The sequence below is a fragment of the Triticum dicoccoides genome, chromosome 4B (assembly GCF_002162155.2).
Source record: "Triticum dicoccoides isolate Atlit2015 ecotype Zavitan chromosome 4B, WEW_v2.0, whole genome shotgun sequence".
Taxonomy (NCBI): domain Eukaryota; kingdom Viridiplantae; phylum Streptophyta; class Magnoliopsida; order Poales; family Poaceae; genus Triticum; species Triticum dicoccoides.
This window is the reverse complement of record NC_041387.1, coordinates 477,498,669-477,570,757: the sequence shown is the minus strand read 5'-3', so window position 1 is coordinate 477,570,757 and position 72,089 is coordinate 477,498,669.

Genomic DNA, 72,089 nt, shown 5'->3' with positions numbered 1-72,089 from the left:
CACTAAACACGACACACCAAGGGTTCTGGAGGTCACACCCGCCTCCAGAGACGCTGATGGATAAGCTGGAGATTATTGTTGAGCCGCTAGCTCAGCCTCGCGCTGTGCTCTGCCTCGGTCCACCAAAGCCTGAGCATCATTACCAGCGCATGGCGAGTCAGCCTACGAGGCTGGTTGTGGTGCTGCTCACTGCTTGACACAGCCGGTGAATCAATGTGCCTGCTATAACTCCGGCTTGGACGCGGGGTTGAGTGAATACGCTCACGACTGTATGAATAAGCCGCCTGTTGAGCCACTGCCGTCTGAAGAAGCTCTCGGGCTCATCGTATTTCCATCGTCACTGGTGACTCATCTTGAACCGGGAGAGCCGCCAATCGGGTAGCCGCAGCTATCATATTGTCTAGAGGGTTATAATAATGACCCGGTGGCATCGGAATATGTTGAGGAGGAGTCAAGTTCAAACATGGGGGGTCCATAGCGCATGGCTGAACCGGCGCTCCAGCTACAGTTGCATCAACGTCCCAATCCACAACGGGCGGGTTACTGGTTCCCTCCCCAAGCGTATTGAAAAGGTTTGTCGCATCATACACCAGAGGCAAACCACTCATATGCCTTCTATTAAAGACATCGTTTGATGCATTCTAGTCTAAGTTTAGGCGAAATTTTTTTGCTTGAATCCACTCTGCTTCCCTTGATAAGGCGGCTCACTCCGTCACCATCCGGGTATTCTTAGCGTTAAGATCCTCCTTAGCCTGAGCTATCTCATCTCATAACTTTGCAACGTCCACATTATGTTGCGCTTAATTCACCAAGGTTACCTCAAGTGTCAACAACGTTGCTAGAGCCTCAAATAGTTTAGATAAAACTTGAGCCGGCGGGCACACCGGCCCCCTGCCCCGGCTGCCGTAGCAGTCGCTGAACCGGAGATCATTGTTGCCACAGTTGAAGAATTCTACACCGGCTGCGTACCGACCATGAAGACCGCGGCCCGGCTGGGTGGCTCATAGGGGTCCGGAATACTACCACCATCGAAATAGCCCCCAAGCCTATCATCTTGCACTTGGTACATGGAATTGTTGGTCTTGCCGGTTGAGGACTCATCGCCTGAGTAGACGGTCGTCTATCCACTGGCCACAGATCCTCCTTCGAGAACCACTCCTTGAATAAAGCCAACAAAGACACACTTTGGGGAGGCTTGAATCTTGGCGGGTCGCGCGCGCTGAGCCGTCTCAACGATGTTGGTGTAGGTGTCCGGCTCAGCTTCTGACTCGGTACCCGGTAACCGTACTCGATTGAGCCGGCCTCGGGGCCCCAGCCCGCGTCATCGATGTAGAGCTTGCCTCGACGACTCATAGTCATCCAGCCCACAATGTATCCCTTGATCCCTGCGAACTTGCCCTTCAAGAACTCGAAACCACCATGCGCTGGCCCGACGGTGGGCGCCAACTGTCGTGGACTTAACACGACAGATGCCCTAGTAAGAGGACTTAGGTGTGGAGCCATCACTGCTAGGTTAGCTTGAAGGGGTTAAACGGGACAAAGGACACAAAGATTTTTTACCCAGGTTCGGCCCCTCTCAACGAGGTAAAAGCCTACTCCTGATTTAGGTTGTATTGCTTGTGTTTTGATTGCCAGGGAGCGAATACGCTTGACCTAGTTCTCGATCTATTGTTTCTTGAGTTAACCCGCCGCCGGGTCACCCCTTTATATACACAGTTAGATGCCCAGCGGCTTACAGAGTCCCGGCCGGCTCATACATATCGTGTCCAGCTCGGAGACAAACTAAACTTTCCTTAACATACAAGTTAAACATATAGCGGTTCATTGATACTCCATTTCGCATCATGCTTTTATATCAATATTTATTGCATTATGGGCTGTTATTTCATGTTATGTCACAATACTTATGGCTATTCTCTCGTATTTTACAAGGTTTACATGAAGAGGGAGAATGCCGGCAGCTGGAATTCTAGGCTGGAAAAGGAGCAAATATTGGAGGCCTATTCTGCGTAACTCCAAAAGTCCTGAAACTCCACGGAATATCTTAAAATAAATATAGAAAAATTGTTGCCAAATATGAAGGCCAGGGGGCCCACACCCTGCTCACGAGGGTGGGGGGCGCGCCCCCTACCTCGTGCGCCCCCTGGTGGCTCTGCGACGCCCATCTTCTCCTATATAAAGTCTTTCGATGAGAAAAAAAAACAAGAAGCAACCTTTCGGGACGAGACTCCGCCGCCACGAGGCGGAACCTGGGCGGAACCAATCTAGGGCTCCTGCAGAGCTGTTCTGCCGGGGACACTTCCCTCTGGGAGGGGGAAATCATCACCATCATCATCACCAACGCTCCTCTCATCGGGAGAGGGCAATCTCCATCAACATCTTCACCAGCACCATCTCATCTCCAAACCCTAGTTCATCTCTTGTATCCAATTCTTGTCTCCAAGTCCAGGATTGGTGCTAGTAGGTTGTTAGTAGTGTTGATTACTCCTTGTAGTTGATGCTAGTTGGTTTATTTGGTGGAAGATCATATGTTTAGATCCTTTATGCATATTATTACCCCTCTGATTATGAACATGAATATGCTTTGTGAGTAGTTACGTTTGTTCCTGAGGACAAGGGAGAAGTCTTGCTATTACTAGTCATGTGAATTTGGTATTCGTTCGATATTTTGATAAGATGTATGTTGTCTAGCCTCTAGTGGTGTTATGTGAACGTCGAGTACATAACACTTCACCATTATTTGGGCCTAGAGGAAGGTATTGGGAAGTAATAAGTAGATGATGGGTTGCTAGAGTGACAGAAGCTTAAACCCTAGTTTATGCGCTGCTTCGTAAGGGGTTGATTTGGATCCATATGTTTCATGCTATGGTTAGGTTTACCTTAATACTTTTGTTGTAGTTACGAATGCATGCAATAGAGGTTAATCATAAGTGGGACGCTTGTTCAAGTAATAACAGCACCCAAGCACCGGTCCACCCACATATCAAATTATCAAAGTACCGAACACGAATCATATGAGCGTGATGAAAACTAGCTTCACGATATTCCCATGTGTCCTCGGGAGCGCTTTTCCTATTATAAGAGTTTGTCCAGGCTTGTCCTTTGCTACAAAAAGGATTGGGCCACCTTGCTGCACTTTATTTACTTTGTTACTTGTTGCTCGTTACAATTTATCTTATCACAAAACTATCTGTTACCACTTATTTCAGTACTTGCAGAGAATACCTTGCTGAAAACTGCTTATCATTTCCTTCTGCTCCTCATTGGGTTCGACACTCTTACTTATCGAAAGGACTACGATAGATCCCCTATACTTGTGGGTCATCAAGACTCTTTTCTGGCGCCGTTGCCGCGGAGTGAAGCGCCTTTGGTAGGTGGAATTTGGTAAGGAAAAATTTATTTAGTGTGCTGAAATTTTCTGTCACTTGTTACTATGGAAAGTAATTCTCTGAGGGGCTTGTTCGGGGTATCTTCACCCCGTCCAGTAGAGCAAAGAGTTGCTCCTCAACCTACTCAACCTACTGAACCTATTGAAAATGAAACTCCTTTTGAGATTCCTTCAGGTATGATGGAAAAACTGCTAGCTAACACTTTTACAGGAGATGGGACAAAGCATCCTGATGAACATCTACGCTATGTGGATGACGTTTGTGGACTATTTAAGCTTGCAGGTATACCCGATGATGTTGTTAAGAAGAAGTCCTTCCCTTTATCTTTGAAGGGAGACGCATTGACATGGTACAGGCTATGTGATGATATGAGATCATGGAACTATAAAAGACTGAAATTGAAATTTCATCAAAAGTATTACCCTATGCATCTTGTTCATCGTGATCGCAATTATATATATAATTTTTGGCCTCGCGAAGGAGAAAGCATTGCTCAAGCTTGGGGGAGGCTTAAATCAATGTTATATTCATGCCCCAATCATGAGCTCCCAAGAGAAGTAATTATTCAAAGTTTCTATGCTCAGCTTTCTGATAACAATCGCACCATGCTCGATACTTCTTGTCTGGCTCTTTTATGATGAAGACTATTGAATTTAAATGGAATTTATTGGATAGAATTAAACGCAACTCTGAAGATTGGGACCTCGATGAAGGTAAGGAGTCAAGTATGACACCTAAGTTTGATTGTGTTAAATCTTTTATGGATACCGATATTTTCCATAAGTTTAGCACTAAATATGGACTTGACTCTGAGATAGTAGCTTCTTTCTGTGAATGCTTTGCTACTTATGTTGATCTCCCCAAGGAGAAGTGGTTTAAAATATCATCCTACCATAAAAGTAAAAGTAGCTACACCTATTAAAATTGAAGAAAAGACTGTCACTTATAATGATCCTATTGTTCCCACTTCTTATGTTGAGAAACCGCCTTTCCCTGTTAGAATGAAGGATCATGTTAAAGCTTCAACTGTTGTTCGTAAAAGCAATATTAGAACTTATACACCTCCTGAGCAAGTCAAAGTAGAACCCAATATTGCTATTGTTAAATATCTCTTGTCTGATAATATCGATGGACATGTTATTCAACTTCAGGGTGAAACTGCTAGAATTGCTAAACCTTGTGCTAGAGATAAACATAGACCTATGGTAAAAGTGCCTGTTATTTCTGTTAAAATAGGAGATCATTGTTATCATGGCTTATGTGATATGGGTGCTAGTGCTAGTGTGATACCCATTGACTTATACAAAGAAATTATGCATGATATTGCACCTGCTGAGTTAGAAGATATTGATGTTACAATTAAACTTGCCAATAGAGATACTATATCTGCAATGGGAATTGTTAGAGATGTTGAAGTCTTGTGTGGAAAAACTAAATATCTCACTAATTTCCTTGTTCTTGGTTCTCCACAAGATAGCTTATGTCTCATTATATTTGGTAGACCCTTGTTGAATACTGTTAATGCTAAGATAGATTGCGAAAAGAATGTTGTTACTATTGGTTTGGATGATATGGTTCATGAGTTTAATTTCTCTAAATTTAGTAAACAACATCATGAGGAAGAATCACCTAGTAAGGATGAAATTATTGGTCTTGCTTCTATTGTTGTACCTCCTAGCGATCCTTTAGAACAATATTTGGTAGACCATGAAAATGATATGTTCATGAATGAAAGAAGGGAAATAGATGAAGTATTCTTTAAACATGAACCTATCCTGCAACATAATTTGCCTGTTGAAATCCTAGGGGATCCTCCTCCACCCAAGGATGATCCCGTGTTTGAGCTTAAACAGTTGCATGATAATCTTAAATATGCTTATCTTGATGAAAAGAAAATATATCATGTTATTATTAGTGCTAACCTTTCAGAGCATGAAGAAGAAAGGTTATTGAAAACTCTGAAGAAGCACCGCACCGCTATTGGATATACACTTGATGATCTTAAGGGCATTAGTCCCACTCTATGTCAACATAAAATAAATTTGGAAGCGGATGCCAAACCAGTTTGTGACCCTCAACGATGTTTGAATCCTAAAATGAAAGAAGTGGTAAGAAAAGAAATACTCAAGCTTCTGGAGGCAGGTATAATTTATCCCATTGCTGATAGTCAGTGGGTAAGTCCTGTCCATTGTGTCCCTAAGAAGGGAGGTATTACTGTTATCCCTAACGATAAAGATGAATTGATCCTGCAAAGAATTATCACAGGCTATAGGATGGTAATTGATTTCCGCAAATTAAATAAAGCTACTAAGAAAGATCATTACCCCTTACCTTTTATTGATCAAATGCTAGAAAGATTATGCAAACATACACATTATTGCTTTCTAGATGGTTATTCTGGTTTCTCTCAAATACCTGTGTCGGCTAAAGATCAATCAAAGACTACTTTTACATGCCCTTTGGTACTTTTGCTTATAGACGTATGCCTTTTGGTTTATGTAATGCACCTGCTACCTTTCAAAGATGCATGATGGCTATATTCTCTGACTTTTGTGAAAAAAATTGTGAGGTTTTCATGGACGATTTTTCCATCTATGGTTCCTCTTTTGATGATTGCTTGAGCAATCTTGATCGAGTTTTGCAGAGATGTGAAGAAACTAATCTTGTCTTGAACTGGGAAAAGTGCCACTTTATGGTTAATGAAGGTATTGTCTTGGGGCACAAAGTTTTTGAAAGAGGTATTGAAGTTGATAAAGCCAAAGTTGATGCTATTGAAAAGATGCCATGTCCCAAGGACATCAAAGGTATAAGACATTTCCTTGGTCATGCCGGATTTTATAGGAGGTTCATTAAGGACTTCTCAAAAATTTCTCGGCCTCTGACTAATTTATTACAAAAAGATGTACCATTTTTCTTTGATGATGATTGTGTAGAAGCATTTGAAATACTTAAGAAAGCATTAGTCTCCGCACCTGTTGTTCAGCCACCGGATTGGAATTTACCTTTTTAAATTATGTGTGATGCTAGTGATTGTGCTGTAGGTGCTGTTCTAGGGCAGAGAGTTGATAAGAAATTAAATGTTATTCATTATGCTAGTAAGACTCTAGACAAGGCTCAAAGAAATTATGCTACTACCGAAAAGGAACTTTTAGCAGTTGTATTTGCTTGTGATAAATTCAGACCCTATATTGTTGATTCTAAAGTAACTATTCACACTGATCATGCTACTATTAAATATCTTATGGAAAAGAAAGATGCAAAACCTAGACTTATTAGGTGGGTTCTCTTGCTGCAAGAATTTGATTTGCATATTGTTGATAGAAAAGGAGCTAAGAACCCCGTTGCAGACAACTTATCTAGGTTAGAGAATGTTCTTGATGACCCACTACCTATTGATGATAGCTTCCCTGATGAGCAATTTAATGTCATAAGCACTTCTCGTAGCACTCCATGGTATGCTGATTATGCTAATTATATTATCGCTAAATTTATACCACCTAGCTTCACATACCAACAAAAGAAAAAGTTTTTCTATGACTTGCGACATTACTTTTGGGATGACCCACATCTTTATAAAGAAGGAGTAGATGGTGTCATTAGACGTTGTGTACCTGAGCATGAACAGGAACATATCCTACGCAAGTGTCACTCCGAAGCTTATGGAGGACACCATGTTGGAGATAGAACTGCACATAAGGTATTGCAATCTGGTTTTTATTGGCCTACTCTCTTCAAGGATGCCCGTAAGTTTGTTTTGTCTTGCGATGAATGTCAAAGAATTGGTAATATTAGTAGACGTCAAGAAATGCCTATGAATTATTCACTTGTTATTGAACCATTTGATGTTTGGGCCTTTGATTATATGGGACCTTTTTCTGCCTCTAATGGTTACACACATATTTTAGTTGCCGTTGATTACGTTACTAAGTGGGTAGAAGCTATTCCAACTAGTAGTGCTGATCATAACACTTCTATTAAAATGCTTAAGGAAGTTACTTTTCCGAGGTTTGGAGTCCCTAGATATTTAATGACTGATGGTGGTTCACACTTTATTCATGGTGCTTTCCGTAAAATGCTTGCTAAATATGACGTTAATCATAGGATTGCATCTCCTTATCACCCGTAGTCTAGTGGTCAAGTAGAATTGAGCAATAGAGAGCTCAAATTAATTTTGCAAAAGACTGTTAATAGGTCTAGAAAGAATTGGTCCAAGAAACTGGACGACGCATTATGGGCCTATAGAACTGCATATAAAAATCCTATGGGTATGTCTCCGTATAAAATGGTTTATGGAAAAGCATGTCACTTACCTCTCGAACTAGAACATAAGGCATATTTGGCTATTAAAGAGCTCAACTATGATTTCAAACTTGCCGGTGAGAAGAGGTTATTTGATATTAGCTCCCTTGATGAATGGAGAACCCAAGCTTATGAAAATGCCAAGTTGTTTAAAGAAAAAGTTAAAAGATGGCATGGCAAAAGGATACAAAAGCGTGAGTTTAATGTAGGTGATTATGTATTGCTATACAACTCTCATTTAAGATTTTTTGCAGGAAAACTTCTCTCCAAATGGGAAGGTCCCTACGTTATCGAGGAGGTCTATCGTTCCGGTGCCATAAAAATTACCAACTTCGAAGGCACAAATCCGAAGGTGGTAAACGGTCAAAGGATCAAACACTATACTCAGGTAATCCTATAAATGTTGAAACAAATATTATTGAAACCGTAACCCCGGAGGAATACATAAGGGACACTTTCCAACCCGCTTCAGACTCCGAAAAGGAATAGGTATGTGGTGCGGTAAGTAAACCGACTCCAAACCAATTTTTAAGGCAATATTTCTCCGTTTTGGAATATTTAGAAAAATAGAAACACAAGTGGCAGTCCGGGAAGGACACGAGGCCTCCACGAGGGTGGAGGGCGCGCCCTACCCCCTGGGCGCGCCCCCTACCTCGTGAGCACCTCGTGTGCTCTCCGGACTCCGTTTTCTTGTACGATATGTATTTAGGTCGGTAAAAATTCATTATATATACTCCCGAAGGTTTTGACTCTCGTATCATGCAATTATCCTTTGTTTTTGTTTCGAGCTGTTGCTGCTGCAGATTTGAGCAAGATGTCTTCTCAAGAGTCAGTCGGGGGGAGCCGGGTATCTAACCCGGCACCGGAACCAAGGGCAAACAGCGACGCTGACCACCTTGGGCCAGCAACGGAGGAAGAGATGGAGGCTGACCTGATGAGGGTAGATGCCATGGAAGATCAAGAAGTCACCTCTCGCCTCCGAACTGGGTTTACTATGGGGGAACTACAGAGCTCAGCTATTCCAAACTCGGTTATCCCTTCCAATGTTAGATTTCTTTCTTATGAAAATATGAGGAGGAGTGTCTCTTTTGCTCCCGCAGCTATGAAACACCCTTGGGTACAAGGAGCTTTAGACATCACAGGAAAGCTTCGCAAGGAAATAATGGACCTCAAGAAGCAAGTCAATAAACTCGAGGAGGAGAACCGTATCTTGAGGGGAATCATCGCCAAGAATATTAAACCAACAACAAAGGAGACATAATCACATGGGTATGGGCACTCCCCTTGGCAACTGCCAAGCTTGGGGGAGGTGCCCTGGTATCGTATCACCATCACAACTCCTATCCTTACCGTTTTTCTTAGTTTGATCCTATTAGTAGTATCTTGATTTAGTAGAATAAAGTCATGGCATGATCTAGTTTTGAGTTTTGCTTTATGATCCTTCTTTGTAATCGAGTCAGTGAGCTATATAATAAAGATTAGTGTTGAGTCAAGGGCTTGTTTATTTTGCCATGATCTTGGGTGAATAGAAGAAAAGAATAAAAAGAATCAAAAAGTCCATAGTGATCTTATTGAAAGTAATGACTTCACATAGAGAGAGTATGATGATTAAAAGTTGTTGGGAGTTGGCAAATATAGCTTTGGTCATCGTTGCAATTAATAGGAAGTAATAAGGAAAGAGAGGTTTCACATATAGATATATTATCATTGACATCTTTTATGATTGGGAGCACTCATTAAAATATGACATGCTAAAGAGTTGAGGTTGGACAAGGAAGACAACATAATGAGTTATGTTTTCTTATATCCAAGATAAACTATGTTGTCATGGATCCTCTAACATGTTGAGCTTGCCTTTCCCCCTCATGCTAGCCAAATTCTCAGCACCAAGTAGAAATACTACTTGTGCTTCCAAATACCCTTAAACCAGTTTTGCCATGAGAGTCCACCATATCTACCTATGGATTGAGTAAGATCCTTCAAGTAAGTTGTCATCAGTGCAAGCAATAAAAATTGCTCCGTAAATATGTATGACTTATTAGTGCGGAGAAAATAAGCTTTGTACGAACTTGTTGTGGACGTAATAAAAGCGACGGACTGCATAATAAAGTTCCACATACAAGGGGCAATATAAAGTGACGTTCTTTTGCATTAAGATTTTGTGCATCAACCCTAAATGCGCATGACAACCTCTGCTTCCCTCTGTGAACGGCCTATCTTTTATTATTATCCTCTACCTTATGCAAGAGTCACGGTGACCTTCACCTTTCCTTTTTCATTTTATCCTTTGGCAAGCTCAGCATGTTGGAAAGAGTATGATATATATATCTAATTGGATGTAGGGGAGCAGGAATTGTTATTGTTGACATTACCCTTGAGGTAAAAGGTTGTGGGGCAAAACTATAAGCCCCTATCTTTCTCTGTGTCCGATTAAAACTCCATAACCACAAGTATTGCATGAGTGTTAGCAATTATGAAGGACTAAGTGATAGTTGAGTATGTGGACTTGCTTTTAAACTCTGACATAGACTCTTTCAGATGTTATGATAAATTGCAATTGTTTCAATGACTGAGATTATAATTTGTTGGTGCTCAATAAGGTTTCTGATTCATACTGTTTGCTTTGTGAAAAGATCATCACTTGAACATAAGTAATCATATGACAAAATCTTTATATGTTGCTATTCTGGAAATAATCATGATGCCTACATGCCCGTATCTTATTTTTATCGACGCCTCTACCTCTAAACATGAGGACATATTTATTGTTATCGGCTTTTCGCTTGAGGACAAACGAGGTCTAAGCTTGGGGGAGTTGATACGTCCATTTCGCATCATGCTTTTATATCAATATTTATTGCATTATGGGCTGTTATTTCACGTTATGTCACAATACTTATGGCTATTCTCTCTTATTTTACAAGGTTTACATGAAGAGGGAGAATGCCGGCAGCTAGAATTCTGGGCTAGAAAAGGAGCAAATATTGGAGGCCTATTCACCATAACTCCAAAAGTCCTGAAACTCCACGGAATATCTTAAAATAAATAAATAAAAATCGTCGCCAAAGATGAAGGCCAGGGGGCCCACACCCTGCTCACGAGGGAGGGGGGGCGCCCCTACCTCGTGGGCCCCCTAGTGGCTCTCTGACGCCCATCTTCTCCTATATGAAGTCTTTCAATGAGAAAAAACAAGAAGCAACCTTTCGAGATGAGACTCCACCGCCACGAGGCGGAACTTGTGCGGAACCTATCTAGGGCTCCTGCAGAGCTGTTCTGCCGGGGACACTTCCCTCCGGGAGGGGGAAATCATCACCATCATCATCTCCAACGCTCCTCTCATCGGGAGAGGGCAATCTCCATCAACATCTTCACCAGCACCATCTCATCTCCAAACCCTAATTCATCTCTTGTATCCAATTCTTGTCTCCAAGTCCGGGATTGGTGCTAGTAGGTTGCTAGTAGTGTTGATTACTCCTTGTAGTTGATGCTAGTTGGTTTATTTGGTGGAAGATCATATGTTCAGATCCTTTATGCATATTATTACCCCTCTGATTATGAACATGAATATGCTTTGTGAGTAGTTACGTTTGTTCCCGAGGACAAGGGAGAAGTCTTGCTATTAGTAGTCATGTGAATTTGGTATTCGTTCGATATTTTGATAAGATGTATGTTGTCTAGCCTCTAGTGGTGTTATGTGAATGTCGACTACATAACACTTCACCATTATTTGGGCCTAGAGGAAGTCATTGGGAAGTAATAAGTAGATGATGAGTTGCTAGAGTGACAGAAGCTTAAACCCTAGTTTATGCGTTGCTTCGTAAGGGGCTGATTTGGATCCATATGTTTCATGCTATGGTTAGGTTTACCTTAATACTTTTATTGTAGTTGCGGATGCTTGCAATAGAGGTTAATCATAAGTGGGACGCTTGTTCAAGTAAGAATAACACCCAAGCACCGGTCCACCCACATATCAAATTATCAAAGTACCGAACACGAATCATATGAGCGTGATGAAAACTAGCTTGATGATATTCCCATGTGTCCTCGGGAGCACTTTTCCTATTATAAGAGTTTGTACAGGCTTGTCCTTTGCTACAAAAAGGATTGGGCCACCTTGCTGCACTTTATTTACTTTGTTATTTGTTGCTCGTTACAATTTATCTTATCACAAAACTATCTGTTACCACTTATTTCAGTACTTGCAGAGAATACCTTGCTGAAAACTGCTTATCATTTCCTTCTGCTCCTCGTTGGGTTCGACACTCTTACTTATCGAAAGGACTCTTATAGATCCCCTATACTTGTGGGTCATCATTCATACCCATGGGCCTCAAGTCGCCTCCGGGTCTTGGGCCTTTAGTAAGCTTGCTCTATGAACCGTCATCTCCAACATCTTCTGGGCCTTCTCATCATGACTCGCCAGTGGTATGACCCAACCCCTCCTGGGTGGGTCATACCCAATAGTTATATCCCCAACACAAAGTTATGATGATATCCAAGGCAATGATTATGCAATATAGGCATCACGTACGTATCAAGTAGACTGACTCCTGCCTGCATCTACTACTATTACTCCACACATCGACCGACTCCTGCCTACATCTAGATTATTAAGTTCATAAAGAACAGAGTAACACATTAAGTAAGATGACGTGATGTACAGGAATAAACTCAAGCAATATGATGTAAACCCCATCTTTTTATCCTCGATGGCAACAATACAATACGCGCCTCGCTACCCCTACTTTGTCACTGGGTGAGGACACAGCTAGATTGAACCCAAAGCTAAGCACCTCTCCCATTGCAGGAAAAACCAATCTAGTTGGCCAAACCAAACCGATAATTCGAAAAGAAATACAAAGATACCAAATCATGCATATAAGAATTCAGAGGAGATTCAAATAATATTCATAGATAAGCTGATCACAAATCCACAATTCATCGGATCTGGACAAACACCCCACAAAAAAGTATTACATCGGATAGATCTCCAAGAACATCGAGGAGAACATGGTATTGAGAATCAAAGAGAGAGAGAAGAAGCCATCTAGATACTAGCTATGGACCCGTAGGTCTGTGGTGGACTACTCCCGCTTCATCGGAAGGGCAATAGAGTTGATGTAGATGCCCTCCATGATCGAACCCCCCTCCGACAGGATGCCGGAAAAGGTCTCTAGATGGGATCTAAGGGAATAGAAGTTTGCGGCGATGGAAAAGTGTTTTCGTGGATGCTTATGAGGGTTTGGGAATATTTGCAAATATATAGGAGGAAGATCCAGGCCAGGGGCCACGAGGGGCCGACAAGGTAGGGGTGCACGCCCTCCACCCTTGTCGCCGCCTCGTGGCTCTTCTAACTTGCACTCCAAGTCTCCTGGGTGTCTTCTGATCCAAGAAAATCATCGTGAAGTTTTATTCCGTTTGGACTCCGTTTAGTATTCCTCTTCTGTGAAGCTCAAAAACAAGGAAAAACAGAAACTGGCACTGGGCTCTAGGTTAGTAGGTTAGTTCCAAAAATAATATAAAATAGCATACTAATGCATTTAAAACATCCAAAACAGATAATATAATAGCATGGAACAATAAAAAATTATAGATACGTTGGAGACGTATCAGAGGGTGGGAGTTTTGCGGGACAACTAGTTCTGTTGACGGCGAGTAGGTCAACCAAGCAACATATAACTCACATGTCGTCTCACCATTACCCCGTGCTACATGGCCCTGACGAATGGACCCCGCTATCAGTCTTCGTGTCAAAATGTGGTTAACGTGGTTTAGTGCTTTCAGCAAACGACTTACTCAAGATCGATTTTTTTTGCATTTTATTAGCAAAACAGTGGTTTTTTGATAAAACATGTGTAATTGTCATGGTTTTCGATAGTTTACTCCAAGCTCTGAAAGACATCCAGCAAAGTGCACCCGGAGGGAGATTCGCTACACTAGACCTCTAATGCAAAGTGATTGTAACAACGAAAATACTAAACTTAGGGAAGAATGTCTACAGATTGGATCTATGTGATAAGGGCAACTCCAACAAGGCGACCCAAATGGATGCGGAATTTGTCCGTTTGGGTGGTCATGAGATCAGGCGTCCGCCACATGGCCGTCTTTTCCTGGCCATGGTGCCCAACGGGGTGACCTATTTGTTCTGTCCTGTCCGCTTTTAATCAAATTGTCATTTTGCAACCAAATAAACAACAAAATGAAACATTGCACATTATTAAACAAGTAAGTCACATAGTTTACAACAAAAAAAATTAAAAAACACATAGTTTACAACAAAATGAATTTAAAATTGTAGCTAATACATTAGATGAAAAAGAGCAGATACAACTATTGGTTTCCTATATGAGTCCACATATACTTAGCTAAATCATCTTGAAGTTGAATGTGGGTTAGCCAATCACGCATTTCATGATGAAATTGAATGAATTGTGCATACGTTGTCGCTCAACCGTGCATACGATGATGAACATATGAGATCATTGTAAAAAAACTCAGCCGAGATATCCGCCATGATCCTTAGGATTGATGAAGTCGTACCTCACTAGACATCAGTGTGCGTGGACGAGTCTTGGCGGTGAAGGGCCCCTTCCTTGGCCTGTTTAGGCGGCAGGGTTGTCGATTGCCGCTTCCTCCGGTGGTGATTGTGGAGATGGCAGTGGTGAGCTGAGGACGCCGACAGCCTTGGGTAGGTTGCAGGCCGCGAGCTACGCCATTGGCAGCAAGAAGCGACCACAACAATGGCGGTGGGGGAGTCAGTGGATGAGGCTGGGGTGGGTGCATTGGTGGATGCTGCGGCGGTGGCTAGGGCAGGTGGCGAAGAGGCCAGAAGTAAGGTGGCGGCGGCAAGGGTGAAGAGGCTGGGGAGCGAGGGCGAACACAGTTGGGTGGGAATGGTCTATGAACCACCGACCGACAAGCCAGGGGAGGACGCCGCGACGCCGTGTCCCCCTGGACGCAAATCCAACCCAAATTTGGGCTGAAAATGGGTCCAAGCGAACAACAAAAAGGTCATCCATCTATTTGCATTGATGCATTGGGACGTGTTTTTTGTTCGCACGTATCCATACAAACATGGACGGACTAAATGCATCGGCCCCTTGAGTTTCCCTAAGGTGTCCTCTTCTCTGCTAACCTCAACCCGCTTTCATTGTTAGGGCATCTCCAACGATAGTCCCTGAACGGACACAACAAATGTAATTTTTCCATCCGAACATGTGTGATGCCCCCGACTCAATCATACACTAATCATGCACGCAGACGTGTATGATCAAGATCAGGGACTCATGCGAAGATATCACAACACACCTCTAAAAGTAAAATAAGTCATACAAGCATCATATTACAAGCCAGGGGCCTCGAGAGCTCGAATACAAGTGCTCGATCATAAACGAGTCAGCGGAAGCAACAATACCTGAGTACAAACATAAGCTAAACAAGGTGCCATAAGATGGCTAGCACAAACTAGGATACAAATTGAAAGAGGCGCATGCCTCCTACCTGGGATCCTCCTAAACTACTCCTGGTCGTCGACGACCTGCACGTAGTAGTAGGCACCCTCGGGGTAGTTGGGGTCATCGTCGATAGTGGCGTCTGGCTCCTGGGCTCCAACATCTGGTTGCAATGTCCGAGATAAATGGAAAGGGGGAAAAGAGGGAGCAAAGCAACCGTGAGTACTCATCCAAAGTACTCGCAAGCAAGGATCTACACTAGATATGCATGAGTATTTGTGTAAAGGGGGGATATCAGTAGACTAAACTACGAATGCCAGAATAAGAGGGGGATAGCTAGTCCTATCAAAGACTACGCTTCTGGCAGCCTCCATCTTGAAGCATGTAGAAGAGAGTAGCTGGTAAGTTCACCAAGTAACATCGCATAGCATAATCCTACCCGACGATCCTCTCCTTGTCGCCCCGTGAGAAAGCGATCACCGGGTTGTCTCTGCAACTTGTCTGGGTGTATTTTATTAAGTATCCAGTTCTAGTTTTCATAAGGTCAAGGTACAACTCCGGGTCATTCTTTTACCGAGGGACACGGTTATTCGAATAGATAAACGTCCCTTTAAGGGTGCACCACATTTCCCAACACGCTCGATCCCTCTGGCCAGACACACTTTCCTAGGTCATGCCCGGCCTTGGAAGATCAACATGTCGCATCCCTACCTAGGCAAAACTGAGAGGTCAGCATGCCGGCCTAAATCCTAAGCGCGCAAGGGTCTGGGCCTGTCGCCCGTTGCACACCTGCGCGTTGCGTACGCGGCCGGTGGGCAGACCTAGCAACCTCCATTACAAAGGAAGTTCTATTACCCGGTCCAACCCGGCACGCCGCTTAGTCACTAACGTTAAGAAGGCTTCGGCTAATACCACGACGTCGAGTGCCCATATTTGTTCCATCGTAGGTTGTTAGTGCATATAGGCCAGTGGCCATACCCAGATCAAATACTGAGATCTCGTTAAGCGTGTTATTTTGAAGTAACCACGGACGCTGACCAGGCCAAGGCCACCTGTCTCCTAGGTGGTCATAACCCGCCCTGTCGCTCCGCCTGAAAGTAGCACCCGGGAGCCGTCGGGAACCCAGGTCCACCACTACCTGGATGGAACCACCTGTCCTTTCACCCCCATATCCGAATCACTTGCGGGTACTCTACGAGCCGACCCGACTTTAGTCACCACCTGAATAGTATGTATGTATGTATTTATATACCTGTGATCGCCTCCCGAGTGATCACGGCCCGAAAGTATACCAAGGCAGACGGACAAGAATGTAGGACCACTAATGATAAACTAGCATCCTATACTAAGCATTTAGGATTGCAGGTAAAGGTAACAACAGTAGGAGCAAAGATAGGATATGCAGCAGAATAGGATTAACCGAAAGTAGTAACATGCTACACTACTCTAAGTAAGCAGTAGAGAGATGGAATATGTGATATTGGGTGATCAAGGGGGGCTTGCTTGGTTGCAATGGCAAGAAGGACGGGTCATCAACACCATAGTCGATCGGGGCAGCAACGACGTCAGTCTCAGTGTCTAACAAGAGAAGAGGGGAAGAAACAATAAATATAATGCAAACATATGCATGACAATGCATGACATGACAATGATCGGTGCTAGGTGTGTTCTAACGCGGTAGTAGGCGATACTGGCGAAGGGGGGAAACATTCGGGAAAGTATTCCTGGTGTTTGACATTTTCGAACAGATGAACCAGAGGTGAAATGTTGCATGTTTGCTATACAAGGGATGTGTGGTGGACGAACAGACTGCGTATTCAAATTCGTCTCGTTGTTCTGAGCAACTTTCTTGTATAAGGTATTTTCATCCGAGCTACGGATTATTTTATATTAAATTTTAAAGTTTTTAAAACATTTTTGAATTAACAGATTTAATTTAATTGGAAACAAAATTATGAAATCATCATGACGTCAGCAGGGTCAACAGTCAACTCTGACCGGGTTGACTGGTCAAAGGGGCAGTAGGGCCCAATTGTCATTGTCTACTAAATTAATTAGCAGTTAATTAGCAAACTAATTAGACTAATTAGGTTAGGTTAATTAATAGGATTAATTAATAATTTATTTATTTATTGTTATTTTTTATTTTTTTATTCATTCATTCTTTTTTTCCACGTTCTCAGGGGGGTGGGGCCCCGATGTTAGTGGCCCGGGAGGGGCCATAGCGGGCGGGCGCAAGCGGGTGCAGGCACCAAGGTGTGCCCGAGGGCGCCGGCGGCCGAGGCGAGCGGCGCTAGGCACGACGAGGCCAGGGCGCGGGACAGTGCAGCAGAGCGGCGACAGGCGCGGGTGGCGAAGGCAGAGGAGCGGGGCGGAAGTTGCCGGCGAGGGCGACGACGCGGCCGATGCGGCCGTGGGCGCGCTGGCGGTGTGCAGGGCACGAGCAGCAAGCGGCGCAGGCGAGCGCGCACGGTAGCGGGTGTCGTGGTGCGGCGAATGCAGCAGTGCACGGTGATGCGTGACCGAGGACGTACACGGGGCGACCATAGGCATGCGGGGGGCACGGGGTAGAGGCGCGCGACGCACACCGATGCAGAGCACGCAGGTGCGGCCGGCACATGACATGGCCGCGGTTGCGGTGAGCGCAGGCTCTGAGGGGCAGTGGCCGAGCACGGAGGGGGCAGCTTATGATGGCGAAACGGAGCAGGAAACGAGGGTAATCAAAGGAGGCTCACAATGAGGGGGGGTAGGGGAAGCGCTCAGGGAGGCTGACAGGTAGGAGAGGTGGCCAATGGCAAGCAGACCGATGACGATGACATGCAGCGGGAGGTCGGGGCGGCCATGGATGGAGCGCGCAGAGATCGGGGAAGACAACACGGTACACGAGGGAGAGGAAGGAGGCCGGGAGGGGTGGCGCTGGCGAGGTGGCGTCGCGGAGGAGGATGGAGGCGCGGCGGGTCGACGACGGGCGGCGTCAGGGGCATTTCTCCCGATCCAGATCGGGGGGAGAGGGAGGAGTGGACCGAGGAGGGTGGCGATCATGGGATAGGGGTTAGGTCACGGTGGGGGTTAGTAGGAGGGGCGGTGGACCGGGGTCTGGTTGTTTTGTTGGATGGGCCAAGAGCCTAGTAGTTTAGATTGTTGTTTCCCTTTTTTATATATATTTTCTCAGTATATATTTATATACTATTTTAAATCACATTTTAATTCTAAATGAATTTTGATAAATAAGAGACTTGTCATATAAAAATACTTTGCAATACCTTGGACTGTCACAAAAAGTTTGGGGGCAACTTGATTCCCCAAGAATTTATGGTGGAATTTAAAGGAGATAAATGGGGCTGTTTGGTTCAATTTAAAATAGGTCAAGGGCATTTTAACCATTTGAATAATGTTGGTATATTAATGACAATTAGTTAGTGAATTTTTGCAACCTGATGAATATTTTTGTTTTACCATTTGAAGAAATAATAATTTGACTTTATTTTAAATTTGCATTTGAATTGGGTTTGGATCAAGGTGAGATTTAGCAAACTAACTGCAATGACATGGCACCATTAGAGTGTGATTACTATAGCTTAACTATCGGGGTGTTACAACATGATCCATGGACACGATGTGGGAGGGAGACATCCAAGTCTTAATCACATAATTAATGAAAGCACAAGTGCTCCCTCGGTGATTTTGGTAATTAATGTCAACATATCTCTTGTTGTACTATTGCTTCTATCTAGTGCATTCCAGACAAGTTCAACAATGGCGTGGAAAGGACAAGAAGAAGTGGAACCCCTTCAAAGTGTCAAGGACAAGCATTGGCTAAAGCTAAGACTCTTCATTTCATTTTTAGCGGTCCAAGATCACATTGAGTCCATGGGAAAGCCAATACTATTAAAAGGGGATGAGGTGTTGCTTAATGGTTTGCTTGCTCAAAGTGCTTAGTTATATTGCTCCAAAGCCCTCAACCACTTTCTCATTCCAAATATGTCAAAATCCAAAACTCTAACTCGCCCCTATCGATTCATCCTATCTGGAGCCATCGAGTTCATATGACATAGCCACTGCCAGAAACCTAACAATTCAGTCACACCGATACGGATATCGGTCTCACCGAGATGACCTTGCCAACGCCCTGTGACTTGTTGCATTTATTTCGGTCTCATCGGGTTATGCAATCGGTCTCACAGAGTTGGCTTGACATTCGCTCTGTTGTCTTTTGCTTCAGTTCGGTCTCATCGAGTTGATGTTTGCCCTAAGCCCTAGCACATCGGTCCCACCGAGTTGTTCCAGTCGGTCCCACCAAGATTACTAACATTCACATTTTGAACTAAATCGGTCTTACCGAGTTCTTCTATTCGGTCTAACCAAGTTGGGTCAAATGTGTGTAACGGTTGGATTTTGTGTGGAGGCTATATATACCCCCTCCACCCCCTTCTCCATTTGTGAGAGAGCCATTAGAATGTGCCTACACTTCCAACATACATTTTCTAAGAGAGAACTGATACGTCTCCAATGTATCTATAATTTATGAAGCATTCATGCTATTTTATTATCTGTTTTGAATGATTACGGGCTTTATTGTACACTTCATATCATTTTTGGGACTAACCTACTAACCAGAGGCCCAGCCCATATTGCTGTTTTCTTGCATATTTCAGTGTTTCGAAGAAAAGGAATATCAAACGGAGTCCAAACAGAATGAAACCTTTGGGAGCGTGATTTTTGGAACGAACATGATCCGGGAGACTTGGAGTACAAGCCAGGGAAGCTTCGAGGAAGCTAGGAGATAGGAGGGCACGCCCACCCCCCTGGGCGCGCCCATGTCTCCTGGGTCCCTCGAGGCTCCCCCGACCGAATTCTTTCGCCTATATATTCCCATATACCCTAAAACCATTGAAAACAAGATAGATCGGGAGTTCCGCTGCCGCAAGCCTCTAGAGCCACCAAAAACCTCTCGGGAGCCCGTTCCGGCACCCTGCCAGAGGGGGGATCCCTCACCGGTGGCCATCTTCATCATCCTGGCGCTCTCCATGACGAGGAGGGAGTAGTTCACCCTCGGGGCTGAGGGTATGTACCAGTAGCTATGTGTTTGATCTCTCTCTCTCGTGTTCTCTCTATGGCACGATCTTGATGTATTGCGAGCTTTGCTATTATAGTTGGATCTTATGATGTTTCTCCCCCTCTACTCTCTTGTAATGGATTGAGTTTTCCCTTTGAAGTTATCTTGTAGAATTGAGTCTTTAAGGATTTGAGAACACTTGATGTATGTCTTGCCGTGCTTATCTATGGTGATAATGGGATATTCACGTGATCCACTTGATGTATGTTTTGGTGATCAACTTGTGTGTTCCACCCATGAACCTATGCATAGGGGTTGGCACATGTTTTCGTCTTGACTCTCCGGTAGAAACTTTGGGGCACTCTTTGAAGTACTTTGTGTTGGTTAGAATAGATGAATATGAGATTGTGCGATGCATATCGTATAATCATGCCCACGGATACTTGAGGTGACAATGGAGTATCTAGGTGACATTAGGGTTTTTGTTGATTTGTGTCTTAAGGTGTTATTCTAGTATGAACCCTATGATAGATTGAACGGAAAGAATAGCTTCATGTTATTTTACTATGGACTCTTGATAGATAGATCAAAAGGGATAACTTTGAGGTGGTTTTGTACCCTACTATGAGTGACTCTTTGTTGCATGTTGAGGGATAGCTATATGATCCAATTATGTTATTATCGTTGAGAGAACTTGCACTAGTGAAAGTATGAACCTTAGGCCTTGTTTCCTACCATTGCAATACCATTTACGCTCACTTTTATCATTAGTTACCTTGCTGTTTTTATAATTTCAGATTACAAATACCTTTATCTACCATCCATATTGTACTTGTATCACCATCTCTTCGCCGAACTAGTGCACCTATACAATTTACCATTGTATTGGGTGTGTTGTGGACACAAGAGACTCTTTGTTATTTGGTTGCAGGGTTGTTTGAGAGAGACCATCTTCATCCTACGCCTCCCACGGATTGATAAACCTTAGGTCATCCACTTGAGGGAAATTTGCTACTGTCCTACAAACATGTGCACTTGGAGGCCCAACAATGTCTACAAGAAGAAGGTTGTGTTGTAGACATCAAGCTCTTTTCTGGCGCTATTGTCGGGGAGGCTAGGTAAGCGGCATTCACACCCCGTCAACTAAGCTCTTTTCTGGCGCCGTTGCCGGGGATGTGAGTGCTTGAAGGTATATCTTTAGATTTTGCAATCAAATCTTTTTTTCTTGTTTTATCATTAGTTTAGTTTATAAAAGAAAACTAAAAAGTGGAATTGAGTTTATCTCATACGCTTCATCTTTTTAATATCTTTCGTGAGTACGATGGAAAGGAAAATTGTGCTCAAGTGCTAGAAGAAGAATGCATTAAAATGCTTGGTACTAAATCTTTGAATGATGAGCATGATTACAATGTTGTTAGTATGAACTCTTTGAATATCCATAGTACTAATTATGATTGCACTAGTTATGATGAAAATATCTCTTATAAGCATGTCGATTTTTATGGAGTAGATTGGGTTTGCAAGTACACACCAAATAGGGAAAATAGATATTGCAAGAGGCATAAGTATTTAGAAACTAAAGGGTTGCAAGAAAGTCTTGATGTTTGTGCTTAAAAATTCAATATTTTTCACGCTCCTTGTGAACTTTGCAATGAATGTGGTCATTTAAATCTCCAATGCAAACTGTTTCATGATCGAATCATGTCCAAAAATTGCGATAACTTGATTACCCTTGAGCATCATAAAGAGCTTAGTCTTCTTTTAGGGTATGAAGAAATGGAACATATAACTAAGGGTATTCCAAAAATTAATCTTGATAGAGTTCTTGATTTTGATCTAGAAAAGATTTATTTGTATTGTGCGGTGAATTGTATTGAAAATCCTTATATTGCCAATTACCTAAAGAAAATGAAGCAAATAGAAGATGATGAGAATACTAATGAAAGGGAAGATACTTCCCAATATCCTCCTATTATTTCTTATGATGAATCAAGTAACGAGGAGGAGCTTTCTATTCAACCAATCTCATCAATAAGGAGCTCGGAGAAGAAGGTTGAACCCACACATAATGTGAAGAAGAAAAAGAAAAGAAGGAGCAACAAAGGTAAAAAGGTATCCCTCCCAAATGATGTTGCTCCTACTACTCATTGTGATGACGATAATTGCTATAATATTGGTGCTATCCATACTATTAATGATGAAAGTGATTATGCTTATTATATGAAAGGGCCCAAGCTTGGGGAAGCTATGTTTGATGAGGATGGCATATTTGAGAATATATTTGCTGAAAGTAATGTTTGTCCCAAGCTTGGGGATGCTACGTTTAATGAAGATGATATTTTTAGCATCCCAAGTTTTGATATGCAAAGTTGTTATGATGATAGCATGCCTGTTACCTATGATGATTATATTGATGAAAGTGGGTTTGGAAGAGTGTCAACTTTATTTAGTGATGATTCCACTATCTTGGAAGAGGTTTCAATCGATTATGATGAGAACAAAGTTGCTACTTATGATGATTATTGTGATAAAACTTATGCTATAAAGAGTAGTGATGATTATATTTATAAAACTTCTCATGATTATGATTACCCTTTTTCTTAACATTACTCTTTTAATGTGGAAACAATTTATAGTATTCAAGTCTCTTATGATACTCCCACTATTCCAAATGAGAAGAATTTTGCTTATGTGGAGAGTAGTAAATTTTCTATGCAAGTAGATCATGAAAATAATGCTTTAGGTGCTGGTTATATTGTTGAATTCATTCATGATGCTACTGAAAATTATTATGAGGGAGGAACATATGCTTGTAGGAATTGCAATAATGTCAAGTTTCCTCTCTATGTGTTGAAAATATTGAAGCTATGCTTGTTGTACCTTCCTATGCTAGTTGATTATTGTTCCCATAAATTGTTTGCTCACAAAATCCCTATGCATAGGAAGTGGGTTAGACTTAAATTTTCTAGTCATATTCTTCATGATGCTCTCTTTATGTTTCAATTCTTATCTTTTATGTGAGCATCATTGAAATCATCATGCCTAGCTAGGAACATTAAACGTTAGCGCTTGTTGGGAGGCAACCCAATTTTATTTTTGTTTATAGCTTTTGTTCCTGTTTAGTAATAAATAATTCATCTAGACGCTGGTTAGATGTGGTTTTATGTTTTAATTAGTGTTTGTGCCAAGTAGAACCTTTGGGAAGACTTGGGTGAAGTCTTTGTGATCTTGCTGTAAAAAACAGAAACTTTAGCGCTCACGAGATTAGCTGCCATTTTTTACTGGAGAGTGATTTTAGGTTGATTCTTTTCGAAGATGATTAATAGACAAATTCCTCAGGTCCACCAATTTATTTCTTAGTTTTAGGAGTTACAGAAGTATTCGAATGATACAGATTACTACAGACTGTTCTTTTTCGACAGATTCTGTTTTCTATGTGTTGTTTGCTTATTTTGATGAATCTATGAGTAGTATCGGAGGGTATGAACCATAGAGAAGTTGGAATACAGTAAGTTTAACACCAATATGAATTTAGAATGAGTTCACAACAGTACCTAAGTGGTGGTTTTATTTTCTTATACTAATGGAGCTTACGAGTTTTGTTTTGAGTTTTGTGTGGTTGAAGTTTTCAAGTTTTGGGTAAAGATTTGATGGACTATGGAATAAGGAGTGGCAAGAGCCTAAGCTTGGGGAGGCCCAAGGCACCCCAAGGTAAAATTCAAGGACAACCAAAAGCCTAAGCTTGGGGATTCCCCGGAAGGCATCCCCTCTTTCGTCTTCGTTCATCGGTAACTTTACTTGGAGCTATATTTCTATTCATCACATGATATGTGTTTTGCTTGGAGAGTCATTTTCTTTTGTTAGTATTTGCTTGATGTTATTTAGAATAATGTTTTGCATCTATATTTTTAATAAAAATGCCAAGGATAGCCTTTACCATGCTTATTTTGCTAGTATACATGTTGCTGTTTGAAAACAGAAAGTTTACTGCTGTTGCAAAAATTCCCTAGAAAAGTCAGAGAGTGATATAATGTTGAATCTTTTTGCATAATGAGATCTGATAAATCTTTTAGAGCTTATTATTTTCCCTATAATTTTTGGAGTTAGGTAAGCATGATGAATCTTGCATTCTTTACAGACTATACTGTTTTGCCAGATTGCTGTTATGTTTGCATTGTTTGCATATGTTTGCTTGTTTAATGATTCTATTTTAGGATAGGAGTATTAAATATGCAGAGATATTTAGTATTCAATGTTGAATAATAATCTTAGTGATTTGTTATAGTAGAAAATGGTAAGGTTTTGCATTGGTATATACTAACCTATCTCACGAGTTCTTGTTGAGTTTGGTGTGGATGAAGCTTTTGATAAAAAGAGAAACCATGATATGAGAGGAATTAAGGAGACACAAAAGTTCAAGCTTGGGGATGTCCAAAGCACCCAAAGATAATATTTCAAGAAGTCTCAAGCATCTAAGCTTGGGGATGCCCCATTAGGCATCCCACCTTTCTTCTTCAACAACTATCGGTTAGTATCGGTTGAACCTAAGTTTTTGCTTCTTCACATGAGTTGTGCTATCCTTGCAAAGTCATTTTTTTTGCTTTCTGTTTGAATAAAATACCAAGATCTGAAATTCTTTATTGAGAGAGAGTCTTCATATAGTTACATAATTATTTAGCTACTCATTGATCTTCACTTATATCTTTTTGGAGTAGTTTGTCATTTACTCGTGTGCTTCACTTATATCCTATGAGTAAATGGTTGAATGAGTTGAATGTCATAAATCTGAAATTATATATGTATCATTTGCTTATCCCATGGGGAGTAATGACTTTACATCTAAGAAGTAGAGGTTGTAAATTTTTTGAAGGTTAGCAAGCAGTATTGGTCATTTGAACAATTCATGAAAGAATATTGAAGGAAGAGAGATTTCACATATAAATATACTATCTTAGACATCTTTTATTGTCAGAACTCATTAAGTATGACATGTTAAAGAGTTGATGTTGGACAAGGAAGACAACATAATGGATTATGTTTTCTCACATCTCAGTTAAAGTATATTGTCATGGATCATTCAAACATGTTGAGCTTGCCTTTCCCCCTCATGCTAGACAAAATTCCTTGCACCAAGTAGAGATACTACTTGTGCTTCCAAATATCCTTAAACATAGTTTTGCCATGAGTGTCCACCATACCTACCTATATGCGGTATTTACCTGCCGTTCCAAGTAAATTTGCATGTGCCAAACTCTAATCCTTCAATTAATAATCTGTTCTGTACGCCCGAATCGCTCATGTAGCGACTAGGGGCTGTCAGTATCTTCCATGCTAGGTGGGTTATTCTCAAGATGAGTGGACTCCGCACATCATTCACGAGAAAAATGACTGGTACCGGGATGCCCAGTCCTATGATCAAAAGATCAAAATCAAATCAAAAATAATTAAAACAAAACTCCCTCAGGGTTGATGTTAGTTGGAGGCTCCCGTTGTTTCGGGCAAGCCATGGATTGATGATTGTTGGTGGAGGGGGAGTAAAAACTTTACCATTCTGTTTGGGAACCGCCTATAATGTATGTAGTATGGAAGATATTGGGAACTCTTGCTTGTTATGTTGACAATGAGATCATACCTCTCAAAATTATTTAGCTCTATTTCAAAATCGAGCTCTGGCACCTCTGCAAATCCATGCTTCCCTCTGCGAAGGGCCTATTTTTTACTTTATGTCTTTTACTTTATGCAAGAGTCAAGGTGATATTCACCTTTCCCTTTTTCATTTTATCCTTTGGCAAGCACCTCGTGTTGGAAAGATCCTGATATATATATCCAATTGGATGTAAGTTAGCATGAACTATTATTGTTGACATCACCCACAGGTGAATACGTTGGGAGGCAACATTATAAGCCCCTATCTTTCTTAGTGTCCGATTAAAACTCCATAACCATAAGTATTGCGTGAGTGTTAGCAATTGTAGAAGATTATATGATAGTTGAGTATGTGGAGTTTGCTAAATCAAAAGCTCTGACATAGACCCTTCCTGAAAATAAGATGAATTGTAATTGTTTGATGACTGAGAATGAAGTTTTCAAGAAAGTTTATGGTCTATGCTTTAACATGTGAATAGGTTGTTACTTGATCTCGAGAAGTTTTGTGAGATGAACTACTGTTATGACAAATAATCATGCTAGAAAAGGTGATTGAAATTATCATTGATCAAACTTGTGCATCTTCTAGCATTCACACTTCATAAATTCTTTCTTTTATCATTTACCTAATCGAGGACAAGCAGGAATTAAGCTTGGGGATGCTGATACGTCTCCAACGTATCTATAATTTATGAAGCATTCATGCTATTTTATTATCTGTTTTGAATGATTACGGGCTTTATTATACACTTCTATATTACTTTTGGGACTAACCTACTAACCGGAGGCCCAGCCCATATTGTTGTTTTATTGCCTGTTTCAGTATTCGAAGAAAAGGAATAACAAACGGAGTCCAAACGGAATGAAACCTTCGGGAGCGTGATTTTTGGAAAGGATATGATCCGGGAGACTTGGAGTTCAAGCCAGGGAAGGTACGAGGAAGCCAGGAGATAGGAGGGTGCGCCCACCCCCCCGACCGACTTCTTTCGCCTATATATTCCCATATATCCGAAAAACATCGAATGAGAAGATAGATCGGGAGTTTCGCCGCCGCAAGCCTCTGTAGCCACCAAAAACCTCTCGGGAGCCCATTCTGGCACCCTGCCGGAGGGAGGGATCCCTCACTGGTGGCCATCTTCATCATCATGGTGCTCTCCATGACGAGGAGGGAGTAGTTCACCCTCGGGGCTGAGGGTATGTACCAGTAGCTATATGTTTGATCTCTCTCTCTCTCTCTCTCTCTCTCTCTCTCTCTCTCTCTCTCTCTCTCGTGTTCTCTCTATGGCACGATCTTGATGTATCGCGAACTTTCCTATTATAGTTGGATCTTATGATATTTCTCCCCCTATACTCTCTTGTAATGGATTGAGTTTTACCTTTGAAGTTATCTTGTCGGATCGAGTCTTTAAGGATTTGAGAACACTTGATGTATGTCTTGCCGTGCTTATCTGTGGTGACAATGGGATATTCACGTGATCCACTTGATGTATGTTTTGGTGATCAACTTGCGGGTTTCGCCCATGAACCTATGCATAGGGGTTGGCACATGTTTTCGTCTTGACTCTCCGGTAGAAACTTTGGGGCACTCTTTGAAGTACTTTGTGTTGGTTTGAATAGATGAATCTAAGATTGTGTGATGCATATCGTATAATCATGCCCACGGATACTTGAGGTGACAATGGAGTATCTAGGTGACATTAGGTTTTTGGTTGATTTGTGTCTTAAGGTGTTATTCTAGTATGAACTCTATGATACATTGAACGGAAAGAATAGTTTCATGATATTTTACTACGGACTCTTGAATAGATAGATCAAATAGGATAACTTTGAGGTGGTTTCGTACCCTACCATAATCTCTTCGTTTATTCTCCGCTATTAGTGGCTTTGGAGTGACTCTTTGTTGCATGTTGAGGGATAGTTATGTGATCCAATTATGTTATTATTGTTGAGAGAACTTGCACTAGTGAAAGTATGAACCTTAGGCCTTGTTTCTTACCATTGCAATACTATTTACGCTCACTTTTATCATTAGTTAACTTGCTGTTTTTATAATTTCAGATTACAAATACCTTTATCTACCATCCATATTGCACGTGTATCACCATCTCTTCGCCGAACTAGTGCACCTATACAATTTACCATTGTATTGGGTGTGTTGGGGACACAAGAGACTCTTTGTTATTTGCTTGCAGGGTTGTTTGAGAGAGACCATCTTCATCCTACGCCTCCCACGGATTGATAAACCTTAGGTCATCCACTTGAGGGAAATTTGCTACTATCCTACAAACCTCTGCACTTGGAGGCCCAAGAACGTCTACAAGAAGAAGGTTGTGTAGTAGACATCAGTGACTATGTTGCCGACCCCTCCAGATGAAGTTTTCTAATGTTCTTTTGCTCAGTTGCTTTTACCATTTGCATATTTTGTTTGCTAGTTTGTCTCCCTCAAAATCAAAAAATCAAAAGAAAAACTTCATCTAGATCTCTCTTATCTTTTCTGTTTTTCTTCTGTGTTACTATTGAAAATTCATTGCAAATCTTTCTGTTAATTCCTTGAAAATTCTTGTGAGATTTCATTTGCTAAGTGGGCCGAGATGAAAAAAATTATTTTCTCTGTATTAAACTCTGTCCCTCCGATCCAAACCCATCGGCTTGACCAAAATATAAGGTCTCCTTGTGAATAGTTCATCGGTGCAACCGATATGGACTGATTCGGTCTCACCGATTGATACCTTTTGTGCCTCTGGCATTTTGGAGCCACCGACGGAAAATGGATCGGCGTCACTAGTTTCAACTCTAAGAACATGCTTTGCCATTTCTTACTACCTATTTTCTTCAGCTCCACTCAATGATTCTTTCTCTCTACCAGCATCATAAGCAACTTCCTGCTTTGTAGTGTCTCTCAAGGACCACACCTATTTGGCTCATGATCGAGAAGTTCCTTCTTGGAAATAGATGTCAAAGGGGGAGAAGATAGCACATCAAAGCTTATCAAATGAGCACATCTAAGATCTTCTACAGTTGCTTGTCGACAAAGAGGAGAGAAGTCACATGTGTTTAAGAGACAAAAGACATGTCAATATATATTTAATCTTAGCTATTGCTAACATTCTTATTGCTATGATTTTGGTTGATATCACCCTTTCTTGCTCTGATTTTCTCTCACTCTACCTTCTCCTATTATCCAATATCAGATTCAGGGGAAGAAAGAGTCCATGTCTAGGGGAGAAAAATCTTTGGAATCCATTGCACATCTTTAAATCTTTGGGGACATGTCTATATCTAAATGAAGTACTCAGTACTCACCCATTACATGTCATCCCAGTCTTGGTAATCTTGTGATTCCTTGACAAGCTTTATTAGGAGTGTTCTTGTGTTATCTAACCTTGTTTTCTCAAGTCCACTCTTCTCAAAGCCATCTCAAGACCACAAGGTAAGTATATGCATCACACTCATGTGCATGATCATCTCTTTTTGGTGCACATATTGTTTGCAAGAGGGTATCATAAACATGGAGGTACATTTCTAAATCATATCATTTGCTCTGATGCATGTGGCCAAGATACATGTAATTCTCTGCTTGCTCTATCATTATTATGTATTCACATGTTAGTATACCCTATCTTCACATGATTGCATACATGTAGGGGGAGCTTATGTGTGTTACGTGTCTTTCCAAAGCTTTACCTATTAGTCTTCATATCATTTACCTAAAGCTTTGATGTATGTTGTCATCAATTACCAAAAGGGGGGGTATTCAAAGTACAAGTGTTCCCTGGGTGATTTTGGTAATTAATGTCAACATATCTCTTGTTGGACTAATGCTTCTATCTAGTGCATTTCAGACAAGTTCAACAATAGCGTCGAAAGGACAAGAGGATGTGGAACCCCTTCAAAGTGTCAAGGACAAGCATTGTCTAAAGCTCAAGACTCTTCATTTCATTTTTAGTGATCCAAGATCACATTGAGTCCATAGGAAAGTAAATACTACTAAAAGGGGATGATGCATTACTTAATGGCTTGCTTGCTCAAAAGTGCTTAGTGATATTTCTCCAAAACCCTCAACCACTTTCTCATTCCAAATATGTCAAAATCCTAAACTCCAACTCGGCCCCACAGATTCATCCTATCCAGAGCCACCGAGTTTATATGACATAGCCACTGCCAGAAACCCTAACAGTTTGGTCACACCGATACAGATCTCGATCTCACTGAAATGGCCTTGCCAACGCCCTGTGACTTGTTGCATTTATTTCGGTCTCGCCGAGTTATGCAATCGGTCTCACCGAGTTGGCTTGACATTCGCTCTGTTGTCTTTTGCTTCAGTTCGGTCTCATCGAGTTTATGCAATCGGCGCCACCGAGTTGATGTTTGCCCTAAGCCCTAGCACATCAGTCCCATGAGTTCTTCTATTCGGTCTGACCGAGTTGGATCAAATGTGTGTAATGGTTGGATTTTGTGTGGAAGCTATATATACCTCCACCCCCTTATCCATTTGTGAGAGAGCCATCAGAACGTGCCTACATCTTCAACATACATTTTCTGAGGGAGAACCACCTACTCATGTGTTGAAATCAAGATATATCAATCCTACCACAAGAATCTTGATTTCTAGCCTTCCCCAAGTTGTTTTCCACTCAAATCATCTTTCCACCATATCCAAATCTGTGAGAGGGAGTTGAGTGTTGGGGAGACTATCATTTGAAGCACAAGAGCAAGGAGTTCATCATCAACACACCATCTATTACCTTTTGGAGAGTGGTGTCTCCTAGATTGGTTATGTGTCGCTTGGGAGCCTCCGTCAAGTTGTGGAGTTGAACCAAGAAGTTTGTAAAGGCAAGGAGATCGCCTACTTCGTGAAGATCTACCGAGTGAGGCAAGTCCTTCGTGGGCGATGGCCATGGTGGGATATACAAGGTTGCTTCTTCGTGGACCCATTGTGGGAGGAGCCCTCTGTGGACTCGCGCAGCAGTTACCCTTCATGGGTTGAAGTCTTCATCAACGTGGACGTACGATAGAACCACCTATCGGAACCACGCCAAAAATCTCCGTGTCTTCATTGTGTTTGCACACTCCAATCTCATGCCTTTACTTTCTTGCAATTAGCATGCTTTACTCTTTTCTTTGCATATAATCTTGCCATGCTTGCTTGAAATGTATTGTGAATGATTAAACTTGTGATAAAACTCCGCCTTAACTTGAACAACCTAAAAATTGCCACTTTTACTTGTTGAGGGTCTAATCTCCCCTCTAGACCCCTCTTCTCGATCATTTCACATAAAAAACTGTATTTGTTCGGCTAGGAGAAGAGTAAGGAGATGGTGGATCATGCATGTGGTGGATGTGTATGTGATGTGCGGTTGGGAGGAGAGAGGAGCGAGAGTGAAAATAGAGGAGGAGTATGTGGGGTTTTTTCATCAGCGACGGTTGATGTTCTAGTATGCTGGTTCTATGGGGCCTTAGAACGACGACTTCCTGACTGTCTACTACAACAAGTTTTGCCGGCTCCGGCGAGGGACAGGAGATGACGGCGGCACGCCTTCAACTTGCTTCAGTGTCCGTAGTCGTCGCTAGATGGTCTACGAATCTTGATGTATTTTTTATTATTTCTGGTGTTCATTGATTGAATATGAGTAGATCAGAAGTATTCTCGAAAAAACCCCAGATGTGTGGACATTTATAATCTCTCTCCCTCAAATAGGTTCTGATTTACGAGAAAAAAAGTTGTTTGGGTGGTCACATTATAAAAGTTGATAGAAGTGGACTTTGTATCACAATCCGAATATATGCTGGAGTTTTGAGGGTCTCTTCGGAGATGGCCTTAGCCAACAAGGAACCTTGGTGACCGGTGTTGGGTGTGATCCGCTGTCCGCCGAGGCATTGTGATTCTACCAAATTCGCCGAAGAAAGCAACGATGGGAGTGGAGACTCGCTGAGGCGATCTGCCACTGCCACCACGGATCTCGATCAGAGAACGTGCCTGCGTGATCAGGGCCTCAAGAACCCAAGTTAGGCCAACTCCACCGCGCGACCCCATCATGTCCGGCCCCGTCCGTTTGGGGTAAAAGGGACAAACCGGGTGGCCCAATGCGCGGGAGCAAACAAACTTTTGTCCATTTTGTGTCCACTTTCGACCCATCCCTAGCCCAAGTTTGCGCTGGTTTTGGGGTGAAACGGACAGCGCGCGGATGGGCGGGACGCGCGCGCTTGTCCTCCCCTGGCCCGTCTGTCGGTGACACAAAGCAAAACCTCCCCGCGGCCCCTTTGGCACCATCCCCCCATAAAACCTCCCACGTCCTGCCCGTCCCACTTCCTCCCCCGTCCATGGCCGACGCCCAGCCGAACTCCGGCGGGCTGGCCGTCGACCCACCCAGAATGGCCAAGAAGAAGAAGGGCAAGGCGCCAAGGAAGTCGCGGTCGGAGTGCATGCCAAAGGAGATCGCCAAGTTGGACGCGGAATCGGCGAAGAGGAGGAGCCGGAGGGCGGTCGCCAAGGACAACATCGCCGCGGCCAAGAGAGCTGCCGACCGCGCTGCGATTGAGGCCGCGCGGCGCAAGGCCGAGGTCGAGGAGAAGAAGGCCATCATCAGTAAAGCGCATGCCCTTCTCATGGCTGGCATTTGTCGTCCGGTCGGTTTCTTTGGAGCGGCCGTCGGTCCGGCGAGCACAGGGTCGTCGGTCGCCCGGCCTTCGCACTACCAGTCGCCCACGTCGCGAACCACGCCAATGTCGCCCGGCTTTCCCCCGCCAAGGCACGACGGACATACCCGTTTCTCGAGGTCGCCGGACGTGAACATGATCCCGCCGTCCCCCCTGCTCACGGTGACCGTCATCGAACTCAACGTCACCCCTGGGTCCAGCAGCGGCGGTCGGACGTCCGTCGAGATGCAAAGAAAGCAAGCACGACCGCCGTTTATGACCACCATGCCCCCCCCCCGCGCGCGTCTTGTTCGACGGAATGCCAACACCAACGGCACTGGTCGACGACCCCTACTATGACCAGTTCATGGAGGAAGTGATCTACGAGGGTGGGCACGCCCCTGTCTACGACCCCGAGGAGACCCAAAGTCAGGATGGCCGCGGCCAGTTCACTGCCGATGAAGAGGCCGGCGACCGTGCAGACTACGACCATGGTGACTCGTGGCATGAGGACGATGACATCTATGTTGAAGGTGATGGTGATGAAGAAGAAGGCAATGACATGGATATTAGTGGCGAGCCATTGTTCATCGACGAGCTCACCCAAAGAGCGGAAGAACAAAAGAGGAGGAAGAGCATTCACACTGGTTCATATACACAAGATGAGGACAAGTTGATTTGCCAATGTTGGATGGAGATTAGCCAAGATCCGAGGACGGGCGCGCAACAAAAGGGCATAGTTTTTTGAATGAGAGTCCACAAAACTTTCCATGAAAGGAAGATGTTTGAGCCCTACCAAATCACAAGCAACCGTGACATCGACTCGATTCAAAAGAGGTGGTTGTTCATCCAACAAGAGTGCAACAAATATTGCGCCGCATTTGAGAGCGTTGAAGCACGGCCCGTGAGTGGTCTCGGCATTGGGGACATGGTATGCTCTCCTCATCCTAGTTCTTTCCTTGCTACGGCCAAGTGTTCGGCCTTGTATATGTTTGCATGTCCAATTCTTGTTGATCTTGTGGTGTAGGCATTTCAATCTTTGGAAGCATTCAAGGCCCGGCACAATGACAAGCCATTCACTCTTACGCACTGTTGGACGATCATCAACAATTGTCCTAAGTTTAAGGATCAATACCGTGAACTTCAAAGGAAGAGAGGCAAGAAGACGGCCAAGTTCGCCAAAGGCGGAGATGGCGAGGCGTCCAAGAGGCCGAGGGGCAAGACCAACTCCAAGGTGGACGACATACGTGATGCCTCATCCATGGCCTTGCATGAGACGTTGCATGGCATGATGTCTCAAAAGGATGTGAGGGATAAGAAGAAGCGGCAAAGCAAGGACGAGCAAATGAAGCAATACCTAGAGCTTCAAAGGCAGAAGCTTGAGATGGAGGAGGCGGCCAAGAGATGGAAGATCGACACGGAGGAGGCGGCGCGACAAAGGCAGCTCGACATTGAGGCCGAGAACGTCAATACCAGGCAGAAACAGCTCGACATCGAGGCCACCAATGCCGCAACCAAAGCGAAGAAGGTCGCCCTTGTGATCATGAGCGTGGACTTGACCAAGATGAGCGACAAGACGAGGAGCTGGTTCGAGGCCAGGCAGAAGGAGATGTTCGACGCCGACGGCCTGAACTAGGTCGTCCGGTCGGCCGTGGCCGTTCTTTTTTGGAGGCTGGCATGGGTGCCGCCCGCTGGGCCGCTGGCTATGTGCGGGCGAGAACCTGATTCATTTTGAAGGCTGGCTGTGTTGCCGGCGAACAAAACTATTCATTTTGGAGGCCGGCTGTGTTGCTGGCCGCTGGCTGTGTTGCCGGCGAGGACGTGTAGGCCGCTGGCTTTGTTGCCAGGCGTGAACTAGGGCCGCTGTCGTGAACTAGGCTGGCCGCTGGTATTTGAAACATTCTTGTTTGAAAATGAAGGCGGACAGGATGGGGTAAAAGGATGCGGCCGCGCGCTGGGCGCACGGCCACCGCATTCCAGAACAGACCCGAACACGGCCCATCACCCTGCCCAAACGGACAAAATCCGGATAAAACGGACGTCCGTGTGGGATCGCGCGGTGGAGTTGGCCTTACAGCGCGTCCTACACGATTGACACTGCGCATGTAACGCAATAGAGCCTTTTGCTTGCCGTGACCACTGACGAGCACACTGTACGAGTCCAGTCCCAACAGTTTCCTACGCAGCAGTACGTGCTAGACAGAACACGTGAGCACTGAATTTTGTGCATGACCCCGCGCTGAGCACAGGCCATCGTCCCTACGAACAGCTCTGAATTATATTATCGTGCAAAGCTGGCGCCATGTGTTAGCTAGCTGTAAACTTGCAGTTCTAACATTTATTTTTTGCAGTTCTAACTTCAAGCGAGAATCGCATGGAAACCTTGAAAACGACTGGGTCGGTTGTGGGGAGTGTGTGAGCACCTGATTAACATTAACACCAACAACCTGATGCCATTATTTGCCATCGACCTGAATTATACGTACCTACCTATAATGGTCCCGTTGCCATGGTCGATGGCCGTGCTGATGCCTTCGTATGCCGCGGTTTGGCCCCGGTTTATTAAAGCTGTCACTCGTGCGAAACGAGCCGGATGGTTGGGTGCACCTCAACCGTTTCATCGTAAAGTCGAATGGGAGCGAGACTTGCCACATGGGTCTCAATATCCCAAGATACCTCCTGATGCATCGAGGTAGTTTCTGCAATCGTGGCTTCATGTCAAGGAGTCAACATGGGTCGGTTGTAAGCTGTGGTGTGGTTGGACGTATTCGCACGTGAACGTAGTACTCCTAGGCTGATCGTTAGACAAATCTATAAATCCATGGATATTATTTAAATTCATTATATTTTATAATTATTGAACACTTCTAAAATTCGAAGAACTTCTTTTGAAACCCAAGAACCTTTTCTAAAATCATTAACATTTTTAATTCAGGAAGTCTTTTTGAATTTTCGGGAACATTTTCTCTAATTCGTGAACATTTCCTAAATTTACAAACAATTTTAAAATTCTTGATTCATTTCGTTCATTTCTTCAAATTCATAAATGTTTTTTTAATATTTTACAATGTTTTAAAAAATCATTAACATTTTATAAATTTGTGAACCTTTTTAAAATCCATGGCTCTTTTAGTTCATTTATTCAAATTTATAAACATTTTTTATCGTTTACAATGTTTTAAAAAAATCAGAACATTTCAAACATTCTCTCTGCTTTCTTTGGGATTTCCTTTCTATTTTTTTCTTTAGCTTCTCTTGATGGGGCAAGACCCAATAGTGCGACATGCTAGCCAGCTGAAGCGTGCATCATGGGCATGCTGAATAAGATCTCCCACGCGTGTGGGTTATTTCAACGCTGAGGGAGGGGTGAACTGATTTTTTTTTTTTTTTTGCTTTGTACATTTGTGAGGGGGTGTTGCCAGCTTGTTGGTTCCGTGCCGAACGGTCAGTCACCACTTTCATCATCGGACTCCCCAGGGAGTTGATTTGCGATGGAAGACCAACATTGTGCAAACACTTGTGAGAGCTAGAATAGAAAAACCAGGCGCTGGAGATCCAAGCTAACATTGTCGGCGTTCTGAGAATGGGGGTCCCTAGATTTGCCTGCCTGCAGCCTACGGCGTGGCTCAACCAGTGGCCCAGTACGGCCCATCTTCATCAACCCAACACTCAAGACCCTCGCGAGGGGCCAAGCCTCGCGGGGCGAACGACACAAGGCCTCCACAGGAGTGGCCTCGCCAGACAGGCTCGCGAGGAGGCGGAGAGATCAAGGCAAGGGGTACCTCGCGAGGTGCCCATGACACAAGCCATGCCGATCAAGACCAGGCGGGCGCCAGCCCACGTAGTGTCCTTGTTTCCTCTTTGGTGCAAAGGGGGCAAGCGCAGGCGCGGAGTACCAAGGCATCATGCAAAGGTTTTCATATCAGTGCAACAAGACCAAGACCAGCAGGACGGCAGGACGGAGGTCACCGTGGAGCCCAACACGGCGTCATCACCAGCACCTTTGGCAGGTGAAGACCACCTTTAGTCAGGATAGCTTGTACTAGTTGTCCCTTTCAAAATGGCCGTTGTTGGATCCCTTCCCGCTCAATATTTGGGGGGAGGACCAGGGCCTCTATAAATAGGGCTGGCCACCACAGTAGAAGGGGATCGAATCCTTCCTAAGCAGAACGCCACACCACCACAAGAACACCTCTCCTCGCGAGGTTGTTCTTCCTCTGTACTGTTCATCATCGGCCCAAGAGGCAAACCACCACCACACACAGGAGTAGGGTATTACACCACAATGGTGGCCCGAACCTGTATAAATCTTGTGTCTCTTGTGTTGTTCATCAATCTAGCTTAGGGATCGCGGCGAGGCTGAGAGCGAGATTCTGTAGGAGAAGATCTTCGTGCGCACCCCAGAGTTCGAACCTTAAGGGTTTTGCCGGAACCCGATATCCGACATTTGGCGCTCTAGGTAGGGGTGCGCCAGAGCTCTTCCTTCCGTCGGCCCGCTCTCCACCAACACCGCGCTTCGCCTTCATGGCAGACAACGCGCCTCCGGCTCCGGCGGCCGGCGCCAGCGCTAGGGCCAGGGGGCTCCGAGCCTTGTCCTCCGCCTTACGGCAGGTGCAGTGGCCACACAAGTTCAAGCCAGAGATGTCGCCGCGCTACGACGGCGCGGCGGACCCGCTGGCTTTCCTGCTGGCATACGAGGAGGCCGTCCTCAAGGCCGGAGGCGACAACAAGGTCATGGCCAACTGGTTTCCCATGGCCCTCACCGGCGTCCCGCGCGCTTGGCTGCTCAACCTGCCGACATCTTCTGTGGCCTCCTGGGAGGAGCTGCACGACCTCTTCCTCACCCACTACGCCGCGTCGGCGCCCCCAGTTGTCGCATCTCTCCTAGGCGGCTCGCAGGCGCCACCCTCAGACCACCAAGCCAAGCCGTTCTTTCGCCAGATCGGCGCCGCCCTCGCGCGGCAAGGAGCTCCTCCGGGTTGGGTGGCACCCAAGGCCGACCTGACCTTCAACTCGGACGATCACCCCGTCAACACCGCCTGCTCGGGCGCGCTCCCAATGCTCTACACGCCCACCATCTGCCAGGTGGCCGTCACCAAGACCCTCATCGACGGCTGCGCCGACCTCAACGTGCTCTCGGTGGAGGCCTTCAGCCTCCTCCATGTACCGCTGGAACGGCTCCAACCCAGCAAGCCCTTCTCGCGCGTCGGAGGCGGATCCTCCATCTCCCTAGGGCAGATCCGCCTTCCTGTGACCTTCGGCACCCACGAAAACTTCCGCATGGAGCTGGTCGACTTCGACATCGCCCACATCGGCCTCCTGTACAACGCCATCCTCAGATACCCCACGTTGGCTCAGTTCATGGCAGCGACCCATCCGGCCTACAACCTCATGAAGATGCCCGGGAGCAGCGGCGTCCTCACCGTAACTGGAGACACCAAGGAGGCTCTATTGGCACTTAAGCTCACCCTCAAGACCGCCGCGGCGGCACAACCCGCCAGCACGGACACCTCCAAGGCCAAGGGGGCTGCACCAACCAAGAAGAAGTAGTTGTTCACTCAGGACAAGGCGGAGACCAAGCAGGTGCCAGTTGAGGAAGACGGGTCCTTGGGAGCCACCTTCACCATAGGTGCCAACCTTGACCCCGACCAAGAGGAGGCGTTGGTGAGGTTCTTGCGCTCGAACAAGGAGGTGTTCGTGTGGGTTTCCAAGCAGCTAGCGGGGGTCCCAAGGGAGGTGATTGAACATCACCTGAATGTGTTCCCCAATGTGCGCCCCGTGAAGCAGAAAGCTAGGCGGCAGTCCACCGAGAAGCAGGCCTCATCGTCCAAGAAACTCCTAAGCTAGAGGCAGCGGGTGTTATTCGCGAGGTCCGCTACCCCGAATGGCTGGCAAACCCCGTTATCGTGCCAAAAAAGGGAGGAAAGGAGCGCATGTGCGTCGACTTCACCAACCTCAACAAGGCCTGCCCTCAAGATCCATTCCCGCTCCCCCGCATCGACCAGATTGTGGACTCCACAGCCGAGTGCGACCTGCTGCGTTTCCTGGATGCATTATCGGGTTATCACCAAATCAAGATGGCGGTGGAAGACGTAGAGAAGACAACCTTCTTGACCCCATGCGGGGTGTACTGCTACACTTGCATGCCGTTCGGGTTGCGCAACGCGGGCGCAACCTTCCAGCGGCTGATACACATCTCCTTGGGCCAGCAGCTCGGCAAAAACACCGAGGCCTACATCGACGACATTGTAGTGAAATCTCGGGAGGCAAGGACCTCAATCCAGGATTTGGAAGATACCTTCGCGAGCCTCCGCCAGGTGGACCTACGGCTCAACCCGGAGAAGTGCGTGTTCGGCGTCCCTTCAGGCAAGCTGCTGAGCTTCCTTGTGTCCCACAGAGGAATCGACGCCAACCCAGAGAAGGTCAAGGCAATCGAAGACATGAGTCCACCGCAAACCCTCAGAGAAATGTAGAAGCTCGCCGGCCACGTGACTGCATTAGGACGCTTCATCTCCAAGCTGGGGGAGCGTGCCCTTCTTCAAGCTGATGAAGAAGAAGGGCCCATTTGAGTGGACACAGGAGGCCGAACAAGTGTTTCAAGACCTCAAGAAATATCTGACCAGCCCTCCGGTGATGGTGGCGCCGCGCCCTCTCAAGTCCTTGGTGCCCTACCTCGCCTCCACTCCCTACTCCGCCAGCGCAACCCTGGTAGCGGTTCGGGAGGAACGCCAGGCCAAGGCCACATCACGCCTAGCCACGACCTTAGCCGTGGAGGCACAAGACCAAGAAGGCCTCGCGAGGACCACGACCTCGGCAGCCGGAGACCAGCCTCAGCAGGAAGACGCCCCCAGGGCTGAGGAGGCCACACCAGGCAATCAGGCGTTGGGGATCCATCGCCTTAGGAAGCGTCTCAACCTCCGGAGGACACAAGCCTCGTCAGCACACCCACCCTCATCGAGCATCTGGTGTACTTCGTCAACACGGTGTTGCGGGACGCAAGGGCACGATACCCCATGCCTCAGAAGCTCTTACTCGCGCTCTTGGTGGCCTCACGTAAGCTGTAGCACTACTTTCAAGGCCACCCCATCAAGGTCGTCTCGGCCTACCCACTAGAAAGGGTACTCAGGAGCCCCAACTCCACTGGAAGGGTCGCCGAATGGAACATCGAGTTGCAAGCGTTTCAGTTGGAGTTCAGCACAACCAGGGTCGTCAAGGGAGCCGCGCTTGCTGATTTTGTGGCGGAATGGACAGAAGCACCTGGGCTCAAGGCAGTCGAGGATCAGTCTCTCTCCCCAGGAAGCGAGGCGACAGATGGCTGGGTCATGTACTTCGATGGAGCATTCTCGCGGCAGGGCGCGAGGGCTGGTGTAGTGCTTATATCCCCCACTTAGGACAAGCTCTACTACGCCGTACAGCTCTGTTTCTAGCAGGGCGAGAAGGTCTCCAACAACATAGCTGAATATGAGGGCCTCATAGCAGGCCTGAAAGCTGAAGCGGCACTGGGAGTGAAGCGCCTCGTCATCAAGGGCGATTCACAACTCCTCGTCAGCTTCTCCAACAAGGTGTACGAGCCAAGGGACGAGCACATGGAGGCATATCTTGCGGAAGTACGCAAGATGGAGAAGCAGTTTTGGGGGCTGGAGTTGCAGCATGTGCCCCGCGGCACTGCTACGTCTTGAGCTTGTGTTGGTTTTCCTCGAAGAGGAGAGGGTGATGCAGCAAAGTGTAGCGTAAGTATTTCCCTCAGTTTTGAGAACCAAGGTATCAATCCAGTAGGAGGCTCCTCGAAAGTCCCACGCACCTACACAAACAAACTGAGAACTAGCAACCAACGCAATAAAGGGGTTGTCAATCCCTTCATGAGCACTTACGAAAGTGAGATCTGATAGAGATAATATGATAAGATAAATATATTTTTGGTATTTTATAATATATATGCAAAAAAGTAAAGATGCAAATAAAAGTAGATTGAAAGCAAATATGATAAGAGATAGACCCGGGGGCCATAGGTTTCACTAGAGGCTTCTCTCAAGATAGCATAAGTATTACGGTGGGTGAACAAATTACTGTCGAGCAATTGATAGAAAAGCGCATAGTTATGAGATTATCTAGGCATGATCATGTATATAGGCATCACGTCCATAACAAGTAGACTGACTCCTGCCTACATCTACTACTATTACTCCACACATCGACCGACTCCTACCTGCATTAGAGTATTAATTTCATAAGAACAGAGTAACGCCTTAAAAAAGATGACATGATGTAGAGGGATAAACACATGCAATATGATATAAACCCCATCTTGTTATCCTCGATGGCAACAATACAATACGTGTCTTGCAACCCTTTCTGTCACTGGGTAAGAACACCGCAAGATTGAACCCAAAGCTAAACACTTCTCCCATGGCAAGAAAGATCAATCTAGTAGGCCAAACCAAACTGATAATTCGAAGAGACTTGCAAAGATAACTCAATCATACATAAAAGAATTCAGAGAAGATTCAAATATTATTCATAGATAAACTTGATCATAAACCCACAATTCATCGGATCTCGACAAACACACCGCAAAAAGAGATTGCATCGAATAGATCTCCACAAGAGAGGGGGAGAACATTGTATTGAAATCCAAAAAGAGAGAAGAAGCCATCTAGCTAATAACTATGGACCCATAGGTCTGTGGTAAACTACTCACAACTCATTGGATGGGCAAGGGTGTTGATGTAGAAGCCCTCCATGGTCGATTCCCCCTCCGGCAGAGTGCCGGCGAAGGCTCCAAGATGAGATCTCGCGGATACAGAAGGTTACGGCGGTGGAAATTGTGTTTCGTGGTGCTCCTGGATGTTTTTGGGGTCCGTAGGTATATATAGGAGGAAGAAGTACGTCGGTGGATGCCCGAAGGGCCCACGAGACAGGGGGCGCACCCTACAGGGGGGGCTATCTCGTGGGGCCCTCGGGAGCTTCTTGACTTGCACTCCAAGCTCTCCGGATCAGATTTATTCCAAAAATCACGCTCCCGAAGGTTTCATTCCATTTGGACTTCATTTGATATTCCTTTTCTTTGAAATACTGAAATAGGCAAAAAAACAGCAATATGGGCTGGGCCTCCGGTTAGTAGGTTAGTCCCAAAAATGATAATAATGTATAAAATAAAGCCCATAAACATCCAAAAGGGGTAATATAATAGCATGGAACAATCAAAAATTATAGATACGTTGGAGACGTATGAGGCACCAACCAAGAGGCTGATGATATCGCCAAAAAGGTGTCTAGGCGGCTGCCTCAGGAGCCTGGCGTTTTCGAGGAACGGCTCTTCAAGCCATCGGCGGCACCGTCACTTTGAAGCACAACACAGTCTCGGGAAGAACTCCCTCAGCCACCTGCCACAGGAGCCCCGGCCTGTGGCCCGACCTTGGGAGCATGCTTACTCTTGGCGCTGGAGCCTCAGGAGGGATGCTGGACCATGGAATTCAAGGACTACCTGATGCTAGAAATGCTGCCAGAGAAAGAGGAGGACGGGGGTCCATGATGATGAGTGGTGTCCACAATCTCCATCGTGTATGTCAGCCAACAATTCTACTGGCCTACGGCACTCAACGACGCGATCGAGCTGGTGAAGTCCTGCGAAGCCTGCCAATTCCATGCCATGCAGATTCATCAGCCAGCTCAGGGCCTGCAGACCATTCCGCTCTCGTGGCTATTCGCGGTCTCGGGGCTGGATATCTTGGGCCCGTTTCCTCAAGTGACTGGGGGCTACCGCTACCTCTACGTCGCCATCGACAAGTTCACCAAGTGGGCAGAGGTGGAAGCCGTCCGCACCATCCCAGTCGGTTTTGCAGTCAAGTTCGTCAAGGCCCTTGTGAGCCGGTTTGGGGTCCCTAATCGCATCATCACCGATAATGGTTCGCAGTTCACCAGCAATCTCTTCAAAACGTATCATGCTAACCTTGGAACGCAGATATGCTACGCTTCGATGGTGCACCCCCGGAGTAACGGCCAGGCCGAAAGCGCCAACACGGAGGTCTTGAGGGGCCTCAAGACTAGGACCTTCAAGAAGAAGCTGGAGGCCTGCGGTAGGGGCTGGTACGATGAGCTCCACTCCATGCTGTGGTCCATCCACACTACCGCCACCAAGCCAACTGGTGAGACCCCGTTCTTCCTCGTCTACAGAGCAGAGGCAGCCCTCCCTCACGAGGTCAGGCGTCACTCCGCCGGGTCCTAGCGTTTGATGAGGCGCAACAGGATGCCATGCGGGGGATGGACCTCATGCTGGGGGAGGAGCGCCGATGTGAAGCCACACTGCGAGCAACAAGATACTAGCAGGCGCTGCGGCGGTATCATTGTAGCAACATCCGCCCCGGGATTCTGGAGCTAGGTGAGCTCGTACTCAGGCGGGTGCTCTCCAGGGAAGTGCTGCATAAGCTCTTGCCCATGTGGGAGGGCCCGTTCAAGGTTGTCCATGTTTCCAGGCCTGGCGCCGCGCGCCTGGAGACTCGGGAGGGGGTACCCATCCCAAACGCCTGGAACATCCAGCATCTCCGGAAGTTTTACCCCTGAAGAAAGGCCCAGTGCCTGTGAAGAAGGCCCGGTGCCTGTGAAGCTTGCCGCTCGAAGAAAGGCCCGGTGCCTGTGAAGAAGGCCCAGTGCCTATGAAGCTCGCCGCCCGTGACACTCTCATGTAATAATGAGTTGGGGTTGTACATGCCCCGGAGTCTCCGGAGTGCCGCCCTCGGGCCCCGGGGGCTCCCGCCCACGCCTAGTGGTAGCACTTAGCTCCGCGTTGGTGAGAAGATGTCGAAGACTAGACTAGGTGCCGGACGCGGACTTTCATTTTGCTTTCCGCAGTTGGCTTGTTCTCCCTTGTTTGAACCTTTATTGAAGTTGCTTCTAGTGTTATTTGCCGTCTTCTGCCCCTGTTCTCTATTTTCAGGTTTTGTCTGACTTGTTCTCTCTCTTGCAAACCTCCCGATGGGGCTGCATGGGCGCCCTCGTGAGCCCTTCCTCTCTTAATTTTCACGAAGCTCTGTCATTCGAGTTTGCAGCGGGAGCACCCCTCCCAGTCCATGCCCCTCGGGCATCACGACACAAAGCACCGGGCCATGGCCAGCAACCATCGCGACCAAGGTTCGGAAATGATTCTCCTAACAGATTTTTTGCAGCTCTTAAGGCGCCCGGCGAGGCCTCAAGGAGGCACCTCGCGAGGCGGAAACTACTGCAAACGTCCCGAGCTAAGTTGTTCCTACGCGCAGACGCATAATGGTGACACCATAACACTGCACAAGAACAATAAATGCAGTATGATAAATTAGGGGACATAGTATATAGCATGCCCCCACGGGGCCCCATACTTCTCTCTCTCGATGCAGGAAAAGGAGGAAAACAAAATAAAAGCAGCGCGCGCCTTGCAATAGCTCGCGAGGAGGGATCTGTGTCGTCCTTCCGACCTCAATCAGACTCTGCCTCGCGCTTCACCGGAGCACGGCGACGGGACGACCCGCTACCGCCCTCGAAGCGGGCGCGGCGACATGGTGGCTGATCGCAGCCACCGCTGGAGGAGCTGTCGCCAGAGGAGGAGCCGCTAAAGCTCGACGAGCTGCGGTCGCCGTCGGGAGCGGGTTCGCCTTCGCCCTTGTCAGGGTCATCGCCAAGGCCGAGCACCTCATCGCCATCATCGTCTTCAGGGCAGCACCCAACACGGCGGCCATCTTCTCCGAACACCCTCACGTAGAGGGTCACATAGGCGTCATACTTGAAGTGGAGGGTGCACTGCCTGCCCAGGCCACGCACGCGGGCAAACGTCTGACATCCCTAGGTCAGGGCTGCATTGCCAGCGACGGAGATCTCCACCACGACCCAGGAGGCCCTGCTGCAGCAGCAATCTGCCTGCTGCAGGCGGAGCAACACTACAAAAAAATACACTTCCATGATGATACGTGTTTGTCACAGTAGGTCGCGTTTTTGTCATGCATGTACATCCATGACAAATTTATGACAGAATCAAGATAGTCATACATGTGTTGTCTTAGAGTGTTCCATGACATTACCAAAATTATCATCACGGAAGTGTCCACTTCCATGATGATAAATCACGCGTCACAGAAGTGCTTTCGTCAAGGGTGACCGACACATGGCATCCACCGTAACGGAACGCCGTTAAGCTATCGGGTCAGGTTTTGGATCCGATAACCGGTTAACAGCCTCGACCAATGGGGATTTTCCTCGTGTAAAATCATCATTGGCTGGAGGAGACACGTGTCAGGTCCGCGTTGGCACATGTGTCACTCATCCAATGGGCGAGACGCGCCTATGATATGTTGACACGTGGACCAGCCCATCAAGTTTAAATGGGCCGGCCTAACTAAAGGCCCGCAAGATTTTGCGGATCATAATGGGTCGGCCCAGCTAAAGGCCCACGGGATTTTGCGGACCATAATGGGCTGGCCCAGCTAAAGGCCCACAAGATTTAGCGGGCCTTAATGGGACGGCCCAGGTAAAGGGCCACAAGATTTTTGTGTGCCATAATGGGCCGGCCCAGGTAAAGGCCCACAAGATTCTTGTGGGTCATAATGGGCCAGCCCAGCTAAAGGCCCACAAGATTTCGCCAACATTAATGGGATGGCCCAGCTGTAGGCCCACAAGATTTTGAGGACCCTAGTAGGCCGGCCCATTAACTGGCTGCCATGTTTTAGGCCAAATGTCGGCCCATATTTGATCCGGTCCATTAATGGCATGCCATGTTCCGGGCCTAATAATTGCCCATATGAGATCCGGCACGTTAAAAGCCTACCACGTTCTAGGCCAAATTACGGCCCAGATCAGGTTCGGCCCTTTAAGAGGATTTGTGCTCAATTGTGGCCCATATCAGATTCGGCCCGTCAACTGGATGCTATGCTTTTGGTCCCACTTGCTAAAGGCCCATTTAGTAATTCGGCCTGATATTAGTTTCGGCCTGTTAAGGGCCTGTTTAACATTTCGGCCCTATATTAATTTCGCCTGTTAAAAGCCCGTCATATAGTTGGGCCTAACTACGGCCTGGTTTGCATCCGGCCTGCTCGCAGCCGATATCTGATTGGGCCAAATAAGGACCGAGACAATTTTGTCTTGTTAAAAGCCCGTGATTTGATTCGCACAATCATGGGTTGGGGTCCATTTCGGGCTGTTGCCGGCCCATGAGCTATTCGGCATGTTTCAGGCCCGATTATGTACCGTAATTTTACGGTTTGGCCGGTTTACTGCGAAGACATGATATATATACAGTAAAATAACTGCAGCATCGTGAATAAGAAAAAACCTAGACTATACAATAAAGAAATTCGGCATATTACATCCACTGGGCATCAAAGTTCGCCACTATGATAATAAAGCACAAGCAAACAGCAGATTACATACACTGGGCATCAAAGAACACCACCAGTGCAAATAAACACGCCGACAAAATAATATACAAAACCGACAGCACTTCAATAGAGTTCAAGAAAGGTTAGCCCTGCTGGGGAGCTGCAGCGCAAGCAGCTAAGCAAGATGATGAGACTGCGCTTGTTCAACACTTATATCTTCCTCACTCTGAAAGTATCAGTGCTAACAATTCATCACATTTCTTACTGACAAATAAAGTGACACAGTTTAAAATTGCATTAACACAATATGGTATTGTTCAGGTCAAGACATGGCAGGAAATGACATTGTGAAGGAGTTGGCAGCTTCACGACACCACTGGATTACAGATCAAGAACTCATAAGTATCAATGGTTAGTGTGCTGTCAATTTATCCCATTTCACATTGGCAAATAAAGAGACGGTTTAAATAATAGTAGAATGATATGACATTGTTCATAGTTAAGACATTGCAGAATATGACATTGTGCTGTAGTGGGTAGGTTCACCACACCACTGGATTACGGATGAAGAACAGAAGCATACATGTTGTGCAAAAGAAGATAACTTGCTCTGTATAGTTTAATTTACATGGTATGAAGAAGGAACTTGGTTGTACAACTGAAAACTTAAATTGAGAAGGACAAACTTTTGTTTATGAACTACATAATAAACTTTAAACATGTAATTTGATGCAAACACCAAAAATAAACAGTTGTTGCAGTCATTCCTAACCAAATATATACAACAAAGTTTGAAGGCTTGAGAAGGACAAACTTACATTATTGGTGAAGACAGGCTCTATAAAGGCCTTGTCCATGCTGATGGGGGGGGGGCAATTCAAGAAGTTTACCACAGAATCTTCTTCATAAGCATTGCCTTTATTCTACATTTTGTTAAAGTAAATATAGATGTGATAATATACGAAAAATGGAGAATATTTAAGATAAGATGAAGAGTGATGCTACATAACCAAGTAGCTATAAATGTAAGTGCAACGATACAGGCAAAAGGTACAACCAAGAGCAATGCACAGCTAAACTTCTTCAGTACCAACCTTATGGTAAGAGTAAATATAGATCTGATGTGTAGAAAATGGAGGGCAAAGGAAAATAAGCTGCAGAGTGATGGTACATGAACAACTACCTGTCATTATAAGTACACTGATAAAGGACAGCATGTACTTACAAGAACAATGCAGAGCTAAAAATAATCATTGGAATTAGATATATTCTACACTAATGTAACCATTCATATAGATCAGATAATTTGGAGCGAACAATTATAAGCAAGCTATCATGCATACTACTGTCACATAATGAACCAGGTATGTATGCAAGTACAGTGATACAGGACAACAGGTACTAACAAGGTCAAAGCAGCGGGCAGCATATTTGCGATATCATGTTGCTCTTTTCAAACCAGAATTCTTCTTCGAGCAGATTTCCTGCAAAAAAGATCCATAAGGCACATGCGGAAAAGTAGAAGTTCAAATTGTCATGTGATTTTATAGACAATACCTCATCCTGGGAACGAGACCAGTGCATAAAAAGATTTTTTCCATTCAATGTCTTCTAAATTTAGCACAGGAGACTTCACCGGAAATTCGTTTATAGACTTGCCATCAAAGTGTGATTTCCTCAGGTAACACCAATACTGCTGCAATGCTTCCTTGAAAAGCACAAGCAAGCTTTGCTCGTCATGACTATCCAGATTGACCCTCGCCTAGTTACAACAATGTAATGTAAATCATTGATGTGTTCAATCAGCAGAAAACAGGAAAATAATAACCATGAATAATAGCACTTACACGTAAGTTGGACAGGAAGATGTGAAAATGGTGTTTGTCTTCACTATAATCTTCCCATGATGGGAATATATGCACGTAGCCCCTAACAACATTGAAATCATTGTCTTTTAAACTAGGAATAAATGGAATGGGGTTCCAATCTGCAGGAATTGGCCGTCTCTGCAGTTGGGATAGGTCTTCGGCAGGTGGACTTGTTGTACTTTTTGCTGGAGTGGGATTTTTCTGTGGTACGGCTGGTGCTATGGGAAATGAAATCGGTATACCTTTTGCTGGAGTGCAGGTCCTGTGTGGTGGGGCTAGTGATGTGGCTAGTGAAGTATGGGTACAGTCTGCTGGAGTCGGTCCTACGTTTTGTGTCACTGGTTGTACAACCAATATAAGTGGGGTGATGTCTGATTTCTCTGGCACCGCCACATTTTTCAAGGACTTTGCTCGTGCTCCTTCAGGTTCGGCAATCACCCTCTTCCTTTTTGATTTCTGATGCACAAGAACAACATTTGAGTGAAAAAACATGGTATGATGACAGATGGAATATGTATTGATAATGGATGGGCATGGCATCTCGACATATATGATGAGTAAACTAAGCAGATGGAGGTGCAACAAAGTAGAAGAAATGCAAGACAACATATGCAAGATACCCGTAATCAATAAAACCTTGCCAAATTAGAACATGCACCTTGATGGGTGAACAGGACCGGCCATCTGCCTTTGACTCCTCGAGGTTAGAATAGTCATTAGGATCATATTCTCAACAAGAATCAACAGGTGGGGAGCGTATGAGTTTCATTGCATCCAGAATGGCACTCAATGCCTTGGTGCCAATTTTGTAAGTCATTGCAGTGTTTAGCTTCAAGAGTGGACTACTGCTAGTGCGACACAAAGCGGCTACACAGATCATAGTGTAGATATAACGGGGAAAACCGTAAGCATCAGAGTAAAATCAGCAAAGTGGAACTTGCTGGAACATATGTGCTAGTATTGCCGGTATGGCTAGAAAGGCTTCATATACCAGTTCTCTTCAACTGAAGGTGCTGTACTGTTAATATCAGTGTAACTCTCAAAGGCGACATAGCTCCCCGCATTTCCTTGCTATTCTTATAGAATTCAAGTGGGCAGGTCACTACAAATCCTATTCCTATGTTTACAAAATCCTACGAATCAAAGAGGCTCAAAGTGTCCATCAGAACCGACCGTATAGACCTCTACACTACAAATGTCCTTGCTCATCTTCAGTACAAGGAACATACTGTACTACTATCATACTCCCTTCGTTCCAAAATATATGTCTTCGTAGAGATTTCCACTATGGATCACATACAGATGTATCCAGATACATTTTAGAGTGTAGATTCACTCATTTTGCTCCATATGTAGTCCATGGTGGAATCTATACACAGACTTGTATTTAGGAACAGAGAGAGTACATATTAAAGAAGAACGGAAGAGGAACATGGTAAAGAAGAGCAAGCAGATTTTGCATAATAAAATGTTGGTTGTGCAGTGCCCACACATGATGAACCAGAGTGCATTAAGAATGCAACTCCCAGCTGTCTCTCGACCATTTCAGGTGGTTGGATGAAGATCCTACGTCTCCTAACCCTTCTTCTTCCTCGTCTCTGATTCTTCCCATACAGAACACCGCACGGGCCGCCGGCCGGACCACCGGCCCCCACCGCATGTGTTCCTCCGCCACCCTCACCCCCACCCCCGCCCCAACCCCCACCCGCATCGAGTTTTCTTCGTTTGGCGAGGCCCCACAACCACCCGAGCCCCTTCGTTCGCACTGGCAAACTCCGGCGAGCTCTGAAAAATCGACTGACCCAATTTTGAAATTTAGTCTACTGTGATTTAACTAGTGTGGAATATAAAAGGGGAAAACCATAAGCATTGGGAGTATAGTGTTGAGCGTGCCATGGCGAATCTGAAGGTGCAAACCGGACAAAGGCAACTTCGCAACCAAGACAAGAAATCAGAGTAAAGCAGGGGCGATCTATTTTCTTGCTGCGATAAATAAGTTGAGCAGATACGAAAGAGTACCGCCTCTGGTGCGGCGCCGTGTACGCATCTGCTGAGAATTTGATGGTGTTGTGGTAGCGATGGCTGTCAGCGGCGTGGAAGCAAATCTAGGAGGGTAGACGGTGGCGGCGGGGCGCGGTGGATGAGACGGTCGTAGGAGCGGCGCCGGCAAGGTGGACGACTGCGGGGATGAAGCGAGAGACGGGATGCAAGGATCCCGGTCCGAAGTCGTGGATGAGAGAGGTCGATCTCTTGTAATGGACGGCGGCAGCGGCGTATCAACTCCGGCATGGTGCAGGAGGACGGCGGTGGATGGGGTGCCGGACGGCGGCGGACGGAGGAGGGTGGGGTGGAGAGGGTGTTTTGGCGCCCACGGAGTACAAATTGGGAAAAGGGAGGTAGAGAGGAAGGGGGGAACCATGTATTCAGGCGCGCTTGTCTCAAATGCGAGGAAATTTACAAACTTAGCCCCCGTTTCAAATTTCTACTACATCACAGCAATATTAGTCGGTTGGGGACAGGACGGTAATCTCGCATACACCGAATATTTGCCGACGAGAGATTGTTTTTGGTGCCCACAGTGTATGAATATGAATCGGGGAGGGAGTCGATTTCGGCCGAGGACACACTGTGTTTTGGCGCCCACCGCGTATGAATCCGGGTGAGAGGCGGTTACGTCACGTTTGGGTGAAATTACAAACCCACCCCTATCGAAACCTATAGAAATCTAGTAGATAGGCTTTGCGTGGCAGGGATAGGCAGTAGTAATTTCCAACTCGCAGATTTTGGTTTCGGGCGGTTACTGCGACTTTCCCCGCTTCGTTCAAATTTTGCAGAGTGCACGTTTACCGTGCCAACTCAATTCGAATCCCGTTTGTATTCTATTTTTTTGGGCGGGATCCAATTTCCATTGGAATTACATTCTATATACATCATTTTTTATATATACTTTCAAAAGCACAATAAAGAATTCTGCTCCTTTATATGTATAAATATGATTTACAAATACAACGATCTCAAAATCTTAAGGTTGAATTCGATTTTTTTAACCAAATTATGTTCTACTAAAATGTATGGATCAGTAATATCTACATATTAAATAACATAGATGTGCATGAATTCATATGAGTATGCATGTTTGATAGATCAATTTTGGTTCGAGTATGGATTACATGTATCATCATCTCGAATTCAAATATTTGAATCCCTTTTTTGTTCACTCGTTTCACGCCCATCTCTCTCGCATGCATGCTCCTTCAAGTAGCTATCACTCTCTTTTCTCCAGCTCACCCGCACGCTCACTTCATGTTTCTCCTATCCTCGCAAACATGGTCTCTCGACGTCTCCCTTGAGAAGTGTCACACTCTCCCTATCATTATACATTACACGGTTTTCATTATCTCTCACGTCTCTACTGTTCTCTGGTATCACTCGGTACCTAAGCTTTCTTTTTCACCGCCACACACATAGTCTCCACTCGTCTTTCACTTTGTCTTTCTCTCTATGGGATTCTCTCACACACCCTATATGTCTCTACATATGACTCATACCACTAAAATTACTCTCTCTCTCTCTCTCTCTCTCTCCTGTAGACACAACATTTGTTGCGGTCTCCTTTTCATCTCCATCCCAGACTAACATTATTCATTTGTTTACCGACCAGACAACCCCGACTACCCTCTCCTCTCTCTCTTTCTCACAGACACACACACAACTCCTGCTTCCACTCCCCTTCCCGACTACCGTCTCTGTCACACACACACACACACACACAACTCTTGCTTTCGCACCCCGACTCGTATTTCTCTCACAAACATTTATCGACTAGCTAGCCTCTAGATAGGTTTATACACCCGCACACTCGTGCTTCCACTATCGCATACATGTCTCTCTCCCGCTCCTTGTATCTATGTAGATTTTTCTTCCCTTCTTGAGACACGCCCTCTCGATCATGCACACACACACTATCGCCCCATTTTAAACTCATACCTATCGCACACACACTCCTTGTGTCTTTGTCACACATGCACTCCATCCTTCTCCACTCTCCCTCTCTCTCACACACACATGGGCTTTTTGCAACAACTAGCAAGATGCCCATGCGTTGCATGGAACATCAACATGCATTTGTATGAGTAGTTTATCTTGTGGGGGAAAAGGATGAATGAGGGAAGGCCTTATTTGCAAATGTGGAGAGGGGTGTGGGTATCTTTTTGCAAAATTGACATAGTTTCCTTCCTATCCGTCAGATATAGATCGGACGGCCTATATTGCAGGATGGCAGGCAGACGATCATCACCGACAATGCTTTATATAAGAGTAGGGATAAAAAATAGAGTTGGTGATGTTGGTGGGCCGGCCATCCTGTAATGTAGATCGTCCGATTTATATCCGACGGATAGGAAGGAAAATATGGCAATTTGCCCGCACTCTTTACCAAATTTGCAGATAAGGCCTTCCCTCGTTCATCCTTTTCTCCCACAAGATCTTGATGTTCCATGCAACGCACGGGCATCTTGCTAGTAAGAGTAGAAATTAGACATATACCACTTCTCGAATCTTGAAACCAACAACATTCCTCCCTTATCTCATCAAAACCGCCAAAGGAATATATTTTGAGTGAAACATAACATATTTTTAGTGATATACGTATTTCAAAACTAGACCATTTTTTCTATCAAATCGGTGAATATGTATTAATTTACTTTGATCGTGTGGCAACGCATTGGCACATTGCTAGTAGTTACTATAATTTTTGGACACCAGACAAACGGTGGAGTACATATACGAAAGAGAAGAGGCCCACGCACGCAGTCGCCCTCTCGCTGTCTCACACACATGAGTGTTACGTAAAGGCGACGTTAACAAATAAACCCTAAAACCCTAGGTGCACGATTGCTGCATTGGCGGGTATCGGGTACGTGGTGGAGCACCTTTGTAGGAATAGTCAGCTCGCGTGATAATTTGATCCGTAGGAGTTGATGGTCGGGACCACAAGTGAATAACTTGGAGCACGGTGCCTTGCCAGTTGCCACAGATCGAGTAGCCACGTTTAAAATATCATTTTTTAGCGGGGTTAAGAGTTCTGATTTTCAATGGCGCATTATAAGTAGTAAGTAGTTTTTAGAACGATTGGTATGGAGCAAAAATGGAATTCATAGTCCTACGTACCTCCTTGGCGTATGGTTGTATGGGTTTATGTTGCGAGATGTTGAACCTGGTAGTTCTAGGGCAAATACTATGGTTTAGATTTAGATGCTGGTTTCCAGTAATGAAAATCGGAAGGGGAAACCCTTCTTTGATTAAAAAACTACTACCTCCATTCTGGTTTACTAGTCCCCATCGTACTTTGGGTCAAAGTTTGTCCATGAATTTTACTTGTAAAATGTGAATGGAAAACGAGATTTTGTTATACCCAAATAAAAAAGGACTGGAGGGAGTGATTGCTCTGACACGGACGCGACCTCTCATAGCGCAGGCATTGAACCGGCACGCCGGCCAAGAGGGCCGCACTCGCTGCAGGCCCGGCTGAGCACGCCTCCTCGCCGCGTGCAACCAGCTTAAGACTGCCCTGCCTGCCTTCATTGAATCCGCGCGTGTGCCGGCAAGACGTCCTTCCATGAGCCGGCAGGCATTTTAGTACACAAAAAATGACTAAAATATAATTAATTTACGCATGGTCTTGACTTGTTGTGCTCGCACTGGTAGCAGGAACTAGTAGAGGTTTTTCTTTATTTATAACTCTCCTCACATTTTTTGGCTTTGAAGTGAATCATGGTTGTGGACATTATGTATGAATGTGCAGATATCTATGAACATGAGTTTGATGTGGAAGTTGAACTTGGAATGTCGGGCTTGCGCGTGAACTATACCATGTCCAATGCTTCGTTTGTTATTGTTTGGAAAGTAATTGCTGTTATTACATGACCCAAAAAAACATTTTGTGCCACATCAGTAGATGCACGGACATCACAACGGGCATGCTAACTGGATAAACATTTGAACCTAGCTATTATGAAGGAAATTTTGTATTGACAACAGTTTTAGATAGCAGGAGATGCCTAGCCTGCTCTGCCTCTGCTAGCTTATTTCTAGCTTCTTCCATCTCTTCTTTGGCTTGGGTGAAGAGAGCATCTGATTGCTCTTTTCGCTTCTTCAGGAACTCAGCTACATTCTCAAGGGTTGCTGCACGCTTTCTTTCAGCCTTTACTAATGCCACGAGGACACGAACAACTGACGACTCCACCTGGCTTGTGTGTAATCTAGCATCATCTAGGAATTTGCACCTTGTGTCTAATCCAACATCATTAGGGAACTGGCACCTTGTGTGTAATCCAGCCTCATTTTGGAAACATGATCTCGAGGTTGACCATACTTCCCTCCTCGCAGGAACTGCATCCTGACATGAAGTTACTTCTTTTTTAGATCAATACTCAGAGCAACCTAGATCCATTTAGTAGAAGCCAGATAAACAGAACTCGGAGAAGTGAATTCAAAAGGGAAAAAAATATAAAAACAGACTACAAGGTGAGAACACCCACTTCCTACATCAAGCTAAAAACGAAAGCAATAGGACGATTAAGACTCTTCTTGTTACACATCGAAGAACACCACGCTTAAGAGAAATAGAAACTACACCATATACACATCGAAGAACACGAGGCTAAACAAAAGTAATTGAAAGGGTGTTACTTACCAAAGCTCGTTTTACAGGTTCGGTGCAGCTCCTCTTTAACTTGCCACGCTCCTTGAAGATGTCCCCAATATCCCGTGTTTGGTCTTCATTGCTCCTCTGCATGTTTGCACTCGTGGTTTTAAAATCTTAACAAGGCAAGAAAAATATACTACTAGTAATACTCGCGCATCTTGTGGGCAACATTAAAGCACGCGTATGCCATGTTAGAGCATCTCCAACAGAAATGCAATGCACGGCGCTTTAAAAAAGTGTTTACAGTACTGAGATCGAGAAGTAGAGACTAGAGAGTAGAGGATAGTTCTCATCATAGATAGATAAAAAAAGATAATTCAACTACTCCTCGTTGTCCGACTCCTCCTCGATGATGTCTTCCTCCGACGTTTGATTGTAGGCGTGAAGATACCGATCGTCGTTAGATTCCCAGGGCGACGCTGCTCCTAGCCTCATGTTGAATTGAGCGTCCGCTTTTCGCCCACGCTTGTCCTCGCGATAGTGGCTCGCTCCGCCCTCCTCTTATCCCTCTCCGCCCTCCTTTGCGCGTAGAACTCTCGCTCGTTGATGATGTCCTATGGGAAGTGTTGGCGCCACAGCGCCATGGCTTCCTCGTCCATCTCGGCGATGCCGAGACGGTGCTCCCGCCTCCGGTTGTCGCGACGATCCTCGTCGGTGCTAAGCCGCGGGAGAGGCGCGAGCTCCTGCGCTCGCTCCCGCGTCGGCACGTTGGGGAAGTTTAATGTTCTATGAGGCCATCGAAGGCGCCACACCGCCGCGTCGTACGCGCGAGCGGCCTTGTTGGTGCTGTCAAAATTGTCGAGGCCGAGGAGCATCCTGCGGAACCGGATCTCGATGGAGAAGCCACCGGAGGGGCGCGCGCGGATGCCGCGGTATCCCCAAGTTTCCCAGCGATGCGGCGGCATGGTGGCGCGGCGGCAGCGAGGTGAGAAAGAGCAGGTAGAAAGCGGTGGCGAGGCACAGAGCGGGGAGAGAGCGGTGGGAGGGCGTTGGATTTTATAAAGCGCGCCGGACGCCGCGCACCAAAACTAGCGCACGCCCGACCGCTTTTTCCCGCCCACGCGATCCTTTCCCAACGTCTCTGCTATCTCTACTCTCTTCTCTACTGTTATATTTATTATATGTTTAATATTTATCTCTACTTCTCTACTGTCTACTTTTTTTCTCTATACTTTTTTTCTTGCAAGATAGGCCGTCTGATTTATATCTGACGGATAGGAAGGAAACAAATGGGAATTTTACAAAAAGATACCCATACCCCTCTCCAGATTTGCAAATAAGGCCTTCCCTCGTTCATCCTTTTCTCCCACAAGATAAACTACTCATACAAATGCATCTTGATGCGTGCAACGCATGGGCATCTTGCTAGTTCTAAAAAACGTTCCATCATTTGCCACACTACTGGTTGCAGATGAAAAACCTACCCAAGCACAACGCGATACAGGAGCGATGCACAATTACAAGCTGATATTCTGTTGGACAATGGAGGCTATAACCAATTACTTTTACGGGAACAATAGCACCCAGGAAATATGAAGGGTAGGTATGAACAAAATTGGAACTGCACATGTACTGCTAAGTGATTCAATACACACATTACCAATCGAGGAGGAGAACGATGGTCGCGACAGCCTCTGTGAGTCATGTTCGGCAATGGGAGTCAGTTCATTGTCCACGACGGTGGTACTTCTGCGCTTGGCGTCAGCTTCCGGGAAGCAGATCCGAGACCGTGGAAGACGATGCCGGGGAAGAGGCTTCGTGTACGATGACGACGGTGGACCGGCTCCAATGCGGCGTACAAGGTCGTCGATGAGGCAGATGCACTGCGGTGGACAAGTGCGCCAATGTAAAGGGGAGGAGCACGAAGGTTGCGGTGCCGTGGAGAAGTCTATTTTGCTGTGGGAATAGAAAATGGGGAGTATTCAGGTGTACTACTCTGGGTGCCGGGTGGGGTTGGCTGGGTAGGGTGATCCTGAAGTTACGAAAACAACCCCCTACCAAGCGTCATCCGTAGGCCTGTTCCGAAGGCTATGATGGTAACTTCCCACTGCTCGAATCAGGGTCGTGGGAGATTTTCCCGCCGACCTCTAAATTTTGTGACACTGAACTCCTCGTGTGGCGTGTTGAGTGATTCGTCTAAGCAACTAGCGAGTAGTAGTAGTAAACTCTGCATATTAGGTTTGACCAAAGTCAAACTTCCTAAAGTTTGACCAAGTTTATAGAAAAATATAAACATTTACCATAACAAATATGTATGATGTGAAAGTACATTCAATAATGAATCAAATGGTATTTATTTGTTATTGTATATTTAATATTTTTTGTTATAAGCTTTCTGAGAGTTTAGAAAACTTGACTTTGACCAATGCTAATACGGGGACTTAAATAAAAACAGAGGGAGTACACATTTGTTTTCTTAGTTTGTAGTGAACTAATCATTTGTTGAAATTGTGAAATAAATATATTAGGCTATTGACTTCGAATGTAATGGTCTATACAATTCAATAGTTACAATCATTGTCGAATTCCAAGATGTATACAAGGACTATAGTACTTCACAACATGCTCAAACTCACATAATCCCAGTCAAATGAGAATCTAAATGCATTTCATAGTTACTACTTTGTAGGATGCAACAAAACCAACCATAACTCTACATCAACCATTATAGAAGCAACATTTTGACATATCCCAATGTGTGAATGAAACATGCAGAGAGAGCTTTTGAAGATGGAGCAGATAGGGCGGGAAAGATTGTATGTATGTGGACGAGAGAGTAGGAGACAAACCTAACGAGACAGAGAGAGAGAGATAGAGAGAGAAAGAGAGAGGAAGAAGTTAGGTCTGTGAGAAAGATGGAGACATGTAATATACGTGAGATGCATGTGCATCCGGATTCTATATACGTGGAAGGAGAAGAGACAACATGTTTGATGAGAGAGCTGGAAAAACATGGACGAGAGGGGAAGGATCTCGTGGGTTGAGGGATTGATAATTTTGTGTGGGGGAGAGAGGGATTGGTAATTTTGTGTGAGAGAGAGAGAGGGTGTGGGGAGGAGTCAGTCAGCCGTCGTCACATCACCCTGCTTCCAAATGGCCCCGCATTCTCTAGCGCGATGTGGTCGCCGTCTTCGATCTGCTTGATGCCCTCTTTGAAGATTGAGGTGTTGTGCATGTTGGGGTGCAAAGAAGCACAAGCGAGAGTGGTCGCCGTATAACCTTGGATGGGGATGAATTGTGTGCTCGGGGGAGGATGTGTGTGTGTTGTGATGTCTCTCTCTCTCTCTGTGTGTGTGTGTGTGTGTGTGTGTGCGTGTGTGTCATATATTGAGAGAAAACAAACCTAAGGAGAGAAATGGGTATTCACGAAGAGATTGTGCGGGCCTTGAGGTGGGCAGGGGCCGGTGAGGGTGTCAAAATGTGCACGTTGATGCATGTGTTGCATGCGATCGTGTGAGGGACGGACAAATCGAGAGAGATGGTTGTTGTGTTACGGATGCTCCTCTATCTCTTTCTCTCTCTCTCTCACACACACACACAAGTAAACTAGAAGACCGTTCTCTCATGTATACACAACGTATCGGCATCTGTCTATGTCTCACTCATGCATGATCATTTGCACATTCACACCTCTCTATGTCTGTATCACACGCACACCATCTCCACATTGCCCTTCCGCCACAACACACATATGGACACATACACACGTTCTCTCTCAGTCACACACACAAAATCAGTATTAAAAAAATAAGGCGCACCTAAAACGTCCAAATCCAAATAAACACGAACTGGAGCTAAATTCAAATATATGGAAATATTGCAGCGTCAAGAACTTTCCCATGAAAAAAAGTTGAGTAATATTTGGGGATTGTTTTCACACACACAAAAAGGTTCGGTGGATGTCCTTCGAGCGCGACATGGTGATGCACTGTTCGATCGACCGCGCGGCCGCGGTTCACGCGCTTGCACAGGATTCCGTATCGTGGTTGTGGTACTAACTAATAAAAGCGCTGCCTAAGTCTAATGTTTACGTGTACTAGTACAGTTTTCTTTTAAGTTTGACCAACCTTATATGAAACTAAAGTAAGCTCCCACACGCGCACTCATCAATATGCCGCCGCTGCCGTTGCGCATGCCGGTGCCCACCTGCTCTGGCCAACAATTTCTCGCCCATCACCGCCGTGTCGCCGCCATCCCTGTGCCATGAAGCCAAAGGCTCGCCCTCTCACGTCGTCTGCAGTCCCTCCTCGTGATGCCGCCGCGCTGCCAAGCACGCGAGCAGCTGGTGGAGCCGCATCTATGCATGCAGCGTATGAAGAGGAGGACGAGTGCGTGCTCCAGCACGCCGACGAGGAGGAACTAGCGTGTCATTGTCATCTCCGCCTGCACAGAGGAGGCGCGCTTGGTGGCTGTCGCAGCGGAAGCCGGCCGCGCGCGTGTCGAGCCCGCAAACCGGGTGCGGACGCAAAATCTACCTTCGAGACCTTGAACGCCACGTGGATCCTGCAATCTGAAGGAGCAATTTGGGTCAGTTGACTCTTGTGAGTCATTTGATGCAACATGGATGGCTAGAAGGGCTTCTTCCACCTCTTCTACCGTCTTCTTCCTTCGCTCCTTCGAACTTCTTTCACAAATCGACTGACCCAAATTATACTACTAGTACGAACGTATTAAGTACAGTAGGAACACGAAGATACGAGCAGTAATACCAACTGCAAGAAGAACAATAGTAAAACATAGTACTAGTACTACTGTACGTACTGAAGAGTTCAAATAACAAGAAAGAACATAAACATAGTTCTACTGGGGCCTCAGCACAACACACCCTGGAAAATAATCTAAGCAACTAGTCCGCTTGACACTGCAGTAGAACCAGCATGAGCGACGGCACTGCCACCTACTCGAAGTCCGAATCCACGTCCTCGACTTCGTCCTGGTCCCTCTTCCTCTTCCTCTTCACCGACGCTTCTTTGCTTGAACTGGACACTGGGCTCTGCTTCTTCATCCAACCCTTGTAGATATTTCAACAAAGGTAGGCATCTATTCTGCGTACAGGATGTGATCTTCATCTAATGTCTTCGACTCCCATGCATGACGAAACTCGTGATGAGGTTTCTTCAGTTTAGCGTACGAAGGATCAATCATGGTTGCTGCCAGGGTCAGCATTGAAGGTTGAGAGGAGGACACTAGGCTTGCCTTCTGGAGATCGAAGGGCTGGCCTACAACGAGACCTATACGATGCAGGACATCCCTGTCACTCTTAAAGTCTACAGCAACGAATTTCACTCTTTTGTCCTTGAGGGAGTTCTTAAAATCCTGGCACTCAACCTCGGCATGGCATATGTGGTAGACCAAGCAAACATTATCTACACAAACCTGGATCACGGCGGGCTTCTTCCTCTCTTCGTCCTTTAGATCCTTCTCTCGTCCCAGGACTGTGGTGTACTCAACATCTAGCCTAGCGACCCACTCATCCGTTGAACTGTTGAACATGCGTATGAAGCGAGCAAGCCATGCTTTCACCATCGTGGATCCATGTGTGTAGATGACGATGAACTGATCGCCGGTGATGGCTCTAACCTGGTACTCAGCGGCGACCATGGAGATTTGGGAGGCCATGGATTTTGGAGGAGGGTTAGGAGAAGTTGAACTGTTGTACCCCACAAAAAAACTGGGAGCGAACTAATGTGAACGAACGGGACGACTGGGAGCAAACTGTCGTAAGGTAGAAGACGGGGACGAGTAGGGCATGCGAACGGCGTGGGGTTGTTGGCTTGCCCGGTGGATAAACAGCTGCAAGCCCCTAAAGAGTTCTTGAGAACTATGCGGGACCCACTAGATGTCATGTCTACTAGACCCATATCGTAGGCCTGACGGTATAGCTTCTGCTTGTTCGCACGCTATGCCAGCGCGTGGATGTAACTTCACTTAATTCCGTCAACCATCGCGCCTCCGACGACCTTCACCTCCCTCGCGCGGTCGCGCCCTTTGAGACTTCCACCGGCTATAAATGAGCAATTTTTTTGCCTACTCCGCATGCATGATACTCCCTCTGGTCCTTTTTACTCCCGTCAACCGTTTGCAAAGTGTTTGACCAAATTTATACTAAAAATATCAATATCTACAATACTGATTATAATGAGTATAAGAATTACATTTTATAATTAGTGTAAAAATATTTATTTGACATTGTGAATGTTGATACATTTTTCTATAAGTCTGGTGAAAGTAGAGGTACATTGACTTCGGACAAAACTTAAATGCACAATGCAGACTAGTTCCTCCGTCCAGGTGCGTGCCATGTCCTATCTTGTCATCACAAAAAGGTTATCTATTAGAGTACTACTACCTCCCTTCTAGTTTAAAGGGCTCGATTCAAAAATTTCACCTACTCTTAGCATGATAGTAGAGGCGGTGGAATAGTTTTTGAAGTCTGCAAAAGTACTCAACTAATGATGTCGTTCTTCACAAAAAAATGTGTTTACCAATGCATGCATGAACACTAGTTACTCTAACCCCCCCTCTCTTCTTTACTCCCTCCGTCTAGGTGAGTAAGTCATCTTAGGCTGTGCACCGTGACCAAGGAGGAAGGGAAAACGAGAAACGTTAATGTTTATTTGGTAATTAATAGTATTGCATGCAATGAACTAACCACTGCATGTCATGTTTGATAGTCTCAAGTCATTAAAAGCATGCACACTCTTTATCTCTTATTGGTTGATATGTCAAGAAACAAGAAACGAGGTAGAAGTTAATGCACCACGCCTAAGTGTTTTGGGATTATTTGGTTTTCGTAAGATGACTTACACACCTAGACGGAGGGAGTAATTCTTTGCCACATCAGCATGTTTGCTATTCCTGTGTGCATGATACCAGCTAAGGTACCACCATTATGGCCAGCCTTACTCATCGCATGCAATAATTTAGTGCACCTTGAAATATGAACATGTGTGGGGCGTGTATGTCTTTAATGACTTGAGACTATACCTAGCCCGGCATGCAAGATGACTTATTATGCACCGTTCCCCATACCTGCAGGAAGCCCATTCGTCTCCAAATCTTTTCCTCTCCATGTGTGGAAAGAATATGCCTGCCAAACTCCCCTTCTCCCTCCGGTGGTCCCACCACTCCACCCCGTGTGAAAAAATCTGCATGCATGACTCTCCTCCCCCCACGCTCGTCCAATCCGTTGTGACCAGCAATATTTTCACCCCTTCCCTCCCCCGTAATTTACTCCAACAAATATGCCCACATAGCTGTTACTTAATAGCAGGTGCATTGGGTCACTGACATATGGGCCCAACAGGGGTCTGGCCCACATGTCAGTGATGCAACTGGACCTGTAGTTAAGTCAGTGCAGCTCAGTCCATATCTTACATAGGTGTGCCATTGCTCGCTATAAATAATGCGCCTCCCACGACATCGCTATCTCCTCCCCCTCACATTCACGTTCATCGCTATCTCCTCCCCCTCCCTCTCACATCGACCACCATGGCATCGCCCCTCCCAAGCCCTAGGAGCCCCTCGCTGCACCACGCGGACGGTCACGCGTCGCTGTTCCATTCCTCGCCGCCACTAGTCAAGGAGGACGCGTCGGGGTTCCGCTCCTCGCCGCTACGCGACACGTCGCCGTTCCGTTCCTCGCCACCACTAGTCGAGGAGGACGTGTCGGCGTTCCACTCCTTGCCGTGACGCGATGCGTCGCCGTTTCGTTCCTCGCCGCCACTAGTCGAGGAGGACGCGTTGGCGTTCCGCTCCTCGCCGCGATGTGTCGAGGTGGACGCGTCAGAGTTCCCAATCTCGCCAGCATGTGCGTCGGAGGATGCGTCAGCATTCCTAATCTCGCCAGCACGCGCGTCGGAGGACACGTTGGCTCCCCACTACAAGGAGAACGCCGCGCTGCCCGCTGAGCCCCCCAGCCTTGAGGAGCTTTGGAAAGAAATGGATGTTGCCTTGTGGGAGGCTTTGCCTCCAACAGAGCGCGCCAAAATAGAGGCGGAGAAGAAGGCCGAGGAAGAGAAGCGCACCGTGAAACAAGCTGCCTGGGAGGCCTATGTCGCGTCCGAGAGAGTCAGGCAATTGGCTCTTTGGCAGAAGGCTCGTGCGAGGGCTGTGAGGGTGGCGGAGGATGCCCGTGCTGATGCCCTGAGTACAGTCGGGCCCAAGCGCCTCATCTTCGCTTGGCGGTACATGGACCGGGTGCACGCTTCCAGCGAGGAGGAGTACCTGTTGGCGCCGGATCACCACACCGGTGAGATCGCGCTCGACCACATGCAAGCCGCCAATCAGCACCTTGCGAGTTGCGAGGCTGAGGAAGAGGCGTTGTGTCGGCGCGCTGTGAAACGGCCGCGCACTAGGGCACTCGTGGCGCGCCACAAGCGCTCCTGCGAGCGCCGTGGCTTTTAGGAGGAGTATAACTTTTGTTTCGTAAGGCGATCTCATTAGTTTTGGGACGCAAATGATAAATCCCGAACGTTCAAGAATTTTTAGCATCCTTAATTAAGTATGTAAAAGGGAAAGTTTGGAAACCTTGTGTATTCGTACGCATTTTGCAAGTACGTGCATATAGCACAAACTTTACTATATACTATCGCACTACACGTCTCTCTCGATATATGCTTGCAGACTGTGCTATTCCCTCCGTCCAGGTCAATAAGTCATCTTTGGTTGTGCACCGTGACCAAGAAGGAGGGAAGACTTATACACCTAGACGGAGGGAGTACTACTATTACTTATGTACGTGCAAATGCACATTTTAACATTACGATGTGGTTTTTGTAAAAGTAGAAAAACAGCACTAGTCAAGCTTGTGAAACGATTCAATGCAAAACAAATGCAAAAATGCTTGTTTAATTGTTTACTTTTAGCTTCCTTCTCTGTGGTTATTTCTCTGTCGTACTTTGTATGGAGTATCTCACTGGTTGGAAAGGCATGGAAATTCCCAAACCACTTCCTACACCCTGTATCAAATTTTTTGCCTAACAAGTTGTGCCGTGCAATTGGAATTCCAACTTGAGTACTACTACTAGTAGGAGTACCAGGGGCCAGTTCTTTTAGGCTTCTAGATTAGTAATCCCATAACTACTACCTCCATCCTGGTTTATTGGTCTCCATTGTAATATGTGTCAAATTTTGATCATAAATTTAACTAATGAAATGTTAGTGCGTGTCACATGCACTACTCCCTCCGTCTAGGCGAGTAAGTCATCTTAGGCTGTGCACCGTGACCAAGGAGGAGGGGAAAATGAGAAACGTTAATGTTTATTTGCTAATTAATAGTATTGCATGCAATGAACTAACCACTGCATGTCTTGTTTGATAGTCTGAAGTCATTAAAAGCATGCACACTCTTTATCTCTTATTGGTTGATATGTCAAGAAACAAGAAACGAGGTAGAAGTTAATGCACCACGCCTAAGTGTTTTGGGATTATTTGGTTTTCGTAAGATGACTTACACACCTAGACGGAGGGAGTAACATTTTATCAGTTAAATCTTTGGTCAAAATTTAGCACAAATTACAATGGTGAGGAATAAACCAGGACGGAGTAGTAGTTTAGAAGCCCAAATAAATGAGTGAGGCGCCTTATTGTTACTCTCCACTGTGACTAGTCTTATGGGAAAAGCTAGGGAAGCCGCCAAAAGAACTGGCCCTAGGAGCAGTAGCTAGGGATCGAGTGTGCGAGATGAACCGGAGGAAGTAAATGCAGAGAGATGAAATGCAAAAAAGACGGAGGGATGTGATGGTTGATTGTCCGTTTATTTTACCAGGCCACTTATTACTGGGAGTGGTTGGATTTTGTGATATGATGGCTTTACTGCCACGCCACGAGTGGGGTGAGAGGTGAGACTCCCGTGCAGCGCCGCCCTCTATACTAGTACTACTACATCGGTCGTGCTTTATCCCCCATTGTATTTGAATGAAGATTTAACTAATAAAATGTTAGTGCCTGTCAACAAAAACTATATCGTTGGATTCGTATTTGAACATAGTTTTGAATGATATAATTTTAGGTGACATGCATCAGCATATCGCACTATATATAATGTTAGTTTAATTTTTTATCGTACTAATCTATAGTAGTAAGGTGCCCATGCGCTGCACCGAAGAGTGCAATGCATTGATCGGGGAGTTGTTTATTTTGACAAAGGATGTGGGGGTCATCTCATGTGTAACGAGTATCGATAGGTTTGTTCGTATATTATTTCATCTCAAGAGCTCACAAGCATCCGGGTGAAAGATAAAAAGGTATCTTTTGCAAACAAAAGTGTTCAACTGTTCAACCTGCATCCAAAACTTGTGAAGAGATAACACTTATTGTGCTTTGCAAGAAATGATCTTTAAGAATTAGTTTTTGAGTATCGATTGTTATACATGTTGGCTACAAATGACATGGCACTTTCTTATAGTCAACAGTTGGCTATACTATTAAGTAATATTAACCATGCTCTTATACACCTAGACGGAGGGATTAAATCAGGATGACTTGCAAGGGGGTAGAGGAGATGTAAGAAATGGTTCATCGTAAGTCTTTCACCAGTATTGTAGGAAAAATTCATACATGGAAGATTCTAGACTAAACCATAAACGGATAGACTTTTATCCATGCGCGATACTCCAATAGAGCAAGATCATGCATGGAAGTCTCCACATGCTTAGACAGCGGATTACATTGAGCGAAGACTAATGATCAACATTTAACTTGATAATGCGTATGCCTAGGTGAACCTCCTTGGAGTCCCCGTGCACCGCGTCGGCGGGTAAAGGATGCCATGGGTTTTCCAAGTCCACATCGGCGGGATAGTCCCAGCTCCCCAGAATCCAAGTCCGTTCTATGAGGCCGGTGTCACCGCCCACGTGACTCGGAGGGGTAGTAACACTGACCACACACCCGTACATCGGGCTCATGTCAGTGTCAGCGTCAGCAGCGTCGCCCCTGACGCACACTACAGAGACGGGGCGGCGGCCTGCGCGGGCCTCGCCGGTGCCCACGATCAAGAGGAATACGTTGTCGTCCTCCTTCGAGACTAGCAGGCGGCGGTGATCCTCCAGCGACTCCGGCATGGTGAATGGGTAGCACGTCTCGTACTTGATGTTCTCCGCAAAGGGCCAGTAGTGACCGCTGCACGCATCCGTGAGGTGATGCACCATGTTCGCCCGCGAGCCCCAAAACAGCATCAGGCACTCATAGAAGTAGACGAAGGGCTCCTTGGAGGCATCGACCAGGCCGTCCATGAAAAGGGAGTGGTTGTAGGGGACATTGCGCCAGTTGAATATATGAGCAAGTTACTACGAGATTTAATCCGAATAAGCACAAAATAAGTCATGACTGCTATAACAGAGATGAAACTAATCATGTTGACTAGCATAGTAGTAGGATACAGAGTAGAAACATGAATTCTACCACGATTTCGAACAGGAAGGACATAAACACATACGGTGCAACGGGAGCAGCACCGTTGGCGTTGAGGTTGTCGCCCATGTCGTTGAGGAAGAGGTTGCCGAGGTCGGGGAAGAAGTTGTCATCGGTGAAGTCGTGGCTGCCAGCAGTCGCGAGAGTGCGCTCCCCAAATTTCAACAGCGCTCGCCGAATGGAGCGCAGGAGGGAGTGGCTGTAGGGGACGTTGCGGCCGCCGAATGGAGCGCAGAAGTAGCACATGAAGCAGTAGATGGTGTGCTTACTAGTACTCCCTAGTCTCTATCTATCTATATTTATCTACTCTTATAGAAAATCGAGTTGGTGATGATAGTATGCCTGTCATCTTGTAATATAGACCGTTCGATCTATATCTGATGGATAGAAAGCCAACTATGACAATTTTACAAAATATACCCACACCTCTCTCCACATTTATAGATAAGGCCTTGCCTCGTTCATCCTTATCTCCCACAACCTCGTGCTCCTCCCTAAGTCTCTATCTGTACTCTTATCTCTATCTCTACTACTCTTCTTTGTTTTTTATAACAAATCAAATAGTACTGCGCCGTCCGCTGCACGCCCAACTGAACACGCCTCCTCACCTCCATCATCACCAAGCGAGTCTTTTATAGGAGTAGGAGTAGAGAAAAAACCGAGTTGGTGATGATTGTGTGCCGTGCAATGCACGGGCATCTTGCTATTTTTTTGCATATAATTCCAAACACCACGTAGACACGGTCTTTGAGCATGGTTCGTAGTTGTTCCACGCTTGGGCATTGAAGTTTGTAACTATTTTAGATTAGAATATACTACTCCTCTGGTGGTGGTAGTAGAGCAGAGTCCTACTCTACTACTCTACTCAAGCAAGTTAGGGCATAGTACTGTAGTAGGTACTGTAGGGAGTACCAGTACTGTGATCACTCAAGCAAGTTTTCTGGCATCGATATGACCCTACGCTGCTGGTATGTGTCTCGTAAGTCAAGCGGCATGCTATAGTCATCATCACCTGTCCACTTCCCGCAGCACATATTCGCTTCTGCATCTTTGTCCGCTCTTCCATCCCCACTAAGGCGCCTCCCCCTCTTGTCCGAAACCCAAGCACTAACAATGGCAGAACAGAGTAGAGTCCTCTGAAAGAGTGGCTGGAATTCGCTCCCCACAGAGGTAATCAAGCTCATTGTTTCGCGTGTGGACAATCTCAGTACCATGCCGCTCTCCGCGTGTTCATCGGGGTTGTACCGTTTACTCAAAGCCCTCAGGCCGGAGCTTTTTAAGCCAGCTCCTTGCTTGTTGATACCGCCTGATCTTCAGAAATGGCGTGTCACGCAGCATAATGATCATAGGGTGGCGAGCATCAACCCCCTTGACTGCGATCCGATCCCCATCACCCTCAACTACATTAACGGTATGTATCGGGTCGGCATGAACACGTCTTGGATGGTGCTCGTCGATGGTCATGGAAGCTGGATGCTGGTGGAGGTCTACACCTGGTGATTGATCCCCCTTCCTTCGATTAACACTGCACTGCTTTGGCACCGCGGCCCAGAATACTCGGAATCTTATAGTAGCCAACATGATACCAAGTTTGATTTGCTCAAGGTTGTAAACTGCCAAGTGCCCACAAGATCTACGAATTATAAAGACTTCAGGCTAATTGCGTTCTTCAACTGCGGTCACGCCTATCTGGCAGGTCACTGTGGTAAGTGGATAAATCTGCACGTCCATTGCAGGATCATACATCCTCCATGGTTCTCTGATGCCATTGAACACAAGGGCTTCATTTATGCTGTCGACTCCTTCTATGGTTGGGCGTATTGCTGGCCTACTCCAGTCATCGCTACAATTGGCTGTTACAGCAGTATGTTACTTTCCTATGATATCATGATGGCTTGCTTATATTACTGTCAACATTTACTGAAAAAATATTCATGATCATAACATGCTGTTCTTAAGATTGACTAAATCAAGAGCCATTTTTTATTTGACTCCAACTTGATATGATGTTGTAGGCCGCCTCGTGTCCCTACCCTTCCTAATCCCAGAACCTTTCAAAGAAAAGCGGCATGGCAGTTGCAGGTGGTTCCTGGCTCGATCAGACGATGCCGAACGATTGATGATCGTTCGCACGTACCGTACATGTTTTTTTGCGGAATACAATCACAGTCACTGCAAGGTCTTTGAGCAGGATCCCAGCTTCTCTGGGCCTTCAGGAATTTTTGACTGGAGGCTGGTAAGTAGCCTTGGTACATGCTCTCTGTTTGTCGGACTGAATTATCTGATTAACCAGGAGATAACCGATGGCAAGGATCATGATGGAAGCGCGGTTTCGTTCATCAGGCAAAACTATGTGTACACAGCATACCATGCGTCTCTGCATGCACCATACCCTGATATGTGCCACCATGCTCTGCAACCCAAAGTAGGCGAGAGGGTCGCAAGTATCAGACTTCGACCTGCTGGCTGGAGTTTCCCCCGTCAGGCACCCATCCGGTTCAAGCCGTCAGCCAATCTCCACAGCTTAATAAATAGTAACGTCTAACTGAGCCAGTTAGTTAGATGCGTACACTTGGTGTAGTAGGATCTTTATTTAGTTTGATGCATACACTTGTTCTTTTTTGGTAGCCCTTTTGTAATGATGGCTGATGTTTGGTTTGGAAGAGAGAGCTGCGTCTTCACTCTTCTGGCCTGCTTACTGCTTCTGTTGCACCCCCAGCCCTGGTTGCTGCTGCTGCTGTTTTCAATGTACAATAAGTAGTATATTTCGTCTGTTGGTTGAATAAATGTGTTGTTAGAACGACAAACACAATGTTTTGGAAATCGTTGCACGGTTCTATCCTTTAGTGCCCCGTACCATACGTAGCGCATACTATTTTTCGTACGGAACACATTTTCTACTTGTTGATAACATGCAGCCCACTGATGAAGGCCCAATAGAGAAGCCCATAATTAACTGGAAGGGAGGCACTCACATGAATCCGGCCCAGGTACATGCTCATGGTCCCCTAAACATAAATAAGTAAATAAATAAATAAATAAAGCTAAATGCTCATGCACCAGTTCTTTGGGAAAATAGGTAGCCCAGTATTTCTTTTTGAAGAATACCCAAGCTAGGCCTATTTGTTTTCTCTGAATTACTGGGTTGCAAATCTTTCAAGACGAGGAGGGATGCATTCCGACCCGGCCAAAGAGTATGGTGAGTGTCTATTAAAAGTAATATCAAAAGGGGTTGAAAATTCCAAAAAAAATTTATAGCAAATGGGATATTAGTTTCTTTTTTTGTTTTTATTCTTCACTGATATCTTATACGTATTTCATTGGATTTAACATGACATAGTACTAATTTATTTGCGAACCAACCTGTGGTTGGATGGTTAGAGGGACCGTGGTATCCCCAGCCCACCAGGGTTCAAATCCTGGTGCTCGCATTTATTCCTGCATTTATTTCAGGATTTCCGGCGATGCGCATTCAGTGGGAGGAGACGTTCCCGTCGACGACGAGGTGCCTATGGTGACTTTGTAAATTTCAAGATGATATGCCGGCTCAGTCTTTCGGAGGTGCTCATAGGGGTAGGGTATGCGTGTGTGTGTTCATAGTGGTGAGTGTATGCGCGTGTATATGAGCGCTTGTGTCTGTGCTGATGTTCAAAAAAATAGTACTAATTTATTTTTAAATTTGTTTTAGTATGGCTATTAATTTTTGGATTAAGAATATTTCGTTCCCCAGCAAAATTTTGCAAATTTTCAAAATTTCCCACATATTTAGTTAATTTTTTGACCCTGGTACTGACCAGAAAATGGCTAGCAATTCTAAAAATGGAAAATGGGTTGCAATAAATTCCATATGAATTAGAAAATGAGTAAAAATTATAAAAATAATAGCAAATGGGCTGCACACGCCATAGATTTCGAGGCTGGCTTGTTTACGCAAGGCTTTGTCAGTGAAAACATGATTCTAGCAGCAGTGACTGTTGGATGTCCATCCAACGGCCGACGTGCTTCTTCAATCTCTGATCTTCCTGCTCCAGCCGCCTAAACTAGCGCCGGCGGGACTGTCTGCTCCATCCTCTTGTGGCCCGCTGTGATGCCGCGCAGGCTTCCTCGGCCCACCCTACTCCTTTCGCTGGCCTGGCTGCACAGAATCAACTGCCTCCTTATTACGCGAAAAAGAGTGATTCCTCCCACTGACATCTGGGGCGCACCGGTTGGGAGGCTGGCCTATGGGCCTACTAAGTTGACGCGTATGCAGGGCTTGTCAACTTAGTCAACAAGCGATTCTAGCAGCAGTAACCATTGGATTTGAATCGAACGGTCCTGCTGCTTCTTCAATCGCTGCTCTTCTTGCACCAGTCGCCCGAACTAGCGCCGAGGAGACCGCCTGCTCCTGCCTCCAGTGGCCGGTTGTGCTGCCGTTGAGGCCTCATCGCCCCCTACTACTCCCATCGCTAGCCAGGCCATGCGGCGACGGCAGCCTCACACCGCAGCCGAACTAGTGAACCCTCGTACTCCTCTCTGCGTGGGCATCCACTGTCGCGTCTTTCCCGGCTCCGCGTCGTTCCCTTCCTAGGCCTCGCCGTCGTCCACCGCCTTGGTGCTCTTGGCGCAGCATGGTCAATGTGGTCAACGACATTCCATCGGAAGAGTACTGTACGTGGAGAGGCTGACAGCTGGGTCCACAGCCACAACCCAGTTTTTTTGTGATTTGCCAAGTAAGTCGCTTTGTCAGGCCTGTTGGGCTGCAAATCTTTCAAGACGAGGAGAGCTTTCATTCGGCTGGCTGAGAAAATGGCCCATCAGTAATGAGAAATGGGTTGTACATTTTTAAAACACATCAAATCGGCAATTAGTTTCAAATATCTTTTTTCATTTCGAGATTTTAAATTACATTAATTTTTATGCGTGGAGAATTTGTTGGATTTTATATTGATATACATTTATTTTTAAAATCAGTTTGAATGTGAGTCAAAATTTCGGGATTAAAAACAGTTCGCACCGCACCGAAATATGCAAAATTTCGTATAATTTTTTAACCGTGGCCACAATATGGGCTGTAATGCTAACAAAAAGAATATGGGCTCAAAAAAAACCTTAAGAATTAGCAAATGGGCTGTAAATTATTAGAAATAATGGCAGATGGGTTGTATGTTGTTTTCCACAGATTTGAGGCTTTCCTAAAAAAAGGTTGATGCACAAGCAGTGACGGTTGGATGTCCATCCAACGCCCGTCGTGCTTCTTCAATCTCTGCTCCAGCTGCTCAAACAAGCGCCGGCGGGACTGCCTGCTCCCTCCTCCCCGTGGCCGGCTGTGCTACCGCGCAGGCCTCACCGTCCCACCGTACTCCCATCGCTGTCCTAGCCATCCCTCTACTCACCCACACCTGCTGTTATTCTCTGGCGACGGCAAACGAACCAGTGAACCCTCGTACAGTCGTACTCCCCTCAGCGTGGGAAACAACTGTCGAGTCTTCCCTACCTCCGCGTCGTTCCCTTCCTAGGCCTCGCTGTCATCCACCGCCCTGTTGCTCTCGGCACGGCCTGGTCAACATGGTCAACGATCGACATGCATCTGAAGTGGACTATACATGGAGAGGCCGACAGCTGGGTCCACGGACGCACGCAAGGAAATGCCTCCCTATTACGCGCAAAATAATGATTCCTCCACCTGACATCAGGGACCCACCGAAAGGGCCTCTGTATGCGAAAAAACGTTATCACCACTGACAGCTCGGATCCACCAGTTATATCTTCGCACACAAGGAAGTGCCTCCTTATTACGCACAAAAAAAAGAATACTCCCCATGTTAGCTGGGACCCAGTATAGTGGCAGGCTAACTTGTGGGCCTACTAAGTTGACGGGGACGGAGGGCTTTGTCAACTTAGTCAATATGCATGATTCTAGCTCCAGAGACCGTATGATGTCCATCCAACGGCCGTAGTGCTTCTTCAACCTCAGCTCTTCTTGCTCTAGCCGCCCAAACTAGCGCCGGTCGTGCCTCGTGCTCCTGCCTCCCGTGGCCGGCTGCGATGCGGCGGAGGCCTCACCGCCCCCTACTACTCCCACCGCTGGCCAGCTGAAAATGCAACTATCCCTAGGTGGTTTTGGTAATTCCTAACAACATATAGCTCATTGAGCTAACACTATTTCAAGATAAATATTTCAGGAAAAGCTCAATGAATGGCATGTCATGGATGAGAAAATTGGACCCCTCAAAATGCTAAGGATAAAAGGATTGGCTCAAGCTCCAAGCTCAAGACTCTACATTTTATATTTTAGTGATCCAAG